At 49.2% G+C, this 61831-nt stretch overlaps 2 protein-coding genes and 1 non-coding gene across 6 annotated transcripts; 1 reads left to right on the top strand and 2 right to left on the bottom strand.

Moving 5' to 3' along the window:
* Positions 1-9158: 9158 nt before the first annotated feature.
* C5H16orf95 (chromosome 5 C16orf95 homolog) lies at positions 9159-28513 on the top strand. Of its 4 annotated transcripts, none has more exons than XM_038008188.2 (6): positions 9159-9621; positions 10882-10933; positions 11610-11735; positions 22499-22693; positions 25772-25949; positions 26083-28513. In XM_038008188.2, the coding sequence occupies exons 1-6, from the start codon at positions 9515-9517 to the stop codon at positions 26217-26219; spliced, it is 795 nt and encodes a 264-aa protein (XP_037864116.2). In that variant the 5' UTR covers positions 9159-9514; the 3' UTR covers positions 26220-28513. The 4 variants fall into 4 exon arrangements, 3 of the variants coding, with proteins under 3 accessions (XP_037864116.2, XP_037864113.2, XP_007992476.3); XR_012093005.1 differs by having other exon boundaries at positions 9186-9827; positions 22499-22685; XM_038008185.2 differs by lacking the exon at positions 9159-9621 and adding an exon at positions 9700-9827.
* On the bottom strand, positions 11879-11982 carry LOC119627780 (small nucleolar RNA U13). Its single transcript, XR_005244012.2, has one exon. It is a non-coding gene; the product is annotated as a small nucleolar RNA U13 (small nucleolar RNA).
* A 30035-nt stretch (positions 28514-58548) lies between the features above and the next one.
* LOC140711759 (large ribosomal subunit protein eL39-like) lies at positions 58549-59175 on the bottom strand. The gene has a single exon (XM_073015726.1). The coding sequence runs from the start codon at positions 58936-58938 to the stop codon at positions 58642-58644; it is 297 nt and encodes a 98-aa protein (XP_072871827.1). The 5' UTR covers positions 58939-59175; the 3' UTR covers positions 58549-58641.
* Between the last annotated feature and the right edge of the window lie 2656 nt (positions 59176-61831).

Raw genomic sequence — 61831 nt, 5'->3', positions numbered from 1 at the left:
CCTTGCAGTGTTCTCGATGCTCAAGCCTTGTCCGCTTCCCTCGGGGCAGGGTGTCACCTCGGCAGTTGGTGTTTGCGGCCGGGTGAATCTGTGCGCCGGGCCGCTCTGTGTGTCGTGGGAGGTTGAGCAGCATCCTTGGCCCCAACGATGGATGGCAGTCCCTCCCACCTGTCAGCCAACAGGCCCCAGAAGGTCAGGTGTCCCCCAGGCCACTGGGCACTAGTGGGTTGTTAACCTGCACCTCCCATGTGACAAATGGCGCTAAGCATTGGGGACATGGCAGTGGACAATGACAGCTCTTCCCCAACATGGGCCACGCACATCACGTCCCGGAATATGTGCTCTTGTGGCCGCCCCTGATCAGATACATCAGGAGACAGTGGACTCCCAGGTGCAGGGAGGGTCAGGGCTGAGGTGGAGGTGGGCAGGGGCAGTCGTGTGCTGCTTGTCTCCGGTGACACCTGGCCCAGCACCTGGTGGGTGAGGAGAGGCAAGTGAGATGCTGTGTCCTCAGTTGTCCTCCTCTCCACCTGGGAGGCACGTAATTCCCAGAAACCTCAGCAGGGGCCGACTCTGCACTGGCCAGAGCCAGCCCTATGCCACCCAGGAACCAACTGTGGCCCAAGGAAAGGGGTTTCCGTGAGGCTTGAGTCTGTCATGGCTCCCCTGCAGTTCTGGGGCTACCTTCCCTGGGCACGTTCCACCCAGTTCCTGAGCAAAGCAAAGAGGCAGTGGCCACTGGGTCACCATCTACCATGAAGTCGGATTGCTCCCATGGGTTGGGTGGGTGTGAAGCTCGGCGTCACCAGGGAGCTGTCAGGAGAGATGCTCCCCCCAGTTCCCGCCTGCTGAGCTGTGGCTTTTGGGGAGGGGGTTTGAGCATTTGTAGTTTCCAAGGCCCCCTGAGCAGCTGTCCTGTGGCCGTTATCTGCCACCACCGCACTAAACAAAGCACCTCCGTTTCAACATCTCTGGGGAAGAGGATTCCAGAGAATACACTTCAGGGAAACGCACAATTTTACACGCCCAGCTAGCAGTCCTTTGCCCTTTAGTGAGAAAGGGTTCAGCTGTCCTTTTTCCTTCCTTTTAAAAAGCATTTGGGCTGGGAGCGGTGCCTCACGCCTGTAATCCCAGCATTTTGGGAGGCCGAGGGAGGGGGATCACTTGAGGTCAGGAATTTGAGACCAGCCTGGCCAACATGGTGAAGCTCTGTCTCTACCAAAAAATACAAAAATTAGCCGGGTGTGGTGGCGCACGCCTGTAATCCCAGCTACTTGGGAGACTGAGGTGGGAGAAATGCTTGAACCTAAGAGGCAGAGGTTGCGGTCAGCTGAGATTGCGCCACTGCACTCCAGAATGGGTGACAGTGGGACATCCTGTCTCTAAAGAAAAAAAAAAAGCGAGATGTGTTTCCCCCACCCCCCAAGGACCAGTGTTTGCCCGTCTGTGGGTAGTGGCACTGCACTGACAATGTGGGACTTTGGCCCGATGCCCTGAGATCCATCCACGGTGTGACTGCAGAGCAGGATTCACAGGGTGGAGGCGCCACAATGGATCTGTGTCCCCAGAAAGAATATTTGCAGTTTCCAGTTGGACACTTTATGAATAAAATCACTATAAACATCTGTGTGATTTTTTCTGTGGACATAAGTTTTCATTCCTTTAAATACTTAAAAGTGGGACTGCTGTGTCACATGGTAAGCACATGATGCATCAGAGAAACTGCCACATTTTCCAGAGCAGACGGAGTCCCCTTGTGCCACATCGTCGCTATCCCTTACGATGTACTCAGTATTCTTTTTTTTTTTTTTTTTTTGAGACGGAGTCTTGCTCTGTCGCCCAGGCTGGAGTGCAGTGGCATGATCTCAGCTCACTGCAACCTCTGCCTCCCAGAGTCAAGTGATTCTCTTGCCTCAGCCTCCCAATTAGCTGGGATTACAGGCATACGCCACCACGCCCAGCTAATTTTTTGTAGTTTTAGTAGAGACGGGGTTTCACCATGTTGGGGGTTTCACCATGTTGGTCAGGCTGGTCTTGAACTCCTGATCTCGTGATCCGCCCACCTCGGCCTCCTAAAGTGTTGGGATTACAGGCGTGAGCCACCGCGCCTGGCCCTCAGTGTTCTTTATTTGAGCCATTCTGAGAGATGCGTGGTGAAAACTCATTTTGAGTTTAGTATGCACTTCCCTAGGGACTAAAAAAGTTCAGCCTCTCTTAGTGTGCTCAGCTGCCGTTCATGTTTGGCAGCATGTCTGTTCAAAACTTCTGCACAGTGTGCTTGTAGTCCCAGCTACTCGGGAGGCTGAGGTGGGAGGATCTCTTGAACCCAGGAGTTCCAGGCTGCAGTGAGCCATGATTGCATCACTGCGCTCCAGCCTGGGTGACACAGCAAGACACTCACAAAACGAAACAAAGCTACAAAAACCCAAAAACCCCCAAGACTTTTAGCACATTCCTTGATAGAAAATTTGAATTAGGGGAGGCAAGAGACTGAAGACACAAGGAGTTGGAGGGTGAAAGGGAAAAGTGCAGGGACAGTGGGGAGCTTGGGAGACTCAGGACAAGCCCCAGCACGCGTGAGCAGCTTGGGGGAGCTGGAAACTGACGGCAATTCTGCAGAGAGTACAGGAGCTTTTCCCGAAATTCACAACAGCCCAATAAATCCTTCTTGCCTCTCAAGTGTCCCTAGGAGCACAGTTTGGGTACTAAGAAAAAAGTCCGTTAGTGAGTTTCACTTGCCCACGACAGGGAATTTTTAAAGTGTCCTCATCTGTAAGATGGTGACAGTAACCTGCCTCATAGGTTACTGTAGGAGTAAATGAGTTAAATACAGAGAGCATCCAGACTAGTACCTGGCACATAAGTAACTTTCACAGTATTAACTACCATCACCATCATCATCATCACAACCATAATCGCCCCCATCATCGTCATCACTATCATCCCCATCACCACCATCACATCACTATCATCCCCATCACCACCATCATCACTATCATCCCCATCACCACCATCACATCACTATCATCCCCATCACCACCATCATCACTATCACGATCATCACCATCACCATCATCACCACCACCATCCCATCACCACCACCACCATCACCACCACCACCACCATCATCATCTGAAAACTCTAAACCTGCTTTGCCCAAAGTCTACTCTTGGTGACACACCCGTTGTGTGAACCTTAAATAGGGAGCTCAGTCAAGGTCTCCTTGAGAAGATGACACAGTAGAGACCTACATGCAGTGAGGCAGCCCTGAGACACTTGGGGAAGAGCAATTCAGGCAGAGGGAGCAGCAGGTGCAAGGCCATGGTGGTGTAAGAAAGCAGCACTGGGCATCGAGGCTGGAACAAGGAGGAGGAAGGCAGTAGGAAATGAGGGCAGAGCAGGAACCAGGGCGAGGGTGCATCAGTGTGTGGGTGTGTGATGTGGGAGCATGCATGTGTGTGCACACATTTGTTTGGGTGCATGTGTGTGCTGTTATTAGCTAGACACAGATCTCACAGTGCTCTGTGAGTCATAGCAAGGACTGTGGCTGTCTCTGGGCCCCACAGGAGCCCCTGGAGGCTCCACATTGAGAATGGTCTTCAGGCAAGGACGGTGGAGGTGGGAGACGCCCACTGAGAAGGCTGCTGCATGCATTCTGGTCTGAACCCAAGTGGGGTCGTGAGAGTCTTGGGAAGTGACGAACTCTGGGTGGAGTTGGGGACTCCAGTAATTTCAGAGACAGTGCTAAGATAGCGGGTCCTTGGTGCCATGTGATGGGGTGGGAGGATGACATGTAACAGAGGCATCTGGAAATTAGCAAACTCAGAGTGTGGCTGTTCTGCGTGGCTGTGCCCCTTTTCATGCTGCTGTGGTAACAGCAAAGAGGATGATGATGACGCTGTGTCTGCCTCAGCAGACGGCACAAAGATGAAGTAAGGGAAGACCCAGATGGCCCTTGGAAGACGTGTAAACTGTCACGATTGGAGAGACTGAGAATAAGGGGAGATGATGAAGCCAGCAACCCCTAGAGGAACGGATAAGGGTTCCTGTAGGAACCAGCAGAGGCACCCAGAACAAGGTCTGTAGCGGGCATCGGTCACATGACACAGATAATTAAGGGGCGGTGAACACAAAACGCAGGCAGACACAAGTCAGAGGCACCTGGGTGATCTTGACCTCATCCCTCTGGGATCCAGCCTGGGAAGGGACTATTCAAAGAGACCCCAAAAGTGTCTCCAGTGAAAGGCCTGAGACTTTTATTATTTTCATTTCTTTCTTTTTTTTTTTTTTGAGACAAGAGTCTCGCTCTGTTGCCAAGGCTGGAGTGCAATGTCATGATCTTGGCTCACTGCATCCTCTGTCTTCTGGGTTCAAGTGATTCTCGTGCCTCAGACACCAAGTAGCTGGGATTATAGATGCATGCCACCATGCTGGCTAATTTTTAAATTTTTAGTAGAGACAGGGTTTCACCATGTTGGCCAGGCTGGTGTCAAACACCTGACTTCAAGTGATCCACCTGCCTCGGCCTCCCAAAGTGCTGGGATTACAGGCGTGAGCCACCACAGCCAGCCAAGACCTAAGATTTTTTTAAAATTACAGTTCTTATTTAGGTTTCATTTCATTTTACTTTTTTGAGATGGAGTCATGCTCCGTCGCCCAGGCTGGAGTACAGTGGTGCGATCTGGGCGTACTGCTACCTCCGCCTCCCAGATTCAAGCGATTCTCCTGCCTCGGCCTTCTAAGTAGCTGGGATTACAGGCGTGTGCCACCACACCCAGCCTAGGTTTCAGTTTAAAAACCACATTTTTACTTTATCCCCAAGACTTGAGTTTGTAGAACTCCTTTTCTATGCCTGCCATGGGTTGAATTAGGCAAGATTATCCTGGAATAACAAGCCAACCTGAAGGAAAATGACAAACTGTCAGTTCTTTTCTGGTTTGGCAGTGCTGTGTGCGTCTGTGGAAACGTCTGCAAAGCTAGAGAGAGAGAAATGTGCAAATGTGTGGAAGTGGCGTCCTCCCCCGTCAAACCTCTAGGGGAAGCACTGTGCAAGGTCTGGTGGACCTGTCCCAGGCCCTGCTTTGCACACTGACACCGTGTGGCTGTGTGGCTCTGCATGGGGGCTGGGGCAGCACTGAGGACGGCGCTGTTCCTGGAGGATGTGTCTGTCTTCCTTGCTCCTCGTCTACCCACAGGGCCTTAGGGGCTGAAAACTCACTTTTTTTTTCCCCTAAAGGATGTGATGCTTTTTTTTTTTTTTTTTTTTTTTTTTAGACTGAGTCTTGCTGTATTGCCCAGGCTGGAGTACAATGGTGTGGTCTCAGCTCACTGCAACCTCTGCTTCATGGGTTCAAGTGATTCTCCTGCCTCAGCCTCCCAAGTAGCTGGGATTACAGGCATACAGGTACCTGCCACCACACCCAGCTCATTTTTGTTATTTTTAGTAGAGACAGGGTTTCACCACGTTGGCCAGGCTGATCTCAAACTCCTGACCTCAAGTGATCTGCCTGCCTTGGCCTCCTAAAGTGCTGGGATTACCGGCTTTAGTCACTGTGCCTGGCCGAGGATGTGATGCTGTCTTGGCGACCAGTTGTATGGTACACAGAGAGGTGTCCCCACTCTGTCCCCCACCCCTGGCCTCTTCAAATCCTGACAGAGGGTCAATGACAGCTCTTACCTGTGGGATTAAGCCTTCATTTTCAGTGGATGACGAATCCTTTTCCCTCTCCACGGGAGCTTTACATTTCTAAGAAATCTCAAGTCGGAAAGTAAGCGTCTGGAAGGGAATGTGCCACCTGCCGCCCTCCTGGTGTTCTGGAAACCTCAGCAGGGCCACTCCTGCTCTCCTTCCTGCTCATTTCCCGGCATCCACACAGGGTGTTTTCTTCTAAAGATCTTGCTAGCACTTGCTGAGCCTCATGCTGCTGCAGCCAGCCAGTGACTCTTGCATCAGTGACTGGCACACATCTCCCTCTGCCCACCAGGTCTCGGAGGGTCACTGCTCTCAGCTCTGAACCAGCCCTGGCTCTGGTCGCTGGTGTGTGGCACAGATGCAGGTGACATGGAGCTTCGTAGCAGTCAGAACAAGCCCTTCCATGCAGCAGCATCATGGTCAGAGGCTGTCTTTGTCTGGGTTCCCCTAAGTGGGGGACAGACCTTGAGATGAGGATCTGCAAGTGGTTTATTGGGCAGATGATCCGGAAACACAGGTGGTGGGTGGGGAGGTGGGATGGGAAGACAGGAGGCGGAACAATAGGCATGACCAAGAAGGTCAGGACATAGGCGGCTGGAGCCGTCCTGTGGGGGATGCCAGGAGCCAGTGCAGAACACGTCCTGAAGTTGTCCTGACTGCAGAGTGGAGTGGCTGGAACATTCACCCCACCCTGTCACTGCTGAGTGCTGTCCCCACACATGGGTCAAGCAACTCTCGTAGCCGGAAAGAGCCATTAGCAGGTGAAAGTGAGGCTGTTTGCCTCAGTGGCCCACTGCTTCTCTGCCCTGTCTAGCCAGGTTGATGGTCCCCTCTGGTCTGGGGTAGCTCCTGCTGCTCAGGTGTCAGGCCTCTCTGCAGGGCCACTGCTAGTCCAGGGTGCTCCTGTGTAAACTCACACATGGTGCTCCTTTGGAGCAGGCTAAGGCCCAGGCTGGGGTGCATGACTGGGTGAGCTGAGCATGGGGGAAATGCAAGCCTCACTTGGGTTCTTGGCAAGGGACCCTTGATTGGTGAAGAAACCACACAACTGTGCCCAGGAGCCCTGCTTCTGTCTGGGTATAGGCTGCCCGGGGAGGTGTGATCTGGGAGGAACCTGCAACTCTCTCCCTGGAATCAAGGAGGTTCTGTAGGCATGACTTGGGTCCCCATTACCTTGGGTTCACAGAGATCTCATTCTGTTCCTCTTTCCCTCTACTTGGGGGTTTTGGAAACAAAAGCCTAGAACAGGCAGTGGTAGTGGCCAAACTTCCAGTCTGAAGCACACTCACGTCACAAACTGACGTGTGCTGGACTCTGTGTCTGGCCTTTTTTTTTTTTTTCTTGAGACAAGGTCTGGCCCTGTCACCCAGGCTGGACGGAATCATGACTCATTGCATCCTCAGCCCCCGGGCTTAACTGATCCTCCCACCTCAACTTCCCAAGTAGCTGGGACCACAAGCATGTGCCACCATGCCTAATTTTTACATTTTTTGCAGAGACAAGGTCTCACTACGTTGCCAAGGCTGGTCTCGAACTCCTGGGCTCAAGTGATCTTCCCACCTTGGCCTCCCAAAGTGCTGGGATTACAGATGTGAGCTACCATGCCAGTCCCTGGTTTTTAAGCACTTCTCATGCTCTTTCATGTCTGATCTTCTCAAACTTGGTTCTATGGTTATCATTATTCTACACACAAAACTGAAGCTCAGAAAAGTTAGGCAACTTGTCTGATACCTGTCTCTGGTAAGAGGCAGAGCAAGGAATGGGATCTAGGCCTTGTTACTCAGAACACAGGGCAGCGTGGCTGGAGTTTCCTTCACATCCTCAGCCTGTGTCTGGATTTGCTTTCCTGGGTTTGAACGTCACACACGTGGAATTTTCTGTACATTCTGGGGTCTGACTTCATTGTGCGCTTCATCCACATTGTTGTGGGTTGTGGTTGTGTGCCCTTTTCCATTGTTGCACAAAATCTCCTCTCTGTGAACATGCCACACTTCCTTTTTAAAATCTTTTCTCCTATGGATGGACATCGGGGTCATTTCCAGTTTGGGGCCATCAGGAGGAAAGCTGCTGTGGGTAGTTTTGTTAATGTCTTCTGGTACACATAAGCTCTCATTTCTCTTGGGTGAGGTGAGGAATTAGTTGGTCATCGGATATTCATATGTTTAGGTTTTGTAAATACTGCCAGTTTGCCAATGTGGTTGTATCAATTTTATGAGCAATGTATGAGGGTTCCAGCTGCGACATCCTTGACAAACTAGGTATCGTCAGTCCTTTTAATTTTAGCCATTCTTGGGTGGGTGAGAGCAGTGAAGAGCCATTCTTGACATGGAATGACAAGACCTAGTGTGCCAGAGGTGAAGGCCTGAGCGTCCAGGGGAGCATGAGCCTGTCTTCTATGCTCTGCTGTGCTACAGCAATGTTTCAGTGTGCTCAGGAGGAAAACAGAGACAGCAGAGAAGCCGAGTGCTCCAAAGTGGGCAGAAATGGGACAAGCATAAATAAAGTGCTAGGCTAATAGTGAGACTCTTGGATAATTTTGTCATTAGCTACAAAGAGGGCAGTGACAACATGATTTACACACACACACACACGCACACGGGGTGGGGTATCTGCAATACTAAGCAGCTAGTATGGTAGGGGCACTGCCTAATCAGTATGGATGCTGGCCAGGAGAGGATGTGTGTATGTGCTGGCTGGAAACTCAGTCCTGCTCATAGGTCATGATCTTAATGATTAAATAAGCCAAGAAATCCCAGAGGGCAGTGCCCAGGAGCACCCTGTTTGCTCTGTGGCTAGAACGCAGCACACTGAAGTATCGCCCATCAGGGTTAGAGGTGCTCGTGATGGTTTGGGCAAATACAATTATTAATCCAGAGTATCAGAGTCTGCATGAAAATACTGAAAAGTGAGGGTATACCCAGCCGTTTGCAAGAAATACAAATTGGAACTGGCAATAACTTAAGATAATTAGAGAGGCAGAGAGCACTGGGTTTTACTAAAATATTAAGACATTAATATTTTATGCGTCCTGTCTCCATGTCAGCAACTGCGCAAAGTACACGCGTTCAAGCGAAAAGAGCGGGTGGGGTGGGAAGGCTAATGGCCAGCCAGAGCTTCGGCGCTTGCACGCCCAGGCCACCGGGTGACGACTGCTTCCAATTCCGCGGCCTTTAAACCCCAGGTTGTTTTGAAAACAAAAAACAAAACAAAACAAAACCTATTTCTCTAAAAGTCACGATTCGAGCCCCACCTGAGGACGCAGCGATCCAGCGCCAACTCCTGTATCTATAAAGGAGTGACTTTACCAGAAGCGCCTATGCAAGACGCAGGGCCCCGCGCGGGCTGCTCCCACCTTTCTCTCCTTGCAGGGTACCGAGACCCTGGCTGGTGCGGCCGGTGGCCCCTCCGGCCCATCCGTCGGAAATGGTGAGTGGCTCCACGGCCCGGGGTCTGCAGAACCTACCCCAGCGGGAATAGCAGCCCTACACAGCCGCGCTCTGACCCGCTGACCCCGCGTCTCTGCGCGAGGGACCAATCAGCCGCCAGCTAAGTTCACATACCCAGAAGGCCATTTTTGATTGGCTGGGCGCGGGCCAATCAGCGGGACTGGCGGGCGCGCGGGGACTGTTGGGCTCCTCAGACGGTTTGATGTTGAGGTTTGGGTTGCTCTCGGGCTGGCTTCGGGCTGAGGCAGGAGGGAAAGGCGGGAGCTGGGGCGTCAGGGCCTGCGGACGATGTGTGTGTGAAAAGGCGCGTCAGCCATAAGAAGCCATACGCGTGCGAGCCGGTCCCCACTGCCCCCGCGGCGTTGTCACCATCATCATGAGGCCACTGGAGCAGCCTCGGGCGCTGCTGACGGGGATCCGGGCGCGGGGTGCGTCGGGCTCTGCAGGTTGGCACTCACACCCGGGGCGCAGGATGGCAGGCAAGTGCGTCCTGAATCCTGCCCGCGGGCACCCGACACCGCGTCTGTGAGTTCCCGCCCCGGCATTGCTGCATTACCTGTACGTAGGCAGAACTCTTGACCGCGACCCACAGGAACCTCACTTACATTGGCAGAAACACAAAAACGCAACTGATGGTTCCACATAACTGAAAATATCAGAAGTAGGCCTTCAGGCATGGATGTATCCAGGTACGCACTGACCATGGTCCTGGAAGGTTTCTCTCCATTTTTCAGCTTCCTTCCCTTTTACTGGCTTCCGTGTGGAGGCAAGATGATCACCAGGACCTCCTGAGGTTTACATGTTATCAGATTATCAACCTCAACAGAAAGGAGTTTCTTTTTTCCCCAGCCTTCCAGGCTGGGCAGTGGTGAGTTGGGCCCACCTGCACTACCTGAGATGGGTGTGGGCCCCCTCCCCTACCAGGAATATAGCAGTGCTGTCTTTACCAGAAGGGGCCTTGGATGCTGTGGAGGGCAATGCCCCTATCCTCTGTTTTCAAGCATTAGCTGGGAGAGTTGATGCTTGAATCTATTACTTTAACAAAAAACAGCACTAATAATAATGGTTATTATGACAATGAAACATGAAAGCACTTGTATCACTCTTACGGTTTCCACAGTACAAAACACTTTGACCCACCACTGTCAGGGAAGCAGGGCTTTGCACCCACTGGAGACGCTTTATCAGTCAGCATTCAAGCAGTTTGTTGTGGGGTGGAACAGGGAAGAGTAACACAGGCTGTGTAACCCCAAATGCTTTGTCATCCCAGAGACAAAGCGCCTGGGTTTTTATAGTGGAAGGAGGTTCATTAATGGACACTTTGACGATATTTTCCTTCAGTATTTCAGTAAGTTGGGGATGTCTGACAAACCATCACAGGTGATGTGATTGGCAGCTCCATGTCTAGGAAAGTTCTCACTAGGTTGGAATGCTCCCATCTTTTCTGATGGTCCAAGCACAAGTTTAGCTGGAGTCAGCTTGAAGTTGGTTGCCTTGGGAATGCGAGATTCCACGAGAGCCAGCCCCCAGGATCCCCTAGACATTAACGCGTGAGCAAGCACACACCTGCTTCTGATGTCACCCTCTCACTCTTCTTGGGCTCAGAGGATCCTCCCGTGTCCCCGCCACCCCTGGGCTTTATTGTTAAGAGTCAGTTCTGAGAAGGCAGGCCCAGGCCTGTGCCCTAGCATCCCTGCCCCCTAGTTTACACAAACCCTAAGCTTTTCTGTTCTTCTTTTCTAGGAATAGCCCATTTCAAACCTACAAGAAAGAAGTGTGCCTCCCAGGTCATTCGGTAAGGAAAGCAAATCCTCAGCCACTTGACCCTGACCCCAACATGCCCTTGTGGGGTGAGGAGAGCAGAGAATGTGGGTCCAGAAGCTGCATCCCATGAGAGAATGCTACAAACACAAAAGTGTGGGTGCAGGAGCTATCCCTGGGCCTCCAGAACACCTGCCAGGCTGTCACAACACCTCAGAGTTCAGCAGGCCACCTAATGTACCTGCTCTGGGCATCAGCTTCTCCGTCTGCCCCTGGAGGTGATGGCAGCCCCTCTCCTTCCTGCCTGAGGGTGTTGCGAAGGTCACACGGGATGGATGTGGAAGCTCTTGCAGACCAGAGTGAGACAGATGGCCCTAAGGGCAGTGCTCATGTGCCCATAAGCTCTAAAGCTGCTTGTACATCCCCATTTTCAGAGGGGACCATGAGACTTGCTCATTGTAGCATGGCAGTAAATGGCCGAGAATCCCGGTGCACCTGGTTTGCAAGCTCTGGCAGATCCCCCTCCAAATGACCTTGGAGGTCTCAGGGCAAGCCATGGTAGCCTGCTTCTTTCCAAGCTGCAGTAGGAGCCAGGGACCCTGCCCCCGGACACCATCTTCCTGAGCACAGATCTACTGTGCCTGAGAGCCTCCTGTATCCCTGCAAATGCAGCATCAAACTCAGTTCTGTCGTTTCTGGATCTTACTCAGATGCACCCTGGCCCCTGGGCCGTCTGCTGTGAGTGCCAGACCAGATTCGGGGGCCGCCTACCTGTGCCCAGGGTGGAAGCAGCACTGCCTTACTGGGTCCCTCTGTCCCTGAGACCCCGAAAGCAGGTAGGTGACTTGAACCAGGAAGTCTTCACCCCGGGTCCAGGGTGAATGTCAGGGGACCAGTCACCCCTCAGAATTAGAAGTATTATATGAATGGATATTTTAACATTTCAAGAAGACAGTTTGAGATTATTTATTTATTTTCGTGTCAGATGGGTAATGTGCTGACATCGTAGCAAGGCCTGAGGGAAGCACACCTCACACATGTGCATGAGTGCCCAGTTATCATACTTATGAACTTTAAAAGGATCTGTGATTTTTAAACAGTTTTTTCTAAAAACTAGACTTTTAGAGGTTTGATTGGCATATGATAAACTGCACGTGTGGAAAATGTACCATGTGGTAAGTCTTGCCATAGGTATTCCCCCCTGAACCCACCACCACCATCAAGATAATGAGCATTTACACAACCCTTAACCATGTCCGTGGGCTCCTTTTAACTTTACCCAACATTCTGTACCCTGACATCCCCAGACAAACACTGATCTGCTTTCTGTCACTGTAGATTAATTTGCATTTCTGAGAATTTTATATAAATGAAGTCATAGACTGTGTACTCTTTCGTCTGGCTTCTTTCACTTAGCATAATTATTTTGAGATTCTTCTACGTAATCATGGGCATCAATAGTCATTCTTTTTATTATTGAGTAATGCTGCATTATATGAATAGACCACGGTTTATTCATTCACCCAGAAGGACATTTGGGTTGTTTCTACTTCTTATGTGTTACACACAAAGCTGCTATGAACATTTGTGTACAAGGCTTTGTACTCACATATGCCTTCATTCTTCTTTGGTAAATACCAAGGAGTGGAATTCCTGAATCATATGGTAGTTGTATATTTAACTTTAAAAAAGAAGTCTGTTGACTGTTTTCCACCATTTTACATTTCTACCAGCAGTATCTAAAGTTCCAATTCCTCCACATTGTCATCAACACTTGGTTTGGCTGATCTTTTTAATTTGAGCCGTCTTAATAGGTGTCTATCTCATTATAGTTTTCATTTGTATACCTGTCATAATTGGTGATGTCAAGGATCTCTTCATGTGCTTTTGATATCTGATGTCTTACTCGATGAAGCATCTGTTTAATTATTTTGCCCCTTTATAAGAATTGCTTTTTTAAATTACTGAGTTTTGATGGTTCTTTATATATTCTAGATGCAAATTATTGATCTCAGATTCAATTTTTAAATATCTTTCCATGTCTTTCGCCCGTCTTTTTTTTTTTTTTTTTCCTGAGACTGGGTCTCACTCTGTTGCCCAGAATGGAGTGCACAATCTTGGCTCACTACAAACTTGAACTCCCCAGCTCAAGCAATCCTCCCGCCTCAGCCCTTCAAGTAACTGGAACCACAGGTGTGCACCACCATACAAGGCTAATTTTGTTTATTTTTTATGGAGATAAGGTCTCACTTTGTTGCCCTGGCTGGTCTCAAACTCCTGGGCTCAAGTGATCCACCTGTGTCGGCCTCCCAGTGTGCTGGGATCAGGGTGCGAGCCACCATGCCTGACCTGGCTTGTCTTTTTATTCTCTTATCAGTATCTTTCAGAGAGAGAAGTTTTACCTTTTGGTGAAGTTCAGTTTATCAATTCCATGTTTTCTGGATCTTGCCTAGGTGTGCCTATCCCCAGCACAGCAGTGGATCATGCTTCAGGTGTCGTAGCTAACAGATCTTTGCTGAGCCAGAGGTCAGAAAAGGTTTTTTCTGATGTTTCCTTTTAGAAGTTTTATAATTTTATGTTTATTTCTGTGATCCATTTTGAGTTAATTTTTGTATATAGTGTGAGGTATGGATTGAATTTTTTTTTTTGGAGATAGAGTCTTGCTGTTTTGCCCAGGCTGGAGTGCAGGGGCATGATCTTGGTCATTCTTTTTATTACTGAGTGATGCTGCATTATATGAATAGATCACAGTTTATTCACTCACCCAGAAGGACATTTGGGTTGTTTCTACTTCTACCTCCACCTCCCAGATTCAAGCGATTCTTCTGCCTCAGCCTCCCAAGTAGCTGGGACTACAAGCACACACCACCATGCCTGGCTAATTTTTTGTATTTTTAGTAGAGACAGGGTTTCACCATGTTGGCCAGGCTGATCTTGAACTCTTGATCTCAGGTGATCCGCCCACCTCAGCCTCCCAAAGTGCTGGGATTACAGGCATGAGCCACCGTGCCCAGCCTTGAATTGGGTTTGTTTGCATATGACAGTCTAATTTTTCTAGCACCATCTATTGTAAGGGCTGTATTTTCTCTACTGACCCGCCTTTATACCTTTGTCAAAGATTAGTTGTTGCTGTAGTTTAGATGTTTGTCCCCTCAAACCTCATGATAAAATTTGATCTCCAGTGTTGGAGCTAGGGATCCCCAGTGTTGGAGGTATTCGGGTCATGGGGGGCAGGTCCCTCCTGGATGGATTGGTGCTGTCCTTATGGTAGTGACTCAGTTCTCTCTCTACTAGTTCCCAAGAGAGCTGGTTGTTAAAAAGAGCCTGGCATCTCCTCCCCTTTTTCTGGCTTCCTCTCTCGTATGTGATCTCAACATATGTGGGCTCCCCTTCACCTTCCACCATGAGAGGAAGCAGACTCCCAATCTTGAACTTTCCAGCCATCAGAATCGTGAACCAGATAAACCTCTTTTTTTTTTTTTTGAGACAGAGTCTTGCTCTGTCGTCCACACTGGAGTGCAGTGGCATGATTGATTTCAGCTCACTGCAACCTCTGCCTCCCAGGTTCAAGTGATTCCCCTGCCTCCTACCTCAGACCCCTAAGTAGTTGGGATTACAGGCACTCGCCACCATGCCCGGCTAATTTTAATATTTTTGGTAGAGATGGGGTTTTACCATGTTGGCCAGGCTAGTCTCAAACTTCTGACTTCAAGTGATCCACCTGCCTTGGCCTTCCAAAGTGCTGGGATTACAGGCATGAACCACCACCACACCTGGCCAAGCCTCTTTTCTTAATAAAATACACTGCCTCAGCTATTCCTTTATAGCCACACAAGTGGACTAAGACAGTTGTTCATATATGTATGAATTTATTTGTGAACCCTCTTCTGATCTAATTGTCTATCTTTATGCTAATACTACACTGTCTTGATTATTGTGTCTTGACTTTATAATGTCTGGAAGTCAAGTAGGGCTCATTTTCAAACTTTGTTTTTCAGAGTTGGCTATATATATATATTTTTTGCATTTCCATGTGAATTTTACAATCAGTTTGTCAATTTCTACAAAAGCACCCTACTGGGATTTTCGTTGGGACTGTATGGGCTTTGTAGATCAGTTTGAAGAGAATTGTCTTTTGAAAAATATTGAGTCTTTTGACCCATAAACATGATACATTTCTACATTTATTTAGGTTTTCTTTAATATTTCCCATAAATATTTTGCAACTTTTATTATATAGGCTTTATACATTTTTTTTTGTCAGATTTACCCGTAAGTATTTCATAATTTTGATGACATTGTTTTTGAATTTCAATGTATGACTTTGCATTGCTGGTATTTAGAAGTACAACTGATTTTTGTCTGTTGTTCTTGTATTCTACAATATTGCTAAGCCTATTTATTCTAGTAGCTCTTTTTGTGGATTCCATCAGATATTCTACACAGATGATTGTGTCATCTGCAAGTAGAGATGGCTTTCTTTCTCCCTTTTCGATTTGGAGACTTTTATTTTTCTTGCTTGATACGCTGGCTAGACCTTTCACTACAGTGTTGAATAGAGCAGTGAGGAGACATTCTTATCCTGCTTATGAGGGATGGCATTCAGTTTTTCTTTTTCTGTTCTTTTCTTTTTTTTTTTTTTTCTGAGATGGAGTCTCACTCTGCCGCCCAGGCTGGAGTGCAGTGGCATGATTTTGGCTCACTACAACCTCCGTCTCCCAGGTTCAAGTGATTATCTTGCCTTAGTCTCCCGGGTAGCTGAGATTACAGATGCCTGCCACCACTCCCGGCTAATTTTTGTATTTTTAGTAGAGATGGGGTTTCACCATATTGACCAGTCTGGTCTCGAACTCCTGACCTTAAGTGATCCACCTGCCTTGGCCTCCCAAAATGCTGGGACTACTGACATGAGCCACTGCTCCCGGCCTTCCCCCCGATTTCTGATAGCCCCTACCACTACGTGCAGGGCTGTAACTCCTCCTCCTGCTGTAACCTCCTCCTCATCCTGTTGCCCAAACCATATGCCTGGTCGAACCCGCAGCTGAGAGGTGTGACCACCCTGTCTTTCTGCTGGAGAGGCTGCAGGGTCACAGTGCCAAGGGTGGGCTGTAGGGAGGGTGAGGAACTGAGGCAAGAGTGTCATTTGCTATAATTCACATACATACGATTGCGTGCACATTCCTTTTTGAAAAATGCAAATGGTAGTGTACTGAACTCACAGTGCTGCATTTTCCTCACTTCATATCCTGTCTCAGAGTTTATTCCATGTCAGTCCAGACAGCTCTGTTCCATTCTTCCCAAGGCTGCCTATACCCTATTGCCCGATGTCTGTCATTTATTGTCTCTTACTGAAAGACATTCAGGCTGTCCAGTCACTCCTGATAATGGTGCAGCGAATATTTCTGTACATAGTAACTTTGCAGATGTGAAAGCATCCTCATAGGAAACATTCCTGCAAGTGGAATTGCCGCATCAAAGGCTGTCTATTTTAGAACCTGATAGACTTTGTTAAGATGCCAGCAGAGCCCTCTTTATAGCTGAGAGCACTGAGGCACAGGGATGCTAAGTGTCGTGCCCAAGGACCCCAGCTGGAGACCACCAGGCCAGGATAGAGCCAGGTCTTCCAATACCAACCTGCGTGCTCTGCCAGGGCACAGGTGCAGATGAGGGGTAGGGAATCCAGGTGAGCCACGGAGGTCTTGTGTCTCCCAACAGTGGGCATGTTGTAGACAGTAGACCACAGTCCCTTATCTGGAGTGGTTGGGTGTGCTTGTGGGCGGAAACAGCTCTCCAGGGCCTGCCCTCATACCAAGACCGAGCCAGGAGTCTTCTGGGGAATGGCTCCATCAGGGAGTCGCTTCTGGGGAATGGCTCCATCAGGGAGTCGCTGGGGGCAGGAGTGGCTCCATCCCCTTCTGAATCTTCTCCTCCCATCCTCTCTGTTAGAGTCAAAAGATGGTTCAGTTTTATATCCCCCAAACCACCAAGATGTGCCCCTGCCTATGCCATCGCTTTGGGGGCCGCCTCCCGATGCCTAGGGACCAGGCAGTGATGCCCTACTGGGTGCCCCAGGTTCTGAGGTCTCAGCCGCAGGTAAGGAGGAGGCGCACACTGCAGTGAGGACTGAAGAGTGAGGTGGGGGCCGGGAAAAGGGGAGACGGGAGGAAGAAGGGGAAGAGGGGTACCTGGGCTCTGCTCCCACAGAGGCCTCTGTGGTGTCCAGAGAAGATCCCGTGGCAGTTGTGGCCATGGGCCTGGGAGCACAGAGGGCAGGTGTGGCTCAGGGAGGCCGGCTCAGTCTCCCAGTTGGCACTGGAAGGGCAGGGCCACGCTGCGCTCTGCAGAGGGCTGTTTGTTCTGGCCCTCACTGCTGCTGCTGCTGCTTTCCTCCCTCTCTTCCTCCCACACTGCATTCTCCTCGGCCTCTCTCACCTCCCTGCCTCGTCCTTCTCACACCACCTCCCTTCCCTGGCCCGGCCCTCCTCTGACTCTCTCTTCTGGCCCTGGCTGCATAGAGGGAGGTGAGAAGGAGGGTGCCCCGGATGGGCCACCACCAGATGGCCTGTCCTCTCTGCTCTTGCTGGCTGCCTCCACAGCGCTAGTTCTGGGCAGCGGCAGCAGGCCCCTTCCTAGCTCCCTGGGCCTCTCACTCCCCTGCCTTCCCCGTGTCCTGGGTGGTAGACAGGAGCTTCCTTCCTTCCCCCTGACTTCCAGTTGCTGGTTTTCCATCATTGGGTGGCAGGCTGTCCTCAGAGAAAAGAGCCTGCAGGCCTTATAAGGAGGAGCCCAGGGCTTTTATCTTGAGGCAGCCAGCACCCCTCCTGGAGGTTTGGAGTCTCAATCACCAGGCTCTCCCCCCTTGGAGGGTCACCAGGCTGACTGCTTGCCTCCATTCTTGTCTTTTAGATGGTCAGGAGGCAGGAGAGTTTGAAAGGCATCCAAGGTAACTCCAGTGTGCGTGTGTCTCATGTCATCCCCCTCCCCAGAAAGGCGGGGTTCATGAGCATCATGGTGTATGGCAGGGGAACCTCTCATTCCCAGACACCTGCCCACAGTGTAACAGTGACATGCATGTGGCTTCCCTCCCCTTCTCAACAGCCATCCCTGGTCACCCACTACCTTCCCCCAGTGAGCCCAGAGAAACCTCTGCTCTACAGCAGACCCTACCCATCTGCCAGCAGTGGCTCTCCGGATGAAGCCAACTCCCAGCCTGGGCGTAGATGAGACCTAAAGTGGTTTTATGAAGCTCCAATCTTCTATAATTTATGACATAGTATGTGTGTATATATTTATGACATAGTACATATTCCTATATATATCCTATTATATACTCATACACTCATATAGTCATGGCACATTGTATATTCAAAACACAAAACTTACGTATCTATTCATTACATAGTATGGTCATACATTCATACGTTTGTGACCTGGTGTATATACATTCACATGTTCATGATAGTCATAGTATATACTCACATTCATGTATTCACAATACAATATGCATTCATATGAGGGGCCTTGAAAAAGTTTATGGGAAATGCATATAATATACCAGGTGCTGTGGCTCATGCCTGTAATCCCAGCACTTTGGGGGGCTGAGGAGACTGGATTGCCTGAGCTCAGGAGTTTGAGACCAGCCTGGGCAACATAATAAAACCTTGTCTCTGCTAAAATACAAAAAGTTAGTTGGGCATGGTGGCACATGTCTGTAGTCCCAGCTACTTGGGAGGCTGAGGCATGAGAATTGCTTGAACCCAGGAGGCAGAGGTTGCAGTGAGCTGAGATCACACCATTGCACTCCAGCCTGGGCAACAGAGTAAGACTCTGTCTCCAAAAAAAAAAAAAAGAAAAAAAAGAAAAAGAAAATGTATATAATAAAAAAAGCAATGAAACAATGTATGGATTTCAGGTTTTTTTTGCACCAAACTAAACTCATACTAACTTATTATAACATATCTGAATAGGGTCTAGTTTGAGGTGCTAAGAAGGAGAAGACATCAGTTTAAAAAGAGTCCGTTTCAGAGCAGCATGAATTCTGCTAAAATTGAAGCCAGAACAAACATCTTTATGGTGAAGCTTGGGTGGAACAATGGTAAAGTCATTGATACTTTATGACAAGTTTATGGTGACAGTGCACCACAGAACAGCAGTTTCCAGATGGGTGACTCATTTAAGAAGGGATGAGGCGAGGCTGAAGGTGCAGCCTGCAGTGCCAGCCCATCCACATCAGTTTGTGAGAAAAAACATTCATATTGTTCATGCCCCAAATAAAGAGGACTGATGATTACCAGCAGAAACACTAGCCAACATCACAGACATCTCAACTGGCTCAGCTTACACAATTCTGACTGCAGAATCAAGGATGAGCAAACCTTCCACTCAGAGGGCACCAAACCCATTGTGTTCAGATCAGCTGCAGACAAGAACAGAGCTTTCAGTGGAAATTTTAAAGAAGTGGGATCAAGATCCTAAAACATTTCTTTGAAGAATTGTAACAGGAGATGAAACATGGCTTTGCCAGTACCATCCTGAAGACAAAGCACAACCAAAGCAATGGCTGTCGAGGGCTAATCGTGGTCCCATCATGGTAAGAGTGGATGGGACAAGAGCAAAGGTCATGGCACAGTTTTTTGGGATGCTCAAGGCATTTTGCTGGTTGACTTTCTGGAGGACCAAAGAATGATAACATCTGCTTATTGATTGATTGATTGATTGATTGACTGAGATGTAGTCTCGCTCTGTCGCCCAGGCTGGAGTGCAGTGGCACAGTCTGGGCTCACCACAACTTCTGCCCTCTGGGTTCAAGTGATTCTCCTTCCTCAGCCTCCCGAGTAGCTGGGATTACAGGCGTGCACCACCACCCCTGGCTAATTTTTGTATTTTTAGTAGAGACGGGGTTTCACCATGTTGGTCAGGCTGGTCTCAAACTCCTGACCTCATGATCCTCCCACCTTGGCCTCCCAAAGTGCTGGGATTAGAGGCATGAACCACTGTGTCCAGCCAACATCTGCTTATTGTGGGAGTGTTTTGAGGAAGTTAGCCAAAGCTCTAGCAGAAAAACACTCTGGAAAGCTCCACCAGAGTCCCTCTCGACCACAGCAAGGCTCCCGCTCATTCCTCTTGTCAAACGAGGGCAACTTTGTGAGAGTTTTGATGGGAAATTATTAGGCATCCACCTTACAGCCAAATTACAGTCCTGATTTGGCTCTTTCTGTCTTCTTTGTTTTCTAATCTTAAAAAATCTTTAAAGGGCACCCATTTTCTTCAGTTAATAATGTAATAAAAGACTGCATTGATGTGTTTAAATTCCCAGGACCCTCAGCTCTTTCAAGATGGACTAAACGGCTGGTGTCATCACTGACAAAAGTGTCTTGACCTTGTGGAGCTTATGTTGAGAAACAAACTTGATATTTTTTATTTCTTTATTTTTATTTTGTTTTGGGATGGAGTATCATTCTGTCATCCAGGCTGGAGTGCAATGGCGTGATCTCGGCTCACTGCAACCTCCGCTTCCTGGGTTCGAGCGATTCTCCTGCCTCAGCCTCCTGAGTAGCTGGGACTATAGGAGCGTACCACCACAACCAGCTGATTTTTGTATTTTTATTAGAGATGGGGTTTCACCATCTGCCAGGCTGGTCTTGAACTCCTGACCTCAGGTGATCCACCTGCTTTAGCCTTCCAAAGTGCTGGGATGACAGGTGTGAGCCACTGTGCCTGGGCTATTTTTATTTTTTAATTCCATGTTCTACAAACTTTTTGCAGTCCCCTTATGTATTCGTAGTTAAGTATATTTATGTATTTCTGTGTCTATGACCTGGTATGTAGATTGATCTGTCTGTGACCTGGCACATATGTGTATTTCTGCTCTCATGACATAGTATATGGGGAAATCAGGACCTCCACCCCCACCATTACTTTCTTTGTCTCTAAAAGGAGTGGGCTGGACTTGATCTTGAAGGTGTTTCCTGGTGCGAAGGGCTGCCGTGTCTGTGTTTTCTGGGCCGGCATCATGTCCTTCCCTTGGTGCGCCGACTCTTTGCAGTGGGTTTGCTTTGATGGAATGTATGAATGAGTAAATCTATGAATGGGGTTGGGGTCCCTGGAAAAGATGAGTGATTTGAGTGGAACCTGCAGAGGCAGGAGTCGGGGAATGCTTGGGAAACAAATAATCACCAACCAACCGCTCACCTCTTATGGCTCTTCGAACCGTATAATCACACATTTTTGGGTTTATATTTATTAAATATTTTTGGCTTTGAAAACTTTGCGTCTTGGCCGGGCGCGGTGGCTCAAGCCTGTAATCCCAGCACTTTGGGAGGCCGAGACGGGCGGATCACGAGGTCAGGAGATCGAGACCATCCTGGCTAACACGGTGAAACCCCGTCTCTACTAAAAAGTACAAAAAAATAGCCGGGCGAGGTGGCGGGCGCCTGTAGTCCCAGCTACTCGGGAGGCTGAGGCAGGAGAATGGCGTGAACCCGGGAGGCGGAGCTTGCGGTGAGCAGAGATCCGGCCACTGCACTCCAGCCTGGGCGACAGAGCGAGACTCCGTCTCAAAAAAAAAAAAAAAGAAAGAAAACTTTGCGTCTTTTAAGAAAAGCTAAAAGCTTAGTTGACATGCATCATCTGGTATCTGATACTTAAAATAAAAACAGCATTAATTTTTACTCCAATCATTGCTTTGCAGTTTAAGTGACTTATGTAAGTAACGTTTCGAGCCTCAAACCCATTCACGCCAGAAGATTTCCCAGCAGAGTGAAGAGAGCAGGGCTCGTTGCTGCCAGGAGAATTATGATCGTTCTCCCCTTTGGCCTCCAGTAGGGAGTGATTTAAAACAGTGAGACATTTTCTTTGGCCTCAAATCTGACTGATTTCCATTTTAACAAGAAAGTTCACATTTCTGATCTTACATTTTTTCTTGTAAAGACAGACTTAGATGCTTTTCTCCTCTATGTTTTTGTGCCATAATTTTTCATAAGGAAAGTATATTTATGATATTTATGTTAACATAATTAGTATATATTTTATATTAGTAGCATATTAACAGTGTAATAAAAAATAAAAACAAACTCTGGTATCTGGAGGATCACGTGCTGACCAGACCCCGTGTGGAAAGTGCTGAAGAGCATCAGGGAAATGGAAATGCCAGAATTCCATCTGTGCTTGTGGCTTTCCTTAAATTTTTATTATGGAAAATTTCAAATACTCCCCGAAGTGGAGATTGGCTTAAATCAGCATCACTCAGCTCCAGTCATTATCCAGTGTGGTTCCTCTGATCTTCACCACCCACTCCCGCTCCAAAAAAGATGATTTGGAAGCAAATCCTAGTTAGACGTTGTACATGTTCCATATGCGGTTCTAAAAGAGAAAGCTTCTTGAAAGACAGCCCCAATGCCGGTGTTACTCAGGAAATCATAAACCCGCAAGATGGCCTTTATCTCGTTAGCTCCGGATCAGTGTCCCCACCCCGGGGCTGTGGCTGGGCCCTGGAAGTCCCTGTTTCCCAGAGGCTCTGGGGCTGGTGTTGCAGCCTCCTTGTGGCTCACAGAGTCCTGGGGAACACGCCCTGTCCTCATCCCACCTTTTCTGTGCCTAGCACCCCAGCTGGATGCATGCTCCTGGCACAACTGCTGGCGGATCTGCGGTGACGAGCGCCTGCTGCCCAAGTGCCAGCAGCTCCAGGCCCCCGACCAGGATGAGCTACCGGCTCGCCCAGTGTGTCTGCTGCGCCTTGCCCTCCTGGCCCTCCTCCAGGCCATCCCGAGGGTCATTGTGGCCATTCGGTGAGCAGGTGGGGAATGGGGGACAGCGGGTGGCCCTGGCATGGTGATGTCCACCTGAGGGACGCTTGGTGACCGAGGGAGAGTTGGGGGCAGGGGTTAACTTGACAGGCAGCCGAGGCGGGGCGCTGTGAGTGTGCCCTGTGGCGCTCTGCACGGCGCAGGCTCTGCCCCGCCTCGCCTAGAGATGCCAGGGCAGTCTGGGGGCGGCGGGGGCCTCGTGGGGGCGGCGGGGGCCTCATGGGGCACTTCCACCCCTTCTCTGTTCCCAAGTTCTTTTTTTTTTTTTTTTTTTTTTTTGAGACGGAGTCTTGCTCTGTAGCCCAGACTGGAGTGCAGTGGCCGGATCTCAGCTCACTGCAAGCTCCGCCTCCCGGGTTCCCGCCATTCTCCTGCCTCAGCCTCCCGAGTAGCTGGGACTACAGGCGCCCGCCACCTCGCCCGGCTATTTTTTTTTTTTTGTATTTTTAGTAGAGACGGGGTTTCACCGTGTTGGCCAGGATGGTCTCGATCTCCTGACCTCGTGATCCGCCCGTCTCGGCCTCCCAAAGTGCTGGGATTACAGGCTTGAGCCACCGCGCCCGGCCTGTTCCCAAGTTCTAAAATGGCCCTACTCCCAGAAGGACACGGGTCCCAGTTTCCATACATTTCCATTGTTATGTTGGGGTCGATGGTGCATCTTAACAGCCACTCGCCCTCCAGCCTCTGAGCTCTGAGCACCCCCTCAGGTATAGGGACCTCCTGCCTGTACCCCCAGCTTGAACCCTAGCCGCCAGGCTCCATACTAGAAAGCCCCTTTCCCTGGTCTCTAGTCCCTACCCTCACCTAGGCTTCGAGTTTTACCCCTGGCACTCTTGCTGCTCATAGCCATGGCTTTCTGCTGGGATCCCTCCCCCAGGAAGCCTCCAGGGCCACTCCCCAGGCCGCAGCAGGACTTCGGGGAACAGTTGCTTCTTCCTCCCCATTTACTCTCGGCCTAGGCAGTGGCTCCTCTGCAAAGCCTCCCCTCCCCTCCTCGTCCCCATCATTGCCCATTGCAGCTCCTTCCTGCCTGGAGGCCTGCATCACCCTGCATGGACGAGGAGACCTGTGAACAAACATGCATACACAATTGAATTTACATGCATTTACTTGTTTGCTCCTTGTCTCCTCCATGCAATTGGAAGAGGAAGATTCAAAATGTGCAGTGTCTGCAGATAGCTGCCAGGTGTCCTGCCCTATTTTCTAGTTGTTCACAGCAGGAGCTTAGCCCGGTCTTGGTCACTCTGCCACACCTGGGAGTGGGAGCCCCTCCCGTGTTTTTTGGGTTATCCATTCTCATAGAGTTGGACATTACCTCCCGCTCCCTGGGCAGTCACAGTCGAGGCTGTGATGTGCATCAGGTAATGTGCATCAGGTATGGGTCCCTTGTGGGCCTGGGCGCCAGCCTCTCCAGGCCATGCATGGGGAAGGGGGCTGGGAGCGGGTACAGTGAGCTCTGCGTGATCTCCGAGCATGAGCAGTACCTGGGCAACAGTGAGAGCTTTCCTTTGTCATTTTTCTTGCGGATTTGTCTTTCTTTTTATGTTTGGCAACTTGGTGATCACATTTTGTTTGACTCCTTTGTACCCACACTGGGAGGAGCAAAGAACACCACTTGGCCTTCAAGGATGGGCGAGGCCGGGTGCTGTGGCCCACACCTGCATCCCAGCCTTAAAGGATGGGCAAGGTGTGGTGGCCTACACCTGGATCCCAGCACTTTGGGAGGCTAAGGTGGGAGGATCACTTGAGCCCAGGAGTTCAAGACCAGCTTGGGCAACATAGCAAGACCCCATCTCCATACAAAATTAAAAAATTAGCTGAGTGTAATGCTGTGGTCCCAGCTACTTGGGAGAATGAGGTGGGAAGATTGCTTGAGCCCACGGTGGGAGGATCACTTGAGCCCAGGAGTTCAAGACCAGCTTGGGCAATATAGCAAGACCCCATCTCCATACAAAATAAAAAAATTAGCTGACTGTGGTGCTGTGGTCCCAGCTACTTGGGAGGATGAGGTGGAAAGATTGCTTGAGCCCAGGAGTTTGCAGTTGCAGTAAGCTGATTGTGTCAGTACACTCCAGCCTGGGCAACAGAGCAAGATCTTATCTCTAAAAGAAATTTAAGAAACAATTTTAAAGGATCAATGTTAAGTAGATGGTCAGGGAACCCAAAAGGGAATTGCTGAACCCTGACCTCAAGCTCAAATTACCTGGTAAGATGGAAGGAATGGAAGGAAGGAGAGGGGAAGAAAAAGAGAAAGATGTCTGGGCTTCATCTAGAGATTTGGAGTAACTGTTCTGGGGAGGGCCTGGGCATGCTTTTGTTTTGAAGTTCCCCAGAAGTGCAGTCCAGGTGGAGACCCACCTGCATGTCAGTGCAGCTTCCTGTTTTTCCAGCCCCCAAATCCTGGCTCTTGGAGGCCCCCATCTTTTCCCGTCCTCATCAACAGCTTGTCTAGAAAGACCCAGGAAGCCACTCACCCTGTGGTGTTGGTGGTTCGTACGCTTCCATAGCAGGTGTCTGCTTCTGAGCCAAGCTCCCAGGGCAGCGGAGCAGGCACCAACCAGCATCCCAGGGGAGGGCACAGCTTGTCCGGCTGGGATGTGTGGGTGCCCTGTGAGGTGCTGCAAGCCACACACCCAGCTTATCTCAGGGGAAGCCTCGGCCGCTGGTCTGCCAGCCTGGAGAGATGTGCTGCAGCAGCTGGGGGTGGAAGGAGAGAGTGGACTTAGGATCTCTCGGCAGGGAGCCCCCAAGAGCAGGGCGAGACCTGCCTTCATTTCACCTGTTCCCTTTACAGTTCTGCAAAGCCAGCATTATCATCCCTTTTCAGAAGGAGTGGGCACTCAGAGGTGGAATGCCTTGCCCTGGTCCCACAGCTGGGAAGTGATGTGGCCGGGACTGCATCCCACCCCTCGTCCCCGCACCCCTTTCCTGCCTGGGATTCCTCCAGCCCTGTGCACCGTGGAGTGCCTCTGCCTTCCACTCCTGGAGGTTCCCCAAGGGCATGCTGAGGGCAACTGGTCTCAGCCTGGGGCCGGGTCCTAGTAACTGTCTCTCGCTTTGCTTTCCAGCCAGTTTTTTGGGATTTGAAGTTGGAATCTTCAGCTACTGTCAAGAATATCCACAAAAATGTGTCACAATCAAGATCTTTAACGAGAGTCCTCCAATCAGGAGGCGTCTGTGACAGCCGCTGTTTTCTCATAGAACAGAATCCACACCCAGGATTCAACCCAAATTATTTCTCATCAGGTGATTCTTGGTTGTAGCGAAGTTCATATGAATGTGGGTGAGCTTCTGTTATGAATGTGGTCAATAAATGTTATTCGTGAAACTCTAAACTGGCCACCTCTTAAATGATATCCTCTGATTTCCCTTCATTAAGGGGGGACTTGTCCCCATCTCCGTGTCCCTGGGGGAGGGCAGCCATTTCCGAGTGTCTCTTCAGGGACAGCAGATCCACTGGACAAGGGTCCGAAAATGGTATCAGCACCTGTGTCAGGTGGGTCTCACTTTAAGTAGCAGAACATTGTATATGTGAACTGAATTTTAAAATCTGAGATCTCTTTTACGTATCATAAAATTCACTCTTTTAGAGTATACAATTCAGTGGTTTTTAATATATTTACAGTGTTGTGCAACCATCACCGTTCATTCTAGAACATTTACCGCAAAAAGTCCCATACCATTAAGCAGTCACTCCTTCCCATCTCCCCCAACCCCTGGTGACTTCTGATATACTTTCTGTCTCTGGATTTGCCTGTTCTGGGACATTTCATCTCAATGCTGTCATCCGATGAGTGGTCTTTTATGACTGCCTTCTTTCACTTGGCATTACGCTTCATCCATGTTGAGGCGTATGTCAGTATGTCTTTTCTATTGATGGTTGAATTTTGGGTTGTTTCTGCTTTTCGGTGATTCTACTTTGTGAATAATATGGTTTGAACATTTACGTGCAAGTGTTTGTGTGGACAGAGGTTTGCATTTTTCTGGGGTGTACGCCTGGGAGCAGAATTGCTGGATCATATGTTACTCCATGTTTCATGTTTTGAGGAACTGAGCGGAACTGCTGGATCATATGTTACTCCATGTTTCATGTTTTGAGGAACTGAGCGGAACTGCCGGATCATATGTTACTCCATGTTTCATGTTTTGAGGAACTGAGCGGAACTGCTGGATCATATGTTACTCCATGTTTCATGTTTTGAGGAACTGAACGGAACTGCTGGATCATATGTTACTCATGTTTTGAGGAACTGCCCAGCTCTTGTCCACAGCAGCTGCACCATTTTCTATGCCCACCAGCAGTGCACCAGGGTTCCCATTTCCCTGCATCCTCACGACACTTGTTTCATCTGTGACTTTCCTGATAGCCATCCCAGCAGGTATGGAGTGGTGTCTCATTGTGGTTTCCATTTGCATTTTCCTAATAACTAATGATGCTGAACGTCTTTCCATGTGCTTGTTGGACATTTGTATAACTTCTTTGGAGAAGCGTCTATTCAAATACTTTGTCTATCTATAGATACATAGATACACACACACATACACACACACACACATATATATAGATGTGCCCCTACACACATATATGTAGTTTTTAGACAGGGTCTCACTCTGTCACCCAGGCTGGAGTGCAGTGGTGCAGTCATAACTCACCAAAGCCTTGGCCTCCTGGGCTCAAGGAATCCTCCTGCTTCAGCCTCTCATGTGGTTGGGAACACAGGCACATACCACCATACCCGGCTATTAATAGTTTTTTTTTTAATTTTTGTGGAGACGGGGTCTCGCTTTATTGCCTAGACTGGTCTTGAACTCCTGGGCTCAAACGATCTTCCTGCCTCTGCCTCCCACAGTGCTAGGATTACAGGCATGAGTCACCATGCCTGGCCTTTTGTCTACATTTTAATTGAGTTGTCTGTCCATTTTTTTATTGTTGAGTTGTAAGTATTCTGTGTATATTCTGGATACTAGACCCATTTTCTTGATGATGTCCTTTGAAGTAGACGTGGGTTTTAAATTTTTGTGAAACACAGTTTATTTTTTCCTAGGTTGCATGGACTTTAGGTCGTATGCTTATAGCTAAGAAACCATTGCTGGATTCAATATCACAGGGACTTGCACTTGTGTTTTCTTTTTTTTTTTTCTATTTTTTTTGAGACAGAGTCTTGCTCTGTTGCCCATGCTGGAGTGCAGTGGTGTGATCTTGGTTCACTGCAGCCTCCACCTCTCGGGTTCAGACGATTCTCCTGCCTCAGCCTCCCAAGTAGCTGGGATTACAGGTGCCTGCCACCATGCCCGGCTAATTTTTGTATTTTTAGTAGAGACAGGGTTTCTCCATGTTGGCCAGGCTGGTCTCGATCTCCTGACCTCAAGTGATCTGCCCACCTTAGCCTTCCAAAGTGCTGGGATTACAGGTGTGAGCCACTGCACCTGGCCCTGTGTTTTCTTCTAAGAGTGTTATCGTTGTAGCTCTTACATTTAGGTTTTTAAAATCTATTTTGAGTTTAGTTTCTGTATATGGTATGAGGTAGATGTCCAGCTTCATTCTTTTGCTTGTGGATATCCAGTTGTCCTGCATAACACCATGAAATGATAAAAGTATAGAAATGGAGAGCAGATCAGTGGTTTCTGGGAGCTCAGGAAGGGTCTGGGTCTGGTGGGAAGGAAGGGCCTGTGGTTATAGAGGGGCAGCATGAGGCCTTCTTGTGGCTGGAAACACATCAGTGGCAGTATTCTGGTTGCAGTATTGTACTGTGGTTTTGCCATGTGTTACCAGTTGGGGCAAACTGAATAAAGGATAACGTGAGGTTTCTCTGTATTATCTCTCTTTTTTTTGAGACCGGGTCTCACCCTGTCGCCCAGGCTGGAGTGCAGTGGCACGATCTTGCCTCACTGCAACCTCCGTTCCTTGGGCTCAAGCGATCCTCCTGCCTTAGCCTCCTGAGTAACTGGGATTACAGGCTTGCACCACCATGCCTGGCTAATATTAATATTTGGTTTCACCATGTTGGCCTGGCTGGTCTCAAACTCCTGACCTCAAGTGATCTGCCTGCCTCGGCCTCCCAAAATGCTGGGATTACAGTTGTGAGCCACCACTCCTGGCCTGTCTGTATTATTTGTTATATGTGTATGTGAGTCTATAATTATCTCAAAATGAGAAGTTTAATTGTAGAAGCAACACAATTCACTGTGAAAGACTTTAAGGATACAGAAAGGTACAAAGAAGAAAATAGAAACCACTCAGTTCCTCCCCGTGAGCAGATCTCTGTTATTACTGCCTGGGCAGGAAGGAAAGGACACATTCCTCCGGGGGTGACCAAAGGGAGGACGTAAAGGTGACAGACAGGCTTGGACAGTAGTTCGCACCTGTAATCCCAGCTACTCAGGAGCTGGGGAAGATTACTTGAGGCTGGGAGTTCGAGACCAGACTGGGCAACATAGCGAGAGTCTGTTTCTACAAAAAATATAAAAATTAGCCAGGCATAGTGGTGCATGCCTGTAGTCCCAACTACTTGGGAGGCTGAGGCGGGAAGATCTCTTGAGCCCAGGACTTTAAGGCTACAATGAGCTGTGATCACACCACTGCACTCCTGCCTGGGCAACACAGCAAGACCCTGTCTCTCTAAAAAAAGTGTCAAACAGGAACCAGACTCTGGGATGCTTGAACTGGGGGGTCCACTTTAGACACAAGGAAGAAAGATGTGGGGGTCTGAGATACACAGAACAAAGAGGGCTACAGCGAGTGGGCCAGGGCCTCGGGGTATCTTGGGCACATCCGTACCTCTGCGGTGGCCACCATGGAGGGCCTCTTGTCTTCCCTGGGGGAATGGAAGCTGTGTTCTCCTGGGGCACATCTTCAGTGGCCCTAGGGCAACATTAAACATCATTTATTCAATCAGCAGATATTTATTGGATACCTGGCACCAGGGAGACAGCATAAGAAGACATATGCTGCCCCCAGGATGCCACTGGGCTGCGGGGGTATTATAATTGAGGCAAGGGTCGTTGTCATGACTGAGGCACACATGAACACAAGGAGGGCCCAGGAGCGCTGTCAGTGACCTGCTAACCATTCCCACATTGCCACAAGGACCAGCAACCTCTGTCTGGGGTGTTCTTGCTGCGGGAGCCACTGCAGGGACAGGCTGGACGTACAGGAGGTGATGTCCCAGGAGCAGCCCTTGGTCGATGATGGGTGGGAGGTGTGGGTCAGCACTTCTGTCCCCTTGCCCTTCGACGGGGATGACTCTGGGCTGTGTTCCCAGCAGGACTGAGCCCCTACCACCCACAGGGGCCACCTTCTTGCCAGCGTCCTTCATCCCAGCTCTCCTTCCTTGCCTCACCTCCGCACTCACTCACAGGGCTTCCTGCATCACCTCCCCCAAAAAACACTTGCGCTCAATTCTTGCCTCAGGCTCTGCTTTTGGGGTGAACTCAAGATAAGACAAGGTGAGCAGACCCCATCTCACCAGTCAGGGAGGAAGCTCCATTGGAGCAGAGATCTGAAGACAATTCCAGGTAACCTGGCAATGAAAGGTGATGCCAGAGTGCCCGGGCACAGGCACAGCAGGAGGGGACAGTCTGGAGGTGACAGGTGGGGGCATTCGGCCACATAAGCCAGTTAGGGTGGCTGGGTCGTGGCATGGGCAGCCAAGAGCACTGGAGGATGAAGCGGATGGCAGAGAGCTGGGGAGGCTGCCAGAGCATCACACTTGTGTGGCTAAAGCCTGCACCACAGCCAGGTTGAGGGCATATTCCAGAAGGCTGTGAAGTCCTGGGCCCCCTGGCCCTGTCAGTGGCCGGGGAGGACAGGTCAAGGCAGTGGCCACAGCAGCCCGTGCCCACAGGCTGCAGTTTGGAGAAACCACTCCAGCTGAAGTGTGTTGGATGGAATAGAGTGGCGAGAGTGGACACGGGAAGCCAGCTTGGAGGCTGCAGCAGGAAACCTGGTGGGGGACAGCGGTGTCTGGACCTCAGTGGTGGTGGCAGTGGCTGTGTTCCAGGTACATAGGGGTATTTGGCTCTGTTGTCTACATCTGTGAGGATGTGTTCTTGGGAAGTGGTACCTGAGGCTGCACCACATGTCCCGATTAACCCAGGGACAATGTCGCTGCAGTCCACACGGGACCATGGCTTCTATAGACGGACCCCAGACAGCCCTCCGCCTGCAGGCGTCATCTTGAAACTTGGCGTTAGGAGCCACAAGAGGGCACTGTTGAGAGACTTTCGCATAGAAGCCCCAGAAGGCCAGGGCTGGAGGGGGCTTCAGTTGCCCAGGTCAGCCCTTGGTTTGTGGGAGAGGGAGCTGTGACTTCCTGGACCTGGTGAGGCCCAGGGAGGTGAAATGTGGGGTAAAGCTGTTTAAAGGGTTTTGGAGAAGATGCTCCTGTTGTCTGCACCCCAGACTCCAGTCAGGACCCCAGAGAAACACTCTGTCCCTCCCTCCCCATCTCCCCTCCACCCAGCCACACAGCCCTCCCTTCCTCCTCCCCTGCTGCCTTCCTTTTTCCTCCCCTCTGCCTCTCTTCCCCTCACTCTGCCCCAGGCCATTAACTGGGTAATGACCACACAGCCCAGCCCTGCCCAGTGGAACTTTCTGCGATGGTGGAAAAGTTGGTCTGTACCGTCTGGTTCAGGGGCCATGAACCACATGTGGCCGGAGTCCCACTGGCCCAGCCAGGCTGCCATGGCAGGTGGAGGCACTGCAGTCTGCCCAGCCCAGCCCAACCCAGGTCTTGGTGGCTTCTCAGGCTGCTCCTGGCAGTGCCTGGCCCCATCTTCTGAGAGCTCTCTGGTGACCTATGTGCCAAGACTTGGGGCCTGGGAGGGGCCGTGGGGACACTGGTCCAATCGCCTCATTCACAGATGGGGACACTGAGGCCCAGAGAGGGCCATGCCCTGTCCCAAGCCACACAGAAGCTGGTGGCACATGCGAGACTTGGCCTTGGCTCTCCTGCAGCCCATCCAGGTCACCTTTTGTTCGGCGGCCTCCCAGTTCCAGGTGGTGCCTCTCCATTTGTCCACTCTGGGGAGACCCTTTCTAAGCCTCCCCGTTAGAGGAACTGCAAATGGGTTGTGCTGCCTGGACACTGTAGCAAAGACCCCTGAGGTCACCCAGGCCCTTGAGGAAGCACCTCTGTGATCACTTAGTGATGTTTGGTCCAGGCTGGGCTGAGGCTCAGTGGTGTGAGTATCATGGGGCTTTTGCGGCTTTTTCCCAGGGACTCTTGCTGTGCTTGACACACAGTAGGTGCTGCGTCAGTACTTGTTGATTTTGGATACCTGCTGTTTTCTCTGGTGGGCATTGCACTGGGGGGTCTGGGAGCCCTGGGAGCCCACTGGGGCACTTGGAAGCTTCCTGTTTTCACTTTCGTCATTTCCAAGAGAGATAGTGCTGTTTGAGACCCTGTTTTTTTTTTTTTTTTTGAGACAGAGTCTTGCTCTGTAGCCCAGGCTGGAGTGCAGTGGCGCAATCTCAGCTCACTGCAAGCTCCGCCTGCCGGGTTCATGCCATTTTCCTGCCTCAGCCTCCCGAGTAGCTGGGACTACAGGCACCTGACACCATGCCTGGCTAATTTTTTGTATTTTTAGTAGAGATGGGGTTTTACCATGTTAGCCAGGATGGTCTCGATCTCCTGACCTCGTGATCCGCCTGCCTCGGCCTCCCATAGTGCTGGCATGACAGGCGTGAGCCACCGCACCCGGCCGAAGCCCCATTTTTATGTGAAAACAACAAACCTTCAGGCCAACCCATGGGCAGTGGAAGGGGTGGCATTCCGGAGGAGGCCAGCCTGGCATTCCAGATGTGGGGGATGTTGTCTCAGCACCAACCAGGCAAGTGTGTCCTTCCCAGCACACTGGCAGGGTGTGAGATTCCAGGAATCACAGGACACCAGCTCCTGGGTCCCAGGTGGGGAGCAGGAGGTGGCGGAGAGCAGGTGTCCGTGTGCGTCTTCGTCCACTCTACCCTGGCTGCTGGGGTTCGTCCCTCATATTGCCGACAGCATGGGCTTTGGGCAGTGGGAGATCCTGGGTTCTGGGGTGCTTGTAGCGCCAGGCAGAGTCCTCTAGGAGGTGATTGTGAAGCACAACTCCTCACCCATGTGAGCTTCAGGAGCCTCAGCCTCCTCCCTGCACCCCCAGCTGACCTCTGCTCTCTGTCTGAGCAAGGCCCCCCACCCACTGCCCTTTATCCTACCTTCTCTCCTTCCTCCCAGAAACCGTTCTGCCTATAAAAACAGGTATATGGATCTGAAATTTTTAAAAGGGGCAAAGATAAAGAAAAGAATCTAACCACCATGCATTTTCCCTCTTCTCTGCTCTGTGTTTCCTGTAAACTTGTAGTTGACCTAAAAGTTTGATAGACTGGCCTGTCATATTTTCTGTAAGGCAGCTTCCTGGGCCGGGCTCTGTGCCCGCCATACATGTGTCAGCAGGCTCACGACGCTGTTGGCCTCACTCTTGAAATGCAAAGACTGACCAGGAGGCCCCGGCAAGTCAGCCTGGGCCCAGCAGACCTTGCCCATGTCTGGCATCCCTTGGTGATCATGAACTGGATACACTGTTTCACTGGGGGCTACAGAATAGGACTGAAAAGCTTTTAGAGGCGGGCACAGCGGCTCATACGTATAATCCCCGCTCTTAGGGAGGTAGAGATGGGAGGATCGCTTGAGCCCAGGAGTTTAAGAACTGCCTGGGCAATATACCAAGACCCTGTTCTCCACAAAACGGGGTGTAAACTCTTGTGGTGTAATGAATATTCAGCAGGCTCCTCCCCTTAGATAAGGGAGTGTGTGTAAATTCCTGTGGTATAATGAACCTTCAGTAGGCTCCTCCCCCTAGATAAGGGAGTGTGTGTGTAAACACCTGTGGTGTACTGAACCTTCATCAGGCTCCTCCGCTTTGCTGTCTGTCTGTTTCAGACATGAACTGTGAGTTGAATAGTCTGGTTCACATCCTGATTCCACAGCTTACTGTGTGTTGGATCTCCATGCCTCAGTTTCCTCATCTTTAGAATGAGGATGATAATAGCTCCTACCTCATAAGGTTGCTGTGATGATTTAATGAATTAATAATTATAAAGCACTTTTAACAGTGTCTGGCAGGCAAGTGCTCAGGAAGTGTTTGATAAATAAATGACTAAATCGTTGGTATTTACCATTGAGGTGCATTGTTTGCTCTGTGTGTTCACGAATGGTCCTGGACTCTGAGCATTGTGGTCCATGTTGCACGCGGCCCAGGGGATGGTGAAGGGCAGCGTTCTGGACAGCCCTGTCGTTGGACTGCTGATCTGACTCTCTTGTTATGGTTTGCACATTTTACGAGGTGCCTACTATGTGCTAGGGGACGCCTCAGCACCTTGTGGGCTGCTGACAACCAGTGTGAGGCCTCTTAATTGGCTTCTAACATAACTGCACTCTTCCTGAGCTGTTTAATGGCCTTGGATAACGAGCTCTCCCCATCTCAGTATTTGTTTAATGCTGTATTCATGGTCATGAATAGTGGCACCATTACATTCAGGAGAACTGTAATGATGTATGTGTTTGGCGAAGTTTCCAGCTCCTGACCCTTAGGTGCTAGATCTGTTTGAGGCCATGTGAAATGTTTTGCGTCACTTGCAAGAAAGAAAAAAGAGGTGCTGTTTTTCCTCAGAAAAGGAAGAGGCATTTTACAGCCAAACCTTGTTAAACTGTGGAATATTTGTCAAAGACTATAGCAAATGAACATGGACATTTCCAGTACTTCTCCTAAAGGAAGGAGTTGGACTTCTTACAACCAGAACAATGATTCTGTTCCTCCATTTGCTAATCTGTTCCTCAGTACCCTCGTCCACTCATCCATCCATCCATCCATCCATCCATCCATCCATCCATCCATCCATCTATCCATCCATCCGTCTAGCCATCTACTCAACCATTCACCCAGCCAGCCAGCCAGTCACCATCCATTCATCTTCCTATCGCTCATCCATCCACCCACCCATCCACTCAACAATTCATCCACCATCCTTTCATTTACCCCTCCATTTACCCACCTACTCACCCACCCATCTACCCACTCATCCATTCATCCATTCACTCGCCCATACTCTCATTCACCCACCCACTCATCTGTTCATCCATTTATCCATCCATCTATCCATCCATCCATCCACCCACCCACCCATCCACCCACCCATCCACGTACCCACCCATCCACCCAACCACTCATTCATCTATTATCTATCTATCCATACACCTACCGATTGACTCATCCACCCATCGATGTAAAGTCAAAACATGGTTAGACCCAGCCATCGTAAGCCAGGGCTGCCCGTGTGCTTTTTTCTTTTGCGCATCTTGCGTCCCGTGTGTCTCCTTGCACTGGAGTGTCAGCTTCCAGAGACTGGGTACCGCAGATGATTTGCTCATCCTGAGTGGGACACAGGTGGGGACAGGATGGGGGAGGGGGCAGGTAGGGCTGTGTGGGGGAGGGGTGGGGGCAGGGGAGTGGAGGAGAGGAGGAGCTCAGTTGGAGGGGCCTCTGAGACACTGAGGGATGACACTGGCTCGCTGGTTGGATGAAGAATAACACTGAACTGCCCAGGCTGAGACGCATTCTAGGGTCCAACAGCCCTGGGGACAATTGGTGAACATAGCCCTCTGGGCAAGGCCAGCGACTTCAACTTTCTGGATGTTCATTTTTCACCTGCTAAGTGAGGTAGTGCTGGTGACATGCTCAGCCAGTGCCAGGCACAGAGTGAGTTGCAGGTATTGAATGCATCCTCCATAGTAAGGTCATACTCTGAAGCAGGTACCACTGGCATCCCCATTTTCCAGTTGAGGAAACGGGGGCACACAGCTTGGACTTCGGCTCTGCTGCCTCTCACAGCGTAGATGTGAAATGTGCAGGGCCTGGGAGAGCCGGAGCCCTGGAACTGCCCTTTGCTACCCAAGTCACTGTGACTTCCTTCCAGATCCCTGGCATCCCTTAGGGTCCTGGTTCCAAGGGCTCACTTGGAAGGAAGCCAAGAGGCTGTAATTTTCTACGTCTGGAAACAGTGAAAAGATGAAAAACGAAAAGATTATCATGTCATCATTTCTTTTCTATGGAAATAGTTACTTTTCTTCCCACCCACCCCACCTTCAACCGCTCTAAATACGTTTCTTGGGGTTTCCAAACGTCTCTTTTACTTTTGTCCTCCCAGGTGAGGGAGAAGCTGATTACGACCAGGTCTGGCACAGAAAGCCCCTGTTTGTGCAATCCTGTATTCTTCCTTTTTAAATAAAATTTAAGACCATCTGAAACGACTTGCCATCTTGACCTCCCGGCTCTGGTTCTCGCTTGCGTTTCTGAAATGCATATGAGTCCAGCCTGCTAATGTGCTGAAATGACTGTGCTCACCTTAGGGAAGTGTTAATGCCTTGAGCATTTTCCCACCAGTTGTCTTGCAGCTGGTGAGAAACATACACAACAACCTTGCCCATGAACTATGAGGTCACAGCCTTCCCATCCTTTTCAGGAGCTGCCATCTCAGCTCTTGATTCTAATGGATGGCAGCCACACTTGAAGATGCACCAGAGGAAGATGTAGATGCTCCCATTTGTGTTACCAGATGGGATGGTGTCTTTGGGAACTGATCTCAGACATGTCGTGGTGGCCAGCCTCCAGGATAGCCCCCAGATGCTGCTGTCCCTCTTTATAGAGAAGGCTATAGAAGCCCCCAGAGCCATCAGGAATTGGAGCTGATGCCTAAAGCCAGCAGCGACCAGAGCAGGGCGTTCAACCTTGCAGGGTTGTTAGGGCAAGAGGATGGGGGCAGGGGGTGGGCACAGCACACCCTCCTCCCTATACCACCTCACTTTGTCTCCCACTGCCTCTCCCAGCATCAGCAGCCCAGGCCACTGTGTGTGCCAAGTCTCCTGTATACCTTTCTCCTTTTGCTGAGGAAATGCTATTATGAAGACAAAATGAGAATCAGTTACTTAGGGGTCAGGTGCAGTGGCTCATGCCTACAATCCCAGCACTTTGGAAGGCCAAGGAGGGCAGATCACTTGAGCCTGAAAGTTTGAGACCAGACTGGTCAACATAGTGAGACCCCATCTCTATAAAAATTAAAAAATTAGCTGGGCATGGTGGCACACACCTGTAGTCCTAGCTATTCAGGAGGCCGAGGAAGATCTCTTGAACCCGGGAGGTCAAGGCTGCCGTGAGCCGTGATCGCGCCACTGCACTCTAGCTTGGGTGACAAAGTGAGACCCTGTCTCAGAAATAAGCCCCACCCCCCCAAAAAAACCCAGTTACTTAGAGCTTTGCAGAAATCTTCAAAATCTATCAAAACCATCCCATCCAATATAAATTACTGTACACATTATAACGAGCTAAAATAGGCACTTTTTTTGTAAATTATTAAATTTGGTAAGTTCCACAAGTTGGTTTCATCCAGCAAGATGCTCCCTTTGGGTAAGTGGCACGAGGAGAATCAACTCCAGCCAGGGCTGCCGCTTGCCCTGGCGGGCAGTCGGGACCCAGTTCTGTCCGACTTTCTGAGGATGTGTGCAGACTGCACCTAGGAAACTCGACAGGGGTTACTACTGTCTGCCCACACTGTTGTGGGCTGTCCCACAGGGTGACGTGTCCTTGCATTTCTGTAGCTGGATGGCTTCTGCAGGTCCCATGAGGCGGTGGCAGAGAGGCTGGGCTGAAAGCAAGATGTACATGGTGCAGATAGGCAGGGTGTTGGCTATACCTGTGCACAGCTGGTTGGTGCAGAAATTGCTAGAGCAAAATGGCATCAAGGGCATGGAGTGTCCAACATGCCAGCCTCCGAGACTGACCTGCTCCTCCCCGCCATGCCCCGGGCTTTCCCACACACCTCCTTTGCTCACACAAACTCCCTTTCTATCCAAGCAGGATCACATTTCTCCTATGCAAAGTGGAAAATGGGCCATTCCGTTGACCAACAGCCCGTTTGAACATCTTTCCATGGACTTTACTGACTGCTCCTAGGCCTAAGATTTGGGCGTAAAGCCATTAAGATTCATGGTAACATTTACATGTCAAGGGCAGTTTGGAGAATATTTATTGGCTGGTTTGCTGTGAAATTTGTGTGTGGTTTATACATTTGTCTTCAAACCGGCCAGACTTTCCAGGGTCTTCCCAAGGTCAGACACAGAAGTGCAATTGCTCATCACAGGATAAATGTGCATTACAGATGTCGAGGAGATGAAAACATTCCTTTTCCCGACATAAGCTGTTTGTGGTTCTCTTTGTCCCTTTCTCTAGGCAAGTTTATTTTTCCTGACTGCCATTACTAACTAAACTCTGTCTGCCTCACTTACAAGCCCCTGGGAAGGAACCGAGTCTTGAGAGGTAAAATTGGATGATGGACTGTTTTCCAGACTAGAGCTTGAAGACACAACGCTTGTTGGCAGTTAACCAACTTCCTGGTGAGCCCCATATAGGAAATCTACATTCAGCTTTTTAGGGAGAAATCCTGACTCTCTTATAGTGAATGAATATATGACACCAAACACTTCACTTGTCCATTTAACAAATATTTACCAAGCACTCACCACACATCAAGCGCCAGGCTTGGTACTGTACATGTGTGAAGTCATTTAGTTCTTTTCATAACCCTATGACATAGACTTTCTTCTCATTTTACAGGTATGGTTAGTTGGTCGAAGAGAGAAGAGTAAACATTTCTTCTACCCTTACCTTCCTGCTATTTTTTCATACATTTCACTTCTACATGTATTACAAATGCCACAATACATTGTTATTATATTTGCATTTTTGTTATTTCAGTATTTTATTATTAGTAGTAGTATTTGATATGGAGTCTTACTCTGTCACCCAGGCTGGAGTGCAATGGTGCAATCTCGACTCACTGCAACCTCCGCCTCCTGGGTTCCAGCGATTCTTCTGCCTCAGCCTCCTGAGTAGCTGGGATTACAGGTGCCCACCATGCCTGGCTAATTTTTGTATTTTTAATGGAGATGGGTTTTTGCCATATTGGTCAGTCTGGTTGCGAACTCCTGACCCCAAGTGATCCGTCCACCTCAGCCTCCCGAAGTGTTGGGAACACAGGCATGAGCCACTGCGCCTGGCCAGTATTGTTATTTTTAGACCTGTTTTTCCAAATAATTGTATTTGTGTTAAACAGTTAATGATATCTCTTTGGCTATCCTAGGGTTTACAATATACATCCATCTTTAATTTTTCACCATCTACCTACAAATAAGATATCATGCATGGATAATGTAAGAATTTCATAGTTCCAATTTCTCACTCCCATCTTTTGTATATTATTGTCATACATATACTTCTGAATCCATAATCCTTTGCTTCTATTTTTGCTGTAGACCAGGGGTGTCCAATCTTTTGACTTCTCTGGGCCACATTGGAAGAAGAATTGTCTTGGGCCACACATAAAATACACTAACACTAATCATAGCTGATGAGCTAGGGGAAAAAAAAAAAAAAGAAATCACAAAAAGTATCTGATCATGTTTTAAGAAAGTTTACAAATTTGTGTTGGGCCACATTCAAAGCCACCGTGGGCTGCGTGTGGCCTGTGGGCCATGGGTTGGACAAGCTTGCTTTAGACATTAAATATTTTAGAGTGATTTAAAAGTTCTTTCGTACAAACCTTCGTTTGAACAATTTCCAGAGCTCTTCGTTTCTGTGTATAGAACCAAGTTTCTGCCTGGTTTCATGTTCCTTCTACCTGAAAAAGTTCCTTTAATTTATTGTAGCATGAGTCTACTGATAATTATTCATCTCAGATTTTGTTTTTCTGAAATGAAAAAATTACTTTCACTGACGAAAGATATTTTTCCCTGGGGTAGAAGTCTGTGCTGACAGTTATTTATCTCTCAGCACTTTAAAGATGACACTTCACTGTCCTCTAGATTGTGTCGTTTCTGATGAGAAATCTGCTGTCATTCTTAACTTTGCTCTTTAGTTTCTTGGGCTGCCCTTGAATATGTTCTCTTTCTCTTTATTTTATTTATTTATTTATTTATTGAGACGGAGTCTCGCTCTGTTGCCCAGGCTGGAGTGCAGTGGCACGATCTCGGCTCACCACAAGCTCCGCCTCCCAAGTTCACGCCATTCTCCTGCCTCAGCCTCTGAGTAGCTGGGACTACAGGCGCCCGCCACCACGCCCGGCTAATTTTTTGTATTTTCAGTAGAGACAGGGTTTCACCGTCTTAGCCAGGATGGTCTCGATCTCCTGACCTCGTGTTCCGCCCGCCTCGGCCTCCCAAAGTGCTGGGATTACAGGCGTGAGCCACCGCGCCCGGCCTCTCTTTATTTTTTAGTAGTTTAAATATTATGTGTCTTTAAAATCCTGCTTGGGGTTCTCTTACCTTCTTGGATTTGTGAGTTGATGTCTTTGATTAGTTTTGTAAAATTCTCAGCCATTGACTCGGCAAATATATCTTCCACTGTTATTGTTCCCTCTTTTTCCTTCTGAGATTCCAGTCACATGTGTGTTAGATTATTTATATTGTTCCAAGGGTTTTTAAAACATCATCATTGTCATCATTGTTGCCCTCCTACCCCCCCTTTCCCCTCCCTCTTTTCCCCATCCCCCTCTCCTCTCCTCCTTTCCCTTCTTCCTCCTTCCGTCCTCCTCTTTTCCCACTCCTCCCCGGCTCCTTCTCCTCCTCTCCCACTCCTCTCCCTCCCCTCCTCCTCTTTTTCCTTCCCTTCTCCTTCCCTTCCTCCCCCTCCCCCTCTCCTGCCCCTTCCTCCTTGTGTTTAGTTTGAATAATTTCTATTATGCTGTCTTAAGTTCGTTGTTCCTTTCCTCTACTGTGTGGAGTCCACTGATGTGCATGAGAAGGACGTTCTCTATCTCTGTCACCACCTATTTTTTTTTCATAGGGCTCACCTCATTTGTTTCTCCTCCCTCAGGCATGATCTCTTGAATTGATGACCGTTTCATCAATTTCATTTTCTTAGCTGTATAGTATGGCAGAATGAGTCTGATATTTATTATTCTAGCATTGCCAGAACCATGCTTTTATTTCAAACTAGTCTATGCCTTTAATGTTTATTTCTTGTAGGTAGCATATCACTATATAGCATAGAGTAAGTAAGTCTCCTACTTACTTGGATCAGAACGAGCAGGATTTTTCTGAGTCTAGGCCAGCATTGAGAACAATCTCCAGCATTGAGATACATTCTTTATGTGCTCATAGAGACTAGAGCTTGATGTTTCTGAGGTGAAAAGGGAGTGATGGATGTGCAGTGTCAGGACTGCTGACTCTGGGATCAGACAGACCAGGTTCACATCCCAGTTGGGCAGGACACTTAGCCTGTCTGAGGCTTGGTTTCCTCATGCATGGAAAGGAATGACAAATGATTGTTGTGAGAATTAACTGCAGTGATCCCTATCACCCTCTCTCTCTCCTTTACCACAGGCCTGGTGTTCAATAGATGCTTTTTTCCTTTTTTTTTTTGAGATGGAGTCTCACTCTGTCACCCAGGCTAGAGTGCAGTGGCACAGTCTTAGCTCACTGCAACTTCTGCTTCCCTGGTTCAAGGGATTCTCCTGCCTCAGCCTCTTGAGGAGCTGAGATTATGGGTATGCACCATCATGCCTGGCTAATTTTTGTATTTTTCATAGAGACAGAGTTTCACCATGTTGGCCAGGCTGGTCTTGAACCTCAGGTGATCCACCCGCCTCGGCCTCCCAAAGTGCTGGGATTATAGGCATGAGCCACTGCACCTGGCCTCTTCAATAGATGCTTATTAAATACTTTTGAATGAATGGGAGTTTTGAAGTTCTATTGGTTTCTTAAAATCAATACCTAGTCTCAATTCATTCATTCAGTTCCTTAAGATCCTGTATCTGGAAGATTCCACATGCCTTGCCACCAGTTTTACTGCCTCTCCTCATGCTTGCTTTCTCCAACTTGCTTTTTCAAATTAATTGGAATATGTCAGTTTATGCAGCTGCCATCCTGTGATAATGCCATTTGTACTTTGCTTTACCTGCTAATATAGACATTCGATTTAGGAGACTCTGATATTATAGAAAGAACCTGACTTAGGAGTCAGGAAAACAAACACTTTTTGCCAGCTTGTTTGCCATGTGACCTTGGACAAATCCTTTAGCCTTTTCTGAGCCTCAGTTTCTTAAGTCTGTAGAAGAGGGGGATAATAATTATAAAGAGGGATAAGGGGCCTGAGGTGTCGGAACCAGACCTAGAGGGGGTCCTCAAATACTTTTCTTTCTCATCCTCCAACCTCCAACCCCCATTTCTCCTGTGATTCCATTAGATGTAGGCAGGGCCTCCAGCCATCCAAAGATCCCCAGTGAGGACGGGTGGGAAAGGGAAGGAAAGAGAGGTGGGCACTGTGTTTTCTGGTCATCACCCGGCATTAGCTGTTACTTTTTTTTTTTTTTTTTTGAGATGAAGTCTTGCTCTGTAGTCCAGGCTGGAGTGCAGTGGCACGATCTCGGCTCACTGCAACTCCACCTCCTGGGTTCAAGCAATTCTCCTGCCTCAGCCTCCCGAGTAGCTGGGACTACAGGCGCATGCTGCTCCGCCTGGCCAATTTTTTGTATTTTAGTAGAGACGGGGTTTCACTGTGTTGCCCAGGCTGGTCGTGAACTCCTGAGGTCAGGCAATCCACCCACCTTGGCCTTCCAGAGTGCTGGAATTATAGGCATGAGTCACTATGCTGGGCCTTTTTTTTTTTGAGACAGAGTCTCTGTCACCCAGGCTAGAGTGCAGTGGTGCAATCTCAGCTCACTGCAACCTCCGTCTTCCATGTTCAAGTGATCCTCCTGCCTCAGACTCCCAAGTAGCTGGGATTACAGGTGCGCACCACCAGACCTGGCTAATTTTTGTATTTTTAGTAGAGAGAGAGTTTCACCATGTTGGCCAGGCTGGTGTCGAACTCCTGACCATGTGATCTCCCCGTCTTAGCCTCCCAAAGTGCTGGGATTATAGGCGTGAGCCGTCGCGCCCACCCTGTTACTTTTGATCTCCTTTCATACTCAGCTAAACTAACTTTTAATTCACTTCCTGTATTTGTCTCTACCCTCCTGGAAAGAAAGCAGAATATCAATCTTAGAATGCACAAGAATTGCAAAATTCTACCCCTAAAGAAAGATGGTCGTCTTTCTTTAGAGAACAAGCTCTGGGGGTGGGATATTACTCTGCTGGTGCTCCCCAGGCTCCTCGCCTTCCATATCTCCAAAGCCTGACAGCCTAATTGTCAGCAAGGAGAAAAATATGATCCCCAGACACTGCCCGCAGAGCAGAGCAGCCTCCCCAGAGCCTCTGGACAGCGTGGGAAGCAGGTGGTTCAGGAAGAGAACCTCGCATCCCATTACTTGACTCAGTAGCAAGGTTTTCATGATCTTGTAATCCATGGACCAGGTTTTGGCCTCCCTTGGAACCTAGAAACACAGAAATGCAGCCTCATTCCTGACTCCAGATGCAGAATCTGCACCTTAACCAGACCCAGGTGACATGTCTGTGCATTAAGGTTTCAGATGTCCTGCCTTGTATGGTCAATGAGGGGAGGTTGGGACGAGCCAGAGCTGCAGGCATGTAGGAGTGGGTGGCATTTGGTACAGTCTGGGGCTGTCAGGCAGGCTGGACAGCAGGTCCACAGGAGCCTGTGAAGAGGTGGCTCGAGTGGGGACAGCTCTGTGCCCAACAGGCTGTGACCCAGTTGAAAGCCTGCCTTCCATTCCTCCCCTAGTTATAGGGGCAGGGAAAGTGTCACCCTGTGGACAGGGACAAAGAGACTGCCTGGGTGTTCAGGGGATGCTGGAAATGCCAGTCTTTGGGCACCTGGAGACCTGGAGGGGGTCTTGTGCCCTGGTGGTGGTTGGGGGTGAGGAGCAGCCTCTCCTGCTGCAGGGAGAGGAAACCCAGTTCAACCCTTTTCCCCAGCCTAGTGAACAGAGAGTCCCTGGGCAGCTGTTCTTTGGAGATTTGCTTGTCTCTATTTCTTTTCTTTTCTTTTCTTTTCTTTTTTTTTTGAGACAGGGCTTCACTTTGTCACCCAGGCTGGAATGCAGTGATATAATCTCAGCTTACTGCAACCTCTGCCTCCCAGGCTCAAGCCATCCTCCCACCTCAGCTTCCCTAGTAGCTGACATTACAGGCACACACCACCATGCCTGCCTGATTTTTGTATTTTTTGTAGAGACAGGATTTCACCATGTTGCCCAGGCTGGTCTTGAACTACTAGACTCAAGTGATTCGTCCACCTCGGCCTCCCAAAGTGCTGGGATTACAGGTGTGAGCCACTGCACCTGGCCACATTCTTTCTTTTTAAGAGATGGCACCTTGCTCCGTTGCGCAGGCTGGAGTGCAGTGGTGCAATTATAGCTTACTGCAGCCTCGACCTCCCTGGCTCAAACTATCCTCGCGCCTCAACCTCCTGAGTAGCTGGTACTACAGGCATGCACCACCAAGTCTGGCTAATTTAAAGAAAAAAAAATTTAGAGATAGGGTCTTGCTGTGTTGCCTAGGCTGGTCTCAAACTCCTGGCCTCAAGTGATCCTCTCACCTTGGCCTCCAAAAGCATTGAGATAACAAGTGTGAGCCACCATGCCCAGCCCATGTACATGTTTTTTAGGGACAGAGGTTTGCATTTCTCTTGAGTATATACCTAGGAGTGGAACTGATGAATCATATGGTAAATCTATAGCTAACATTTTGAGGCACTGCTAAGCTGCTTTCAATAGCAGCTCCACTACTGCCTTCCCACCAGCATTGCGTGTGGAATCTAATTTCTTCTCATCCTTACCAACTATTGTCTGTCTTTTTGATTCTGGCCATCCTAGCAGACATGGCGTGGTATCTCATTGCGATTGTGACTTGCTTTTTTCCTAATACATCCTCTCATGTGCTTATTGGTATCTATCCATTTCTGAATCTTCTTTGGAGAAATATCTCTTCAATGCTTTGCCCCGTTTGTTTGTTTGTTTATTTATTTATTTATTTAGAGACGGAGTCTTGCTCTGTCTCCTAGGCTGGAGTGCAATGGCGCCATCTTGACTTACTGCAACCTCTGCTTCCTGGGTTCAAGCGATTCTCTTGCCTCAGCCTCCTGAGTAGCTGGGATTACAGACACGTGCCACCACCCAGCTAATTTTTGTATTTTTAGTAGAGATGGGGTTTCACCATGTTGGCCAGGCTGGTCTCGAACTCCTGACTTCGGATGATCAGCCCACCACGGCCTCCCAAAGTACTGGGATTACAGGCGCAAGCCACTGCCCCTGGCCCTTTGCCCCATTTAAAATTAGTTATTTTATTTTTACATTGTAAGCATTCTTTCTATATCTTGGATACATGTCCTTTATTTGTTATATCTGTGTAATATTTTATAACCCACTTTTTTTTCCCCACTACACAATATGCTATGACAATTTCCATGTCAAAGATCCTTTATGATTTCATCTTCAGAAGCACAGCGCTCCATGGCATGATCTGGGGCACCGTGATGCATTTAATCACTACCTAACGTTAGTCATTTAGGTTACATCCCATCTTCTGATATTACAAACACGGCTACAAGAAACATCTTCGTTGTCCAGTCTTTATATCCATCTGTGAATATTTCTTTGGTGTAATTTTCTAGAAGAACTTTCCTGGGTAAAGGGGTGTACCCAGGTTTAAGGCTTATGGTTGATAAATCACCCTCTAGAAAGACGGTTCCAGTGTTCACTCCCCACCCAGGTGTGCATGAAAATGCTCATTTTGCTCATACCATATTGAGTCTTGGTCTAATTTTGGCAACTATTGAGAGTCTTGGTGAGCAGCAAACTCCTGGTCTGGAATTTCCCAAACTTTGTGCTATGAAAACACTAATCTAGAAGATGGTTGTTGCGGGGAAATCAATGCTGGTACAATAGTAGTTTTCTCTCTTAAAATGACTGTTGTCTTGAAGGTAAGCACTATAGTAAATTTTGTGTGTGTGTGTGTGCGTGTGTGTGTGTGTGTGGTTTTCGTTAATTCATTTATTGAACAAGTATTTATCAGGCACCTGGGTTATCTATCTTTTAGTTATTGAGTTGTAAAAGTTAATGATATATTCTAGGCACAAGTCTTGTACTAGATATATGACAAGATGTCTAGTACAAGGTATTGCAAATATTTATTTCCATTCATGGATTATCTGTTCCTTCTTCAATAGTGTCCTCTGAAGCTTTTTGGGTTTGATGAGGTTTATATATGTATTTTTCCTTTTGTTGCTTGTGGTTTTGGTGCCATAGCTAAGAATCCTTTGGAAATCCCCAAGGTCATGAATATTTATCCTCATGTTTTAAGAGCTTAAAGTTTGGGCTCTTACATTTAAGGGCTTGATCCACTTTGAGTTAATTTCTTGTGTATGGAGTGGGATGGGGGTTCCCCCTTCACTCTCTTGCATGTGAACACGTTTTGGCTTCCTTGTTTAGAAGCCGTCTCTGAGTATTGTGGGGAGAACAAATCGTAGGAATGAGAAGGATGCCTGGAGATGGATTTCCCACTCTTCGGTGAAAATCAGCCTTGAAGAAGGTCTGCTCCGGAGCCAGCTGATGAAGAAAGAACGTGATTAGAAAACCACAACTCGGCCACCATCATGGTAATGATTGATTTTGGAAAGAGTCATCAGTAGATGCTAAAACTAGTGGGTGAAAATTTCATGGGTAACAGGAATTTTATATGGTCTCCAAGAACCTCCTCACAGGATACTAATTACGAAGGGTGAAGTCTTAACTTTCAAATGAAGAAAGCTGGCAGACACCACCTTGATCGATATCAGCATCTTCCAGGCATGGACAGACAGACTTCATGGCCTCCCGACATGCAGCACCGAGAAGGATGCTACGTCACTTCTGCAGATTTCCTGCCTGGAATGCAAACCCTGAGTCTAACCATCGGGAAACATCAGGCAAACTCCAGCTGAAGTTATTCTGCCAAATAACTGGCCTGAGAGAAAGGCCAAAAAGACTGAGGAATGTTCCAGATGAAGAAGACTAAAGAGATAAAAAAGACGTGACAACTGACTGCAATGCATAGTTCAGTATTTTCTTTGGTACACAAGCCTTTGTTGGGACACTTGGTAAAATGAAAGTCAGGTCAGCAGATTTGATAGTAACATTGTATCCAGGCAATCCTCCTGGTTTTGAGGATTGTGCTGTCTTGAGAAAGAGAATGCCTTTGTTTTCAGGAAATACACACTGAAGTATTTAGGGGCACCAGGAGTGTTACGTCCTGGGTGTCAGATCTTTTTAAATTTTCACATCAACTTACTTTTATTCCTGTTTTCCAGATGATAAAACTGAGGCTCAGAGCCATGAGACGCAAGCTAGGGTGGAGGCAGCTCTGCTTGGTGCCTCTTCTCTTGCTGGTTTGTGCATCCATGCCTTCCCTCTGCCCATCTGCTTGGTGTGAGCAGGTGCAGCTCTGTTCTGGTCCCTGGTGTAGTCCCTGAGCCTGGCTCAACTGCCTGCCCTGTGACAGGAGCTCAGGAAATACCTTCTACATGAAGGGCCACTGTGGAACTTATCACAATTAATACCTCGACTTTGGGGCTGAACCTTGGCTCAAATTCCAGCTCTGCTACTGAGAAGCTGTGTAACTTTGAATAAGTTAGTTAACCTCTCTGGGACACAATTTTCATATCTGATTCCTATCGCATGGGGTTTATGCTGAAGATCTAATAAAGCTGGGCATGGTGGCTCATGCCTGTAATCCCAGCACTTTGGGAGACTGGGGCGGATGGATCACCTGAGGTCAGGAGTTCGAGACCAGCCTGACCAATATGGTGAAACCCCATCTCTACTAAAAAAAATACAAAAATTAGCCGGATGTGGTGGTGTGCACCTGTGCACAGGTGGTGAACAGCTGTAATCCCAGCTGCTCGGGAGGCTGAGACAGGAAAATTGCTTGAACCCAGGAGGTGGAGGTTGCAGTGAACTGAGATTGCATCATTGCACTCCAACCTGGGTGACAGAGCAAGACTCCTTTCCAAAAAAAAAAAAAAAAAATCTTATGATATAATGATGTGGATAAAGTGCTTACTGCAACACCTGGCCTGGCACAGAGGTGCCGTTCACATTTACTGAATGAATGAGCGAGCAGGTGAATGAATGAATGAATGAATTAAAGTTTCAAGTGGCCTCTACCTCCGGGGGACCCGGCTTGTCCTTCAACAGTATTTATCGGAAGTGCCAGGGAGGAAATTTAATTTAACAAATGATGCATCCCCATCATCTGTGTGCTTGTGCGTGTCCTTCCTGCTCTCTCCCACCCCGTGGAAGCTCCAGGCAGTGGCCCCTGCCTGCCTCATCCATGTCTTTCCCTAGCGCACACACACTGTCGTGCGTGGCCGACACACATGCCTCCTTGCTGACGACTTCTCCAGTTTCTCTTCGTGACATATTGGCTAGGTGTCTCCTGGTGCCAGGTTGTACCCAGGGCACTGAGCGACTGCAGCTTCCGATTTTGTCTGCCCTGCACCTCTAATTTCTTCCCTTGGCCCCCCTCCCCACCAATCTTGCTCATGTACGGGACTCCCTTGGCCTAGTCGTCCTCCTCCTGGAGCTCCCTTGGGCTCCTCTCCAGGGTGCTTCCCGCTCCCAGCTGCAGGGAGCCCGCGTCCTCTGGCTCATGGGCCAGGCTTGGGCCTGCCCTTTGACCGGTACAGCACCTGCACTCTCGCATCGCTGCCCGAGCCCAGCGAGGCCAGCCCACCGTACTTTCCTTACGGGAACCTCGTGCCCTGTTGACTTCCTCTGCTAACTGGCACTAGAGAGGCTGGCAGCTCAGGACATCTGAGGAGAGCTGCTGGGGTCCTGCAAGCCAGACACCAAGCAGGCGCCGCATCCCTGCCGGCCAGGAGGTGGTGCTGTTCCCTGGTTTATGGCCCGAGGTGAAGGTGAGCAGCGACTCTCCCGCTTGCCCGGAAAATGCTACCTTAAGATCAAGGGAAAACAATAGATATTTGGGCCAGTTATCTAGAAGGAAAAATCAAATCAATGAGCACAGGCTTCTATTCAGGTCCGGCATCTGAGCTTTTAGGACCCGTCTTAGAGTGAGGAAGGGGCTTCTTTGAGCCCTGCTTGGGAATCCTGCAGGAAAGGCTGAGACCCAGGGCTGCTTTTCTGAGGGATAGAGACGGCGGCTCTGGGCTGTGCACAGTCCCTGCCTCTTGCCCAGTGCCCCTAGGAAAATGATGGGGCCACCTGAGCCTCAGGTCCTCACCTGAGAAATGGAAATAAAAGTCTAGGCGCCATGGCGTGGTCGAGGCGTGGCCGGGCGCTGTGGCGTGGTCGAGGTGTGGTTGGCGCCGTGGCGTGGTCGAGGCGTGGACGGGCACCGTGGCGTGGTCGGGCACTATGTTATGGTCGGGTGTTGTGGCACGGTCGAGGGCTATAACTGAGCCCGTGAACATGCAGCATGGTCCCGGCCTGCTGCCTGGGATGCCCCCACTTCAACTGGGGTGTTTGTCCTGTTGCTATGGTCAGAGACTGGGGGGGCTCTGAGATACACTTGTCACTGAGAGGGGCCTTGTTGAAGAATGCAGCCCTTTTGATGTCTAGGGGAGTGGGCCCGACATTTATGGAACACCTGTCATGTTCAGGGGCCAAGCACGCAGATGAACACGCGACCCCGCCTCTGAGACTCACAGGGGTAAGCGTGTCCTGCTCCCTTTGGAGTTTCTGCGGAACACGGGCAGAGTGTGGCCTCTTCTGTCCCAGGTGCATTGGAGGAAATGACTTTTGAGCTGGGTGTTGAAGGACAATTAGGATTTCTTAGGGGGAAGTCGTGTGGGAAGGGCATTTGACAGAGGGAACAGCCTAGATGGAGGTGTGGAGGCGGGACAGCATCTTGCGTGGCTGAAGGGCTGCGGGGCAGCCTGGAGGAGGAGGACAGGTGGTGTGTGCTGGGTCCCTGCGAGTGTGGGCATTGCCCTAGGCCCATTAGTGCAGGCTGGGATGTTCTTTAAGCCAGGGCAAATAAATCCCTTACAACGAGGGACAAACGCAGGCTGCACCAGTGTTTGCTCTCCTCTGAAAAAGGGTAGAGGCCACTGGCAAGGTTCCAAGTGGCTTTTCTCAGAGCCCAGAGATCTCAGCCTGAAAGTGCACAAAGGGAAAGAATCCTTGGATTCAGCAAATCTACTATTTATGTCTCTTCTCTTCCTGCTCCTTTTTTTTTGTTTTTGAGATGGGGTCTTGCTCTGTCACACGGGCTGGAATGCAATGGCGCAATCTCGGCTCACTGCAACCTGCGCCTCACAGGTTCAAGTGATTCTCCTGCCTCAGCCTCCCGAGTAGCTGGGATTACAGGTACCTGCCATGATGCCCAGCTAATTTTTGTATTTTTAGTAGAGAAGGGGTTTCGCCATGTTGGCCAGGCTGGTTTCAAACTCCTGACCTCAAACGATCTGCCTGCCTCGGCCTCCCAAAGTGCTGGGATTATAGGTGTGAGCCACCGCGCCCGGCCTTCTGCTCCTTTATTTTTCATTTTTATTTTTATTTTTTTGTGGCGATGGAGTCTTGCTCTGTTACCCAGGCTGGAATGCAGTGGTGCAGTCACAGCTCGCTGCAGCCTCAACCTCCTGGCCTTAAGCAATCCTCTGGCCTCAGCCTCCCAAAGTGCTGGGATTATGGGCGTGAGTCGCCGCACCCGGCTGTTGCCTCATGGTTTCTCCCTCTGGTCTCAAGGCTTGGAGGCTTGGGTGTTTTTTCTTTTCCTCCGACGCTCTCTGCAGCTTCATGTTTGGGCAGGCGACTTGCGGAGCTGTCTTTGCTCTGGATTCCTGGGCCTGGGGACTAGGATACCTCTGTCCCTTGGACACACCAGTCTTGTGCTCAGAGAACCACCCCTAGACTTCGGAGGCGGTCACGGGAGGTGGTCTTAGGCCCCAGGCCCCTTCCGACGCCTCCTCTGTGCTTTCTCCCACTCGGCTGTGCCCACCACCCAGGCAAGGTTAAGTTTGTAAAAGCCTCTTTTGAATCTCCCAGAGTTTTATCTGGAGGGCCGTCTAAATCACTTTGAAGGCTGTTGGCTGAACTCAGTAAATAAACACAAGGAGCCCTGGGGTCGCTGTGACTTATGGTCTCCTTGTCATTTCCCCCCAGAATGCGCGTCAGCGAACAGTGCCTGCCATTCTAAGGGGCTCTGACTCTGAACACACACAGTCCCCTCCTGGGCTGATTCCCTGCATGCTGGCATTTGGCTTTCTATAGAGAGCCAGCGTCAGTCGTGGCCAGGGTTGATTCACTGTGGTGGGGACAGTGCCAGGGTTGTCTGGGCTCAGGACCCAGGGATGGTGTGGCTGCCCCACTGTGTCCATGTTGGGGGCAGGAGGGATCCTACTGGTGGCAGCACCCTTGGATTTAAATGCTTCGAGGTGACGCAGGGCAGGATGACTCTCCCCAATCACGAAATCATCTCACTGGAGTGCTTGGGGGAGGGGGCAGGGCCGAGCGTCCGCCTTGCCTTGCAGAACAACATTTTGGTTTTCACACTCACCACTGAAAAGTCATTAAATTGAAAGGAAACCTGTGCCCCGTTCCCTTCGCAGTCACGCCAGCGCCGTCCCCAGGCACCTCACAGTGTAGCTTTTGTTCGGGGGTCCAGAGTGTAAAATTGGAGTGGCAGATTGTCGGTGCACACATTTAGAATTTCCTGGCTTTCATCAGCTGCGCCACTCAGATGACAATATTTAATCCCAAATGTTTCCTTCCCTTCCCCTACCCCCCATTTCATAAGTCAGAGGGCTTTGCCCCCACATTTACAAAGTAGACTTCTCTTCCATTTCTTCAACCATAATGAAAAGTATATTTACGATTTTTTCCCCCATGTATTTGCGATTATACAAATTGTCCTGAACATTTTAAGGAGCCTTTCTTAGGAGAAGTTGACTTCCTGGTTTTGAGTTGAATGTAACTCTCCTTTGCTGACTTCTCCACTCCCACCATTCATTTCATAAGGACAAGGTCATGCACATTTGAATTCTACGGGTCGGATTGCATAGCAGCAATCTTGTGCCATTTCACTCCACTGGATGTGGCTGGAGTGATACTGCTCATTGATTTGAGTCAGGCGGTTTTTCTGTTATTTAGGAAGTTTTTTCATTGCAGTCATTTTTATTAAAGAAGGGTTTGTTGTAGATGAGAGAATTAGCTGAAATTTAAAACTTGAAGTTTCTTTTTGTTGCGTACTTTGTAGAATCCCTTGTTTAGCAAAACAGCCCTTCTGAGGCAGCCCCACAAAAAGATTTTAAACAGCACGTCGCATCTGGATCCTCTGATACACAGGCACATATGCGTACAATCACAGTTTACATTTTGCAGTGTGCTGGAGAGTCTCCCAAGTAACATTTCATATCAACGAAAGCATGTGAAAGCACGTCTCCGAGAAGCACTTCGGAGTGAGAAGCAGGTGTGACTCCTTGGTGTGTCAACCCGAGCGGGTTCCGATCCTCTGGTATCACTGGGTTCTGGGTTCTGACACTCGAGTGGGTTCTTATACCTGGGCGGGTTCTGATACCTGGCTCAGACCCTGATGGGCTGATGGTGAGGTTCACATGTCCTGTGCCCAATGGTCCAGTCAGATACCCATCTGGGTGCTGCTGAGAAGGTGCTGGTGGACGTGGTCAGCCTCTCCCATCAGCTGTCCTCAAGGGAAGCAGATTACCCTTGACAGTGTGGATGGGCCTCATCCAATCAGAGGAAGGCCTTATGAGCAAACTCCGAGGTTTTCCTGGGATGGAAGAATTCTGCTTCAAGACCGCAGCATCAGCTCCTGCCTGGGTTTCCAGCCTGCTGGGCTGCCCTGTGGATTTCAGACTTGCCTGCCTCCACGGTAATTCCTAAACATCTCTCTCTCTCTCTCCACACACACGTGCACGCACATATTAAACCTCCTGTTAGTTCTGTTTCTCTGGAGAGCTGTGGCTGACACTGGCTGAGAGGAGCAAGGGCTTCAGGCTAGAGCTGTATAACAGTGGTCTCTGGCCACTGGGTGTCTGCAAACATCAGAAATGTGTTCTCCATGCCTCTCTAGGTCTCCTAGGGATTTTGGGTTGCTTTCCAATACACACATGTTCATGTGCGTGCATGTGTGTGGGCAGTGGCGTGTGCATGTTCATTCAGGACACACGCCACTGCAAATGAGTTCCCTGGTGGACACACCCCCTTCAGTAGACACAGGCTATAATGCCCACAGTCACTGCCTTGGGCAGGGTCCTGGGAGAGGGCGTCTCAGGCAGTGAACTTCTGAGTGGGCCATGATGACCTCTTATGGACCAAGGCTAACTCAATGGCGGCAAGCCCTGAATATCTACTCGGAGCAGGTGGCATTGTATGTGGGCCAAATGCAGAAGATGTTGGGGGACCGTGCAGCCTCATCGTCAGGTCCCCACCCAGCTCCTCCCCTTGTGAACTTGTACCTGAGCCAGCTGACTGACCCCCTACCCACCGGGCTGCAGGTGTAAAAGGGGGGTGAAATTAGCAGTTGTCTCATTGGAGGGTGGGGAATCGGGGGTGGGGATGCGTTATGCAGGTGAAGCCCTCAGAAAGGTCCCCCACTTTGGGGCACCACATAGGACAAGTGCTTTCATTCTTAAGAGGACAACCTCCTGCTTGGGGGTCAGGTGGAGTTGGGCTCATGCTCCAGGCTGTCCCCTCACATGCTCTGTGGCTTTAGGGAAGCTCCTAAACCTCTCTGAGGCTCATCTGTAGGAAGGAAGTTAAGAGACCGAGATGTCTCATAGGCTTGCTGAGATGATTATGTTCAAAGAGAAGGAGGACGGTCTGTGGTGAGATGCCAGGCCTGGAGGAAGCTGTCATTGGCAGCCTGCTGTGCGGGGCACTGCTGTGTGTGCACACCTTGTTAGGGCCCAGCCAGGGCCAGGACAGTGAGGCACCTAAGTGTAAAACTGGAGGTGATGCGTGTTCTCAGGTGCCAACCCTGCATTGCATGGCTTTGAGGGTACTTCCTTAAATTTTGCAGCGGTGGGCACCTCTCTTGCTTCACCCTAGTCCTAGACCTGCACATTACCCCATGGAAATGCCAAAACAGTTTTGCAAGGCCAGGGGATCGGCCCCTTGCACAGATTAGGACAGAAGCTCAAAGAAATGGGAAAACAGACCCAAACCTCCTGCCCCCCGACCTCCCGGGCTGCTGAGATCTTGGAAGGTGGTGACCGCACCTTATTCATCTCATGTAATCGCATACAGCACCTGGCATGTAGTGGGTGTCAAATAGATGCTTACATGTATTCAGTGAATGAAAGGGAAGAGGGAGGACTCAGACTCTGATATGGCTTCATAGGAACCTGGCCGTCCACTCCACCTACCTGCCTTAGTAAAGTGCCCTTGGTGAGGCTGAGGGACTGGGCAGCCAGGACTCCCAAGGGGACCTTGTCAGAGGGGAAACCACCTCCGACTGAGTGGCGAGTGCTGCTCTAGGACTGCCCTAAAACTGGATTTGAACAAAAGACCACATGCCGTATGACTCCATCCAGAACAGGCAAAGCCACAGAGGCGGGAAGCAGGTGAGTGGTTTCAGGGGCTGGGAGAGTGGGGCCAGGAAGTGGCTGCTCAGGGAGTGAGCGTCCTTTTGGGGTGATGAAAATGTTCTACAACTAGAGGGTGGTGATGGTGGTGTGGCTTTGTAAATGGGCTAAATGCCACCCACTTCTACATTTTGAAAATAGTTAAAATGATAGTTTTTTTTGAGACAGGGTCTTGCTTACTGTGTCTGGCAGGCTGGAGTGTAGTGGTGTGATCATGGCTTACTGCAGCCTCAACCTCCCTAGGCTTAGGTGATCCTCCTGCCTCAGCCTCCCAAGTAGCTGGGACAACAAGTGTGCACCACTACATCCCAGCTATTCTTTTTTTTTTTTTGGGTAGAGGTGGGGTTTCCCTGTGTTGCCCAGGTTGGTTTTTTTTTTTTTTTTTTTTGAGACAGAGTTTTGCTCTTGTAGCTCAGGCTGGAGTGCAATAGCGTGATCTCAGCTCACTGCAACCTTGTCCTCCCAGATTCAAGCAATTCTCCTGTCTCAGCCTCTTAAGTAGCTGGGATTACAGGCATGCATCACCACACCCAGCTAATCTTTTGTAATTTTTTTTTTTTTTTTCTTTTTGTAGAGACGGGTTTCACCTTGTTGGCCAGGCTGGTCTCAAACTCCTGACCTCAAGTGATCTGCTTGCCTCTGCCCTCCTTGGCCTCTCAAACTGCTGGGATTATAGGCATGAGCCAGGCTAGTCTTGAACTCCTGGGCTCAAGCAGTCCACCTACCTTGGCCTCCCAAAGTGCTGATATTACAGATGTGAACCACCATGTCCAGCCTAAATTTTACATTATGTATATTTTACAACAATAAAAACCCTGGAATCAACAGATCTCTTTGGGTGTAAGTGACAGAAACAAGATTCAGGCGAGGCAGTGAGTAGTTCCTAGAATGGAAGCTGAGGCTGAGCAACCAGGTTGCAGGAAGGGTCTCAAAACTGCCAGACTCCGTGGCATCTCCACTCCTGCCTCGTTTTCCTCCATGACCAGCGTCCTCAGGCCACCAACACCTCTGGAGCTGAGGCTGGCAGAACATGGTGGGGGCTCCTTCAAGAGCATGGCAGCTTCTAATGGACCCGCATGATTAGTTTGGGAGAAGCAGTCGCCGGAAGACAGCCGTGTGTGTCTGGGCTGGGGAGACCCAACATTTCGGAGCCACCAACCCTGCATCATTGACTGACAGGTGGCTGGGTACTGTGTCACCACTGTCTTCTGGGAATAAACATTTCTCAATGACATCTCAGCTTTCCATGGGAAGTCTCCGTCTGTGTCTTGTTCTGGCTCATTTAGAGCCACTATCGTTTATCAAATATCCTCCCCTCCAGAGCCTCCTGGATGCCTCCAAAGGCTTGGGCCAGATGGCAGAATTCACCAAAGACACAAAAGCCCCAACACGGGGATGCACTTGGAGAGGGATGAGAAGGTTCCTGTGGGGAAGGGGTCATGCGTGGGAGAGTTGGGATGGGAGAAGGAGAAGATGCTTCTAAGGTTCAATCTGAGATGCAGCTGGGGGTTTTCCAGCTCACGGAGTGTTTGTGCCAAGGCAAGACAGTGGAATAGGTCCCCACAAGAACAGAAACAGTCCCCACACCCAGAAGCTGCGAGTCTCCAGGGAGAACTGGGCAGTTAAGGGATAAACTGGGGACTTGCAGACTTGCAGCTCTGCTCACTGGCAGCGTGGTCCCAGGAGTGCACAGTGTGGGTTTGGGGCGTGGCTGTGCCAGTTTGCAAATCCGTAGGTGCTTGTCCAACAATGGGTCTGTTGGGGGTTGGGTGTGTTGCTGCTGGAATGTCTGTTGGCTCAGCTTTTGACTAAAAGCCAGTGGAAGATCTCCTTGCCGGATCCCCCAAAATGTTTCACCCATTGTTCAGGAAAGAGATTGTAAGAGCTCTAGGAGAAACAAACAGAAAACCAACATCAAACATGAGTAGTGTCCTAGGGGATTTCCTTCCTAACTTTGGTTTTGGAATTAATCTGCTTTAGAAGTTCTTTGGTGTGTGTGTGTGTGTGTATGTATGTGGGCACATGTATTGTGTGTGTGTGTGTATGTGGGCACATGTATTGTGTATGTGTGTGTATGTGGGCACATATATTGTGTATGTGTGTGTATGAAAAGAAATACTGAGAATAAAATGTTCTTATTTATTTAGTTATTTTGAGGCAGGGTCTCGCTCCATCACCTAGGCTGGAGTACAGCGGCCCAGTCATGGCTTGCTGCGGCCTTGACTTCCAGTGATCCTCCCACCTCAGCCGTCTGAACAGCTGGTCCCATGGGTGCGCGCCACTATGCCTGGCTAATTTTTGCATTTTTTGGTAGAGATGGCATTTCACCATGTTGCCCAGGCTGGTCTCGAACTCCTGGGCTCAAGTGATCCTTCTGCCTTGGCCTCCTAAAGTACTGGGATTACAGGAATGAACCACTGCACCCAGCCTATCATGCTCTAATAAAGAGCACTGTTGCTCACCAGAGTTTCCTCTCTGTACCTTGGGGATACCCCTTGCTTAGGTAGAGGGGAGGGAAATTACTTTCCTTCTTACCTCTCCATTTTTCTTGTACACAGGCTTTGAAGGAATGAGATGAGAAGTAGGCCACTGCATTCTCATTCCTGTAAGGCTCTGTGCCAGGACTCGCTGCATCTGTGTATTTTGAGCTTTTTATTATTAACCAAAGTGATCTTGGTTGATAACAATACAAAGGCAAAGCTGGGAGTGCTCTGATTTCTAGCTTCAGCCCCTTATTCATTGATTCATTATTCGTTATTGATTAATACATAGTAATTCTTTATTTTAGTTGCCTTATCAGTTCCTCACTCCTGGAAGGTTGGAGAAGGGAAGGGTGTGGCACAAATTTCTTCTTGGAATTTTAAATTTTACTTTTAAATTATGGGTCCTTAATGACTGTTTCTAATAACTCCTGAATTCTTGTGATTCAACAGAGGGTATTAATCACAAATGTGTTTCTTTCTCCTTTTTTTTTTGGTGAGGGTGGAGTCTTTATTTCTTTATAGATTGTTTTATAGATTATACAAGCCACGCAGTAATATATCTTCAAGGTTAAACATTCAAATAATTCTGAAGTTCAGAGAAAAAGGTGATACCCCCTTTCCTCCCCAGATAATTGAAACCTGAATGGTTTAGATGGCTCCTTCCTGGGCACTTCTGCATGTGTATGGAGAGTAAGCCTTTTCTCATAGGTTGCTGCATAGTGGAAAAATCCCATACCTATTAATGGGTTCACTGATATTTCCTAGCACCTGTTGTGTGTCAGGTGTAAAGCTGTGAGCTGAAGATTGAATAATGAACAAAAATGGTCCCCTCATTCCACGGCTCACAGGCTCCAGGCATATGATGCTGGAACTTAGTTTTTCCTTCCCATTTCACAAAATATCTAGGATTTCTCCCCACGTCTGTCTGCCCTGTACTCTTTAATGTCCAGAGGTAACATTGAATTTTGATGGACATCAAGTTGACTTCTAATTGATTTGCCATTATTAAAAAGCACAACAGCGGAAGTCTTGGTTTACGTCACTTTGAGAATCTGAGTGTTTGATAAGATTTAAAATTTTTTGATGGCAGGACACAATACCCTGATAGGACAGGACACTATTACTTACAGCTGCAAATGGGAGCTGGCTGCCAGGCAGGACCATGCAGGGGACTGCACCCAGGGATAGGTAACAGTGAGCAGCTGTAGCCAGCAGCTTATGTGTGGTCAGTGGAGTGGACTTAACTAGTTTTTGTGGGCTCCTGTGGACCAATTTGAAAAATTTCATAGGCTCCAGAGCATAGGGCTGTCCCTAGCTGTCAGGTTTACCTGGCCCTGGGGAGATAGGTAAGGTGTGTAGGGGCTCAGGGGATGAGCTCTGATAAGGCAGTGGATGGAGCATGGGCTTGTTCAAGAGGGGACTTGACAGCATCTCGGACTGGTTCGGGATAGGATTTTTATTTTATTTTATTAAAAAAATATATATATTTATTTATTTTTGAGATAGAGTCTTACTCTGTTGCCCAAGCTGGAGTGCAGTGGCATGGTCTTGGCTCACTGCCTCCCGGATTCAAGCGATTCTTGTGCCTCAGGTTCCTGAATAGCTGGGATTACAGGCACCGTCACACCCAGCTAATTTTTGTATTTTTAGTAGAGACGGGGTTTCGCCATGTTTTCCAGGCTGGTCTTGAACTCCTGCCCTCAACTGATTTGCCCGTCCCAGCCTCCCAAAGTGCTGGGATTACAGACGTGCGCCACTGTGCCCGGCCAGGACAGGATTCTAAAGGAACACTGTATTACACCTGGCCAATGCACAATAGACTTTAAATGAGTCTCAAGCAGGGGAATCACTGCATAGATTTCATTTTTTTTGGAAATGAAAGGTCTTGTGTATTTATTACTAAACCTAGGCAAACAACGTGTTCATAACAGATTCAGAGAAAAAAAAATTCCCAGTAAAACATGTCTGACTCTCCAGATAGTGGTGACATTTTCGCTTGATATGGTAACGTGATTGTGACCTTCAGACAGCAGAAGTATGTGTGCCATCTCACATGCAATTCCTGATAGACCCAGCTTGGTTCTTCTCCAGTGTCTCCTTTTGGAGTCGTACCTGACTTTGTTACCAGTTTTCATCTGAATCCATTGAGGAATGGGACGATTTTGTTTTTGTTTCTTGGCCAGGAATTGCTTAATTCTGAAAGTCTCATGAGAAGACATGGCAAGAAGTGGAGTCAAGCACACACCACGATGGCAGAGAAAGGAAGAGTGGTGGGTGGCTACTCCATAGATTTCTGAGACTGACCTTCTTTCCTATGAAGCTTTACTCTCTACACTCACAGTGAGTGAGTGACAAGTGGTATATCTGGGGCATTCCTGGGCATGAATGAAAAGAGAACAAACAAATCCATTTTCTGGGTAAGAACAATAACAGCTCCCATCTGAATGTTGTGTAACAGTTTATAAAACGTCTTCAGGTCCAAGGTCTCACTGAATCTTCACTGCAAACCTGTGAAGCGGGTAAGGATATTTCTATCATCGAACAGATAAGGAACTGGAGACTCAGAGAAGTCAAGAAACTGGCCCAGGGTCACACAGCTCAGAAGTGGAGAGTGAAGGCTGGAATTGGGGTTTTGTGGTGCTTCATCTATGAGCTTTGAATTTCAGCCATCATGGGTTGTAGCTTCTCTGCTCCATATTTGATCTTTGCTCCACGTGGGTTTCTCTGGCTGTTGCCATGAGTCTGAAGAACATGCCCATGGTCACACAGGACAACCACAGTCTTCAACAGAAAGTGCCATGTCTCTGCTTCATGCCCGTGGTTGATTTTATGCCTGGAACAAGGACACTTTCCTATTCTAGGGGTGCTAAGCCATGGCAACCTTGAAAGGTTATAATATCACAGTATGAATGATTTCCAAACATCCCTCGTAAACGCCCACCATGGCCCTAACACCTGGAGAAGTGAAGAAGGTTCCAGAAGAGGAAAGACGCCCATTTCGTCAGGCGCATGTCACTCCACTTGAATTGTTTTTCATGAAGGCGAATGCTTTTCAATCATCCAGGGCAGGGGTCCGTCACTTTCAAGCACACTTGATGTGCTGCTGTTTTAAAAATTAAATACGCAGAGTTGGCAGAATGGACACGGCCTTTCGGTTTTTTAATTTAAGGTTTAAAAAGTGCTTTCACGCTGTAATCCCTGGGGGGACAGGAAAGGCTGTTTGCTCCGGCCCGTGGCCTCCAGGAAATCTGGCCAGACCACCTACGGGAAATTAGCCTCCAGCACTCGGCTTAGCTGGGAGGTGACAGCAGCCCCCTCTCTCCACTGTGGCCCCAAAGTCCGAGCTACATAATCTAATCTTTCAAGATATTTTTCTCTGGAGAGGCAGGGAGCTGAGTAACTAAACAGACACACCACTGCTAATCCCTTTTTCCTGAGGCTGAAGGGTTTAACTCTTTGCCTTCTGTGTTAGGGCAGTGAGCTCAAAATGGGCTATTGGGATTGACATCAGAATTTTTTTTTTTTTTTTTTTTGAGACAGAGTCTTGCTTTGTCACCCAGGCTGGAGTGCAGTGGTGTGATCTCAGCTCACTGCAAGTTCTGCCTCCCGGGTTCACGCCATTCTCCTGCCTCAGCCTCCGAGTAGCTGGGACTACAGGCGCCCGCCACCATGCCCGGCTAATATTTTGTATTTTTAGTAGAGACGGTTTCACCGTGTTAGCCAGGATGGTCTCAATCTCCTGACCTCGTGATCCGCCCGCCTCGGCCTCCCAAAGTGCTGGGATTACAGGCGTGAGCCCCTGCGCCCGGCTGACATCAGAATTTTTTTAAACAGCACTTGGTTTTGTGTTCTTTGTGCAAACGGAATAATCAGAGATGACGCTCGTCCATTTCCCTGGACCTACCGTGTGTCTGGCACTGCTTTAAGTGCTTCAAATAGAGCAACTAGGTTACTCCTACCTCAAGAAATGGGTACTACAATTATGCACAGAGATGTTAAGTACCTTGCCCAAGGTCACACAGTGGTGGGGAGCGGGTTCAAAGCCAGGCCACTGCATGGGAGTCTGTGCTCTTCATCCCTGTGCTCCTTGTTAACAGGAAGAGCTCAAAATGACTCTGAACTGTCCACTCGTCAATTTTCTTTTACTCATTCATTCGTTCACTCGCCCAGTTTGTATTCAGCACCTTCAGTAAGCAAATGCCAAGATGGTTTAGATCAAGGCACCCATGGTCTTCCCAGGAGCTGACAGCCAGCTGTAGAAATGAACAAATCCATAACTAATTATGCTGCAGAAGGCAGAGGGCACCCACAACTGTGCTGGAGCCAGTGGAGCAAGGGGAAGATTTAGCCCAGAGGAAGCAGGAGAGTCAGGGAAGCCTTTTCTGCAGGATCAGGAGGAGGGAGAGCAGGCACCTGCCAGGATGAGGTGACGGGGTACATTCAGGGCAGTGCACTCTGGCCCAGCTGGTATTGCCCCCTCCCTTGGAAGCTGGTAATCAGCATGGGGCCTACAAGAGGGAGTAGAGCCAAGGCAGAGAGGAACCTACGTTTTATTAGCTTGGCATGGGCAGGGTCTTAATCAGTCTGTTGAAAAAGCAGGCCAAATGAAGGATTTCACCTGACCTTATAGGTCAGTGTCTTTTGAGACAGCATTTCCAGGTGGTGTATGGTGCAGGGGATTCCCTCCTGACATCATAGGATGTAGGACTCTATTTCTGCTTGTCAAAGTCTGCATAGACTGCCCCTGACAAAGGCTTCTTTAGATAGCAGCTTTTGCTGTGAGGCTCAGCTGGCTTTATGCCACCCCCTACCCCAGAAGACTCTGGGGCTCCACTAAAGCCCCTCCCACTCCAGTACACAGGCTGGGGGCAGGTTCTTGACCCTCATCCATCACAGTGCATCTACTTGCTGGTGTAGGATGTGAGTGGGTTCCAGCTGGTTCCATCCCAGTGGCAGCAGACAAACCATCCTTGCATTCTCTCTCCATGGTCTCAGCCTGGGGTGGCACCTGGAGGGACCCCAGTGGAATGCCCCTCTCTTCAAGCCCAGGCTGAGATATTTTCCTTCAGCTTGGCAGAGCTAATGCTGAAAGCTGCTCTCAGCCTGCTGGGT

Source organism: Chlorocebus sabaeus, chromosome 5 (genome assembly GCF_047675955.1).
Source record: "Chlorocebus sabaeus isolate Y175 chromosome 5, mChlSab1.0.hap1, whole genome shotgun sequence".
In the NCBI taxonomy this organism is placed as follows: domain Eukaryota; kingdom Metazoa; phylum Chordata; class Mammalia; order Primates; family Cercopithecidae; genus Chlorocebus; species Chlorocebus sabaeus.
This window is presented reverse-complemented; position numbering and strand designations above follow the sequence as displayed.

Bases quoted from the DNA above. Each gene is read 5' to 3' on its own strand.
- C5H16orf95 (XM_038008188.2), top strand. From the start codon at position 9,515: ATGAGGCCACTGGAGCAGCCTCGGGCGCTGCTGACGGGGATCCGGGCG. The intron at 10,934-11,609 runs GTAAGGAAAGCA...GATCTTACTCAG, and splicing joins TGTGCCTCCCAGGTCATTCG to ATGCACCCTGGCCCCTGGGC. The intron at 11,736-22,498 runs GTAGGTGACTTG...TTCTGTGCCTAG, and splicing joins CCCTGAGACCCCGAAAGCAG to CACCCCAGCTGGATGCATGC.
- LOC140711759 (XM_073015726.1), bottom strand. From the start codon at position 58,938: ATGTCTTCTCATGAGACTTTCAGAATTAAGCAATTCCTGGCCAAGAAA.